Raw genomic sequence first — 63,789 nt, forward strand, 5'->3', positions numbered from 1 at the left:
GTGGCAGCTTGTATACAAGTGTTTACAGTTGTGAAGCTTCAGTGTGAGGGCGCTTTGCCTCTTGATGCCAAAAGTGACAGTAATAGTTAAGCATGGAGTTTATCACCCTTACATTACAGTGCACAGTAACGAATCACAGGCGCAACAAACAAACAAGGCTTACAACATCGCAAGGGCTTTGCAAATCTGGGATTAAAATCTGCACATACCAACGTTTGCAGCTCCGACCCGGAAAAAAAGGCAGCATGGTCAGAAGTTTTCTAATGATGTTTTCGAATGATTTTATACAATTTTTTTTTATATATTTATGAGCTGATTTATGATTTCTGTGTTCTGATCACCTGACTTTATCTGTTTGTTTGCTTTGGTGTCTGTTAAAAAATGTAGAAATACAAAACGAATGAGCTTTAAATATCTAGTTTAGATATCTAACCATGCTGAGACCAATAACCACTTAAAAATCTTTTACAACGGCAAAGAATATTGTTTTGGCCTTTAGCCTTATAAGATAGGACAGTGGAGATGGACAGGAATTGTGTGCTGCTTTGTTTACAGTCCAGTAAGCATCTTGAGAAGTGACCGCGTGTTCAGGTCAAAAGTGAAGCGAATTAAGCCCCTCCAGATATGTCGGCAAAATAAACCGTGTAATTTCTTTGTTCAGGAGGAGCGCCCGTTCATGTGTTTCTGTTGAGTCTCAGTTTCACTGTAAATAGTCAGTTACACAGAGGCTGCTATCTGGCTAACTACTGCGGTATGAACCTGACAGAGAAACCGCTTTTCTTGTGATGTACTCTAATTAATTGGTCTTAAGTTTGCCGAAATAACAACGTTATGATGCAGTAAAAAGTAAGTAGTCTGTCCTCAAGAGGAGAAGAAAACAACTTTTAAAATGCTCGTTTGTTGAACGGAGGTCGGATGGAACATTTCTGGTGCATTCAAGGAAGTTGGGAAATCTAAATCAAATCAAATCACATTTTATTTATAAAGCACTTTTCATCCAAAATTGCAATACAAAGTGCTGAACATAAGAAGATACACACAATACAGTAAAAAAAATTGTGCATGACACAGGAAAAAGACACAAAACTTTTTTTCTATTTTTGGAATTGATGAAAATAGAAAAAAAAGAAATGGTATAACAGTGAGTTAAAAGTAGTGTTTAAATTAAGGGAATGCCAAACTAAAAAGGTATGTCTTAAGATTTTATTTAAAAGTGTTAAATCAAATCAAATTTTATTTGTATAGCGCCAAATCGAGTTATCTCGAGACACTTTACAAAAAGAGCAGGTCTAGACCGACTCTTTGTTATGTTATTTAAAGAGAGGCCCAACATGAATCACCATGAGTAGCACTTAGCAATATTCGGCACATTGGCAGAAAAACTTCCTTTAAACAGGCAGAAACCTCGAGCAGAACCAGACTCATGTTGAACAGCCATCTGCCTCGACTGGATGGGCCGAAAATGGGATAGAAGGAGATGCAGGATAGAGACAGGCAAAGAGAGCAACAACAACATATGTCCTTGTTACGTGAACAACAACAGACACATACTTATGGTTACAATGCCAATAATATTGGTAGACTAGGGTGAAGATTAGCAAAATAAATAAATAAATAAATTAGCAAGAGAAGCAGAGTAATGATAAAGGCTGAGGTAGTCGTAATTGTAACAGTTGAAGTCAACAGGTCTTCTATTTAGCATTAGCAGCAACAATAATGATACTATGGGGAAGGCTGAGGTTGTGGTTCCCTCAGTTCGTCTGCCAGAACCAGAACATTTCAAAGCCGGATCTGTATATAGAGATTAGACACGCATGATCAAAGAGCTGTGAGTCAGAGTGCGCACTGACAATGCCACAAAGGCTTGTGGGCAAATCTCCACATTGTAGATGCAATTTCAGTTTTTCTCTCAAAGGCACTGCTATCTGTTCCCTTTTAATTGGTCAATACATTTTGGCATCTAAATATTTATATATTTATAGATATTTATAAATATTATATTTGAGGAAAAATAAAATAGTCCTGAGCTTTAAAATAATTTTAAAGCAAACAATATCAAACAGGTTTTGCCCAAGCTACAATTCAGATTCAAAGCTACTCAAACTAGATTATTGTATCATTAATGATTCATTTTGCAATTTACAAAGTTGACTGTAAAGTGGACTGAGACAGATTAATAGACCCACAGACAGACAGCAACATAAATAAAAAAGGTAACAGAGACTAATAAATGCAATGCCAATAATAACAATTATATAAAAATGACTACATTAGTGTTAATTCATATATATTAGCAATAAGAACAATAATGATGGTAATAAAAGTATAACTGGAATAATCGATCCACAAAAAACAGTTTTATTTGCAGCCTTCGTGACTTATTGTTTGAATATAGTTTAATAACTCAACAGTTTATGCTGTAAATAATGTCAGTGTATCTTATTTAAAATGTTGTTTTATGTTCCCTCTTTAACTTTGAAACCCAAGCTCTTAAAATGTCTCTGCACCTGCCCTGCTGCTGAGCATGAACGAGGCCGTCTCAGTGTGTGAACTGTGAATGTAAAAACTAGTCTTTGGTTTTGGTTCTGTGTCGAAGTGGTTCTGTTGTAAGTCTGTCTTTCTTTTATTCATGTATGTTTGAACGTATATGTATGTGAAAACATTTAGAACAGAGTTTTCCAGTATGTCACAATCAAAGAGAGCAATGAAGGAGTGGTCTGAGGATGAAGACAACTCCTCTCTCAGGGTGGCTACTTATAGTTGTGACTGATCAAGCTAAAACTCACTTGTATGACATCATTACAACATGCATCTCCTCACGCTGATCTGTGGGATTGTGCTTCTGGAAAAAGGCAAGTTTTTTTTCTGTTGTCTGCTTTTTAAACAGTTGAATAAAAGAGGATTTTATTGTCACTTTGCTTTATGCCACTGAAGTTTAAGTGTTAAGCTGTGAAATGATCTTTTTGTCCCTCTTGGGAAAAAACTTATCTGAGTTGTGTTTTTCCAGCCTACACTCTGAAATGTTACGAGTGTGTGCCGGGAAGCGCAGGAGACTGCACAGACAAGGAGACACAGTGTCCTCGGGGGCAGCGGTGTGGTGCACTGAGGATCCTCACATATGCAGGTATGATATTGTGTGATGCCTTGTTTTTATCACAACACTGTTTTTCACCGGCCCAGTTAACAAAGTGTTTTATTTTTCAGGGGATATAAAAGCTGCTGATGTCAACATGAAGTCGTGTCTTTTGGCTAATCAGTGTATTGAGGGCTCAATCAACTTTGGACTTTCCAAGACTGTCATCACCAGCAGGTGCTGCAACTCTGAGCTCTGCAACAGCCAGCCTGCCCCTGGTAACTCACTCATATTGTCTTTTTAGACGCCTGTTTGCGCTGGTTTAGTGGCACGAGTTAAAGTACTAGTGTAAAAGTAGCTAAATACTCTCCTCCGTTACTGCTTGACAAGTTAGTGATGACAAAATAATGTCAAAAACAATCAGATTAAATTATTGAACGTATGAGTATATAATCACGGCGTCATGATGATACCAGTCTATTTATCAGAATCGGAGACATAGTTTTCGGAGCCAGCATTGTTGGAGAAACAAGACTGAAATTCCCAGACGCGCGTGGAAAATTACTTTTCCCTCCATCACCATCTGCTATTTAGGAGCCCAGGGGCATAGTACCCTCGACTGCCGCAGTAGACACACACAGAAAAATGTTTGTGTGTAACAGAGAGTGAGAGAGCTTTTCAAAAGCATCCAACTGTAATCAGATAGTGGCATAAATCTAAACGTTTTCATTGTTACTCGCTCATCAGCAGGTCCCAGCAAATCCAGCCCCAACGGTAAGAAGTGCTACAGCTGCAATGGACAAAAGTGCACCACAATTCTGAACTGCGAGGGGAACGAGGACCACTGCATCTCCTCCAAAGGTAACCGTCCTAAAGCTTGAAAATCTATCCCGTGTTTTCTCTGCTCAGAGGGGCGACACTGTAACATTTTTTTATCCTCACAGTGACAATAGGACGGGAAACGGTGACCGTGAAGGGCTGTGCCTCCAAGCTGATTTGCTCCAATGAAGCGCAGATCCCAGGATCGGTTGGAGCGGAGATCAGCTGCTGTCAGGGTGACCTCTGCAACAGCGCCAGCAGCACAGGAGCCGGCTTCCTGCTCCTCGTGGCACCGCTGCTCGCTTCCGTCGTGTTCTCTTAACAGGAGACGCAGAGGCAACACTGCTCAGTGTGTCCCTCATCTCTGCATTACATTATCATTTCGATTAATGAGTGCGAAAGCTTAGCAAGAAAAGTATAAACTATGATTTAGTAAAGGGTTGGTTCCCTCATATGTTTTTAACCAGCTTACTTTCTTTTTTTTTTGCAAGTTGCTTTAAGACCAGCTCCAGTCATGTTTTATGACATATTAAATGCTCTGCTTGAAATAATAAATTGTGACTAATAAACAAAATACGTTTAATTACTTGTAAAAGGCATCTCCTCCTTCTCCCTTAATCGAAACTCCCGATTCTGCATAGTCCCCGCCCACTATGCACATTTCCAACCACCAACTCCGTCTCCTGCAGCGCAATACTGATTCACTTCCGTTTTCCTGCGTAATATTATTAAAATGAAACTTATTTTTAATTCAAATGATCAGAAATGTTATGATGTCCCTGTTCAAAGCAAAATAAACCAATTTCTCTAAATCCTGAGTGTTTTTGTGTTTTCTCCAAATGTTCTCAATCTTTTATTGTTTCATTTAAACGTTCAAAATGCGAACTGTTCTTCTGAAATTTGTGGCGAATACCCACACTTAGATTTAACGTTGGTACATGAAAGGTTACAGAAAGTGCTGGAGATAAGTTAGGATAACTTTGCCTGAGGCTCATGATGGAAAAACCGCTTGGATCCGCACCACAGGTCACAGAGGTCAACTTCCTCATTCTGTCTTTGCTGAGGTTTACAGTTTTTAATGTGTTTAATATTAATCCCTTCAGACCGTTTCCCTAACATACATAAATGCAGACATTGCAGCAAAATGAAACCAGTTTTTTATATATTTGACTTATTTTAGTGTCCACTGTGGAAAAGTCATGCCCAGTAGTGGTCTGAATTACAGAAGTAAAAGCTGTTGCACCTGTACGCAGAGAACCGAGAGGTAAAAAGCGTTACAGGATGTTTGTTGAGGTGTCTAGTTATAATTCAGATATTTGCCCTAAAAGTACAAGATTTCTTTGTCTATTTCATGTGACCCTGATACAACATAAGGTTTTAAAGCCAAGATAGTAGTTGTGTTTTTTACAGTCTAAATACCGAGGAGACACGATGATGGGTTGTAAATACAGGTTGGAATGAATGGCATTGACGCTGAGCGAAATCCAAATGTGAAATAAACATATTATATGATTTCTTTTACTGAGAGGTTGGTACGTGTTCTTACCTTCATCTTCCCAGTTAGCGTTTACTGTAACATAGTTCATGTTGACAGTAGTAACAGATGGCAGACCCCCATTAATAGTAACTGGCTGTTGATGTTCCAACTACTAACTGTGGGTACTTCGGTCATGTGTAACTGTCGAGATATGTGAAAGAGAGGAGAAATATATTTGACTTATTTTAGTGTCCACTGTGGAAAAGTCATGCCCAGTAGTGGTCTGAATTACAGAAGTAAAAGCTGTTGCACCTGTGAACCAAGAGGTAAAAAGCGTTACAGGATGTTTAGTGAGGTGTCTAGTTATAATTCAGATATTTGCCCTAAAAGTACAAGTGCAATGATTTCTTTGTCTATTTCATGTGACCCTGATACAACATAAGGTTTTAAATATAGTAGTAACTGGCTGTTGATGTTCCAACTACTAACTGTGGGTACTTCGGTCATGTGTAACTGTCGAGATATGTGAAAGAGAGGAGAAAAAGTGTGCCCCTGTCTAGTGCAAACATTTTATAAGAGGCACTTTATACACTTTACAGGTGTTGTTGGTACAGAAGAAAATCATCTCTTTGTAGTTTGTGGTCATGAAACCAAAACCAAACCAATGAAGTCAAATCTGAGAAAAGCACATTTATTATTGTGTTAAATGGTTGCACAAATTCTGTCAAATGACTGCTGATAAAAAGCCGATAAAATGTGATAAATGTTAGATGCAAGGCCGACATCATTGTTATACATGACTGATTTTGTAAGGTAAGAGGGGTAGGTGTTAATAAGCTTTAGCTTCTGCCTACACCCTTTCGGTTCATTACTAAAAATTTTGATGGAGCTTTTATTTTCTAACTTTGTATTTTGTATTGAAAACGAACCGAAATAAAATTGAAATTGAATTGAATAATTTATCGGACTAAAGAAGAGAACTTGTAGCAGACTCGTAACTCATTCAGCCCATAGACTGTATAAAAGGTGGAAGACATGACAGCTCCCTTAAAGTGAAGCCAAAACATTTCGGGTGCCCCCTGCTGACTGGCTGCTGTATAGGTCATAGGTCATAGGTCAGCCTGTCTCCTCCATGTTAACAGGTGGGACATGAGTCAAACTATAAAATCAAAATACACGACATAGCTAGTTATTATCATGCTTATTTACGTCCAAATGTTTTTCTGAAAAGTTTATTTCTAATTAGTTATTTGATGCTGTAAAAAGGATGATTGACAGCTCTGTTGACAAATCTGGCTCCTGCAGCGGATGTGTTCTGGATTAGCAGAGTGGAGGTGGATCAGTGAGAGGAGACATAACTAAAACAATCACTTCAGTCATTGAAGTTTCCAGATCAACACAAAGAAGCTGTTAAACATGCCGACATGTGGGATCTTTGCTGGTTGTTTTGGAAATGTGTGTGTTTTGGTTCGCGGAAGAAGCTACGACGGCTCGACCCGCCGATCTCTACTGCGCAGCTCTGGCTTTAAATGATGTCACCATCGCAGGATGGCAGCAGCCGTCACAGGGGCTGCTTTGGCCTCAATTTCCTTTGGAGCAGATGGAGACGCGTCGTCCATCTATATATACAGTCATTGGTTTAGCCTCCTAGTAGAAAGCTAGCAGCACCTGAAACACGCTGCAAATCATACTTGAAAGCTCAATAAAATAAAAACAGGTGAGTTATATCAAAATAAAAATTCCCTGTACAGTCGTCATGAATAGAAAAATTTGCTGTAGAGAAAAAAAAATCATTTTTTGTATCAGGCTGTTAAGTAGGGCATTATTAACATGTATAATGGGGCCTAATGGGGATGGACTCGCTTTTGGAGCCAGTCTCAAGTGGCCACTCGCGGAACTGCAGTTTTTGGCCCTCCTCCTTTGGCTTCATTTCTAAATACTGGAGATTGTCGCTTGGCTCTAAGGCGAAGGAGGAGCAGGTCTCCGGTTGCTAAATCACAAATAAAATATAGAAGAAAGCTGGTTATTTTTTGTTACTACATAAAACACAATATTATGTCACTCAAAACCGTGGGGACAGCTCTGTTAGTAAAACTCACCTCTTCGGGGATGGACAGCGTGGTTTGGAGACATAGTTGTTTTCAGTGGCTGGGCTCTTTCTAAAGGTGGAGGAGAGAATCACACAGTATCAGGTTTTGTCGGTGTTTAGTATCAGGGATGTTTGTGATGTAGAAGTGGAACATTGAATTAGCACTTACGAATAGACAACTCTGAGGTTCGCCGTGTCATCTTGACGTCTGCGAGGGTAATAAATGTTTTATCTAACATATATTTTTGAAGGGCTTTAAGTTTTTATTCCTTTTCATTCTTCATATTACAAAGAAAATTAAAAATGGTACCTTGAAAATCTGTTCCAGAAGGACCTCCTATAAAAATCAATTTAAATACATGTTAAAGTGTACAGACAACTAAACAGAGAGTGTAAGTGGTCCAATCTGAATCACCTACCTGGGGTTTCTCTCATTTTGCCACCCGATGCGTCCATCATCGTGTCTTCTGAAAAATTTAGAAATGTAAATATGAGGCACTTTATCGGTGGATTAAAAGTTAATGCTTATTCTTGTGTGTTCTTACCGAGAAAACCGGCTCCAAATGGACTTCCTGTTTGGAAAACAAAGTGTTAACTACCTGTCTGTACAAATCTTCTGTATTTGTCAAGAAATCTGCTGACAAACCGTTTTTCCGGCCTTTCCGGCCTTTCTGGCCTCGGAGGTTTCTCCCTGCCTTTGGCCAGTCTCCTGGACATTTAAATGAGGATAAATTATTTTAAGGAAAAGTTAAAGAGACTGTACACAGATTATAACACATGAGTAATTTAGTCACAAAAAACTGGTCTTGAGGCATTTTTAATAAAGCTTACCTGGATATTATCTCCCTTAGTGATTCCCTGTGAAAAGTTAAAATGCAGAGACAGACATTTATATCGCTTTTTTGTTGGACAATAAGAAATCTACATTCAACAAGTATGTCAATTATGGCACTGGAGGTTTCAGAGGGTCATCAGAGCAAAACTTTCACCAATAAAGGTTGACTGTTTTTCATCTACCTTCTCCTATAGATGAACACTCCAAGCACTGCAGCTGTGATGACCAGGATCAGGACTGGAATCACGATGGGGAGGGAGCTTCTGAACTGGTACGACACTGTTCCTGGTAATGTAGGAACAAATGCATTAAGCAAATACACAACTCAATATTAAGGAATTGCAGGGCATAAAAAGAAGAGAGGAAGTTTTGACCCTAACCCTTCACAGTCATCTCCACCACGCTGGCTCGTCTCTTGTCACCCCAGGAGATGGCAGTACAAGTCACATTTTTGAGCCCGTCTCCTGCTGCAACCATGTAAGTGACGGTAGAGGTCGTCTCCCAGATGTCGTGCTGCGTCCCCATGTGCGTGACATGACTGGTGATGATTGGGACGCTCCATGAGAACCCCGGAGGATGTGTCGGACATGTGTGCTTCACAGAACAGGAGGCGGTAATGGTTGAGCCGGCGTCCACCTCTGCTGGGTGGACAATGTCTGGTTTCTCTGGGGAGGCTGTGTAAAGCACAAAGAGTACTCTTGTCATACAGAGAACTAAATAGTTTGACACAATTAAATAAGCTGAAGAATTAAAATTGATTGCTGACCTTTCATAACTATAAACACGCAGCTGTTGTTGAATCTGTATTTGTCATCTCCTCTCTCTGCATAGAAACAGAAGGGCCCGTTGTCAAAGGGCTTGATGTCATCAATCTCCAAAGAGCACTGTCCCCCATGCAGTTCTCCTATTATTTTGGTGCGGCCCTTGAAATGATCAAGAACATAACTGCGTGCATTATGGTACACTACGCCGCCTATCTTTTTGGCCCAGATGCCACGTGTGAGGGGAACATCCTCCGGGTGCCGAAATGTGCAGGGAATCACCACACAGGAGCTGGTCAGGGCGTTGAATCTGAAAGGGACGTCCGCAGCCAGAACGTGGGGCGCTGGAAAGAGAGAGACCACATTGCGATGATGGGATCGCTTTAGAAGTCTTCTAATGTGGGACAAAACATGGCAACAAGATGAATGTGAGAGAATTGAGAAGTTCACCCACTTCCAAATGAACTTGGATACATTTCTCCGTATGGTTTCTCATATTCTGGAAAAAAAAAGGACAGTTCTTATAGTATGTGATTTATTAGATTGTAGTGTAACATCATTTGAGCTAAACTTAATATTCTTATTTGCTTTCAGATAGAGTTATTTAAGAAGATCGATACCACTCTCTTATCTTGCGCTAAATGTAAAACCACAGCCAGCAGCAGGTTAGCTTTAACTAGCTTGGCGCAAAGACCCGAATCAGGTTCTGTCAAACGTCACAAAATCTGCGTAGCAAGCTCATTCAAATAAAGGCCTATGTTATATCCTGTTGTTTATAACCAAAGCGCTAAAACAGTGCACTACTCCACGGGAGGTAATGTGCAGGACCACAGGCAACCAGTGGCACATAGACTGAAAACAGGCAGAAACAGCTTAAAAAATCTAAAATGTTATGTCTAGTTTTTGGTTGTAGCCAATATATAAAGCTTAGACCACAACCAGAAATATAAGTATAAGCAAGTAGAAGATGCGTCAGGAGGTGGATTTCGTCACCTTTGGACAGAGCCATGCTAGCTTCCCCCTCTGTTTTCGGTCTTCATGCTAACCTAAGCTAACTGGTAATTCTTGCTTTAGCTTCATTATGAGAGTGGTATCAATCTTCTCATTAAACTCTCTGCCAGAATGCTAATAATGTTTAACTATTCCTTTAAGTGATCATGTGTATGACATGGAGAAACTTACTTTTTACACGAAGGGTTGCAGAGGCTTTAGTCTCTCCAGTTACAAACTGAGCAGTGCAGGTCAAAGAGCTGTTGTCATCCTTAAGAGCGGCAATAAAGGTTAGGTTTGACATTGTGTTATAGGTGTCGCTGGACATCTTTGTGGTGACCAATGAGCTCTGCATATCTTCGTAGTTCCACATGAATGTAGGTTTATTTTTCTGGCACTTGTAGGAAACAGAACAAATGACACTCCGTGCCACACCCTCTGTTACGTCACCTGGTGGCTCAGTCATTTTGATGTCTTCGTATGGACCTAAGCAGAAAGACGACAGTAAGGCTTAAATCTTAACAGAAGCATTTTCATTTTAATTCAACTCATTCAAATCGTTGTACTCACATTCAACATTCAGCTTGAGCTCACTCGTTGCTTCCTGACCACCATGATAGCGAACGGAACACGTCACACTCTGGTCCTCTTCTTTCACAGGCCAAGTTCGCTCCATTTTCCTTTCCCATTTGCCATCAGACACCACAGTGTCCGTAATGGAGTCTTGTCCAGGTATGCCACTTAGGGTAAGAGTGGGGGCAGCAGAGATACATGTGTGGTGCACAATGCAGGACACTTTGCTCTCCTCTCCCACTCTTGGTATACCAATGATGTTCAGCTGCGGTTTCTCTGCTTTATCTATAAAATCAAAGCACTGTCAGTTGGAGAATTTCATTTTTTTATTGAACTGACAAAAAGAGGAGAGTAAATGTATCCAAACACTAACCTAAGACAATAATTTGAGAGGTTTTGTCTTGAAACGAGAACCCCTGGGAGCTGAAGGAAGTAATAGGGTTCTTGTCCACCCACGGGTAAAGTCTGTCATTGTTGTGTGACATCTCCAGCCTCTCGATCTTTAGACTACAATTTCTGTCACTCACAGATCCAGTCAGGCTGGTTCTCCCGTTAAACTTACTGATAACAGTTTGTCTTTGGTCAAACACAGGTTGGTATGCATTGGTCTGGAACAAGTACCAAATAACTTGCAGGTCAGCAGGCTGGGTGGAAGTGTAGCTGAAACTGCAAGGAAGGATGATACATGAGCCTCTCATGCCTGTGATACTTCCAGGAGTGGTAAAGGTCCAACCGCGTAAGAGCATGTTCCCTGTGAACACAAGAAACATTTAAAGCAAAGTTGCTGACCTTTCTGGCCTGTGAGCCTTTAAAAGGAGGCAAAGTCTACGCGTGACACCTAATCACTTTTAAAACTTGTAAAACTGTGAGAGCATGGAGTGAACAGAAGCTTACATGGGCCAAAAAATCAAAACAATGAGCCTAAAGAAGATTAAAATGCTCCATTTAGTGGAAACTGCAGTCAGGTGAATTTGTTGTTGTTTGTCACTGCTAGTAAAACTGATCAGACCTTAAAACTCACTTCAGTCAAGTATTTTACAAGAAAGAAATTGGAATAAAGTAATGAAACGTCCTGGGAATTTCACATATTCACAAGGCGGCCATTTTCCTCTGATGTCACCTTCAGGGTGGAAAGCTCAAATGCCTTTATAATGTCACACTGTTGTGTTTAAGGCTGCAAGTATTTACATGAAGAGCATCAAATCACCTCTCCTAGACTGATCAGTTATTGCAGTCAATAAACAGTAAATATCTGTTGGTAAATCAGGCTGTCTCGCTAAAGTTAGCCACTTAACCACTTCTTAGCTAACGTCACCTTTAGCTGGCTAACTGTTGAGGTCAGCTATAAATCTATTGTTTCATGTTTCATGTGACACAAACAATTTATTATATTGGCAAGTAAGTGGTTGAATGCTAATGTTAGCTATTTCTAATCATAGCTAGTAGATTATCAGAACATATTTGATAGCTCATGTTTTACCATCAGCTAAGTCGCAACAGTTAACGTTAGCATTCAACAACTTCTTAGCTAACCTCAGGGTTAGACTTTGAGCTAAGCTAAGGATGTATCATTTCATTTAACATAATTTAATCTTTATTTTGAAGCTGATTAGTTTCGGGTCACGTGACACACTGTTTGTAGGTGTTTGTTCGTTTTAGAAAGGTTGAAAAACAGAAGTTTGGTTGTAAAGGGAATATTTATTATTTATTTCTACTCACTCTTTACACGTAGGTAGAGTTTTACTTCCTGCCGCTGCCCCCCAGAGAATCTTGCATAGCATGTCAGATATTTTCCATGGTCGTTGGCTGCTGCTGTGAATTTCAACGTAGAGACCGTCCTCCACTGAGCACTTCCACTCTTGGTGGTGTCAGTGGAGGCCGGCATGCTGCCGTAGTTCCACGTCAGAGTTGGTATGTGTTTAGAGCATGTGTATATGGCAGTGCAGGTTATTGCTCTTTCCTGTCCCTCTAGAAGTTCAATTGAAGTAGGCTGGATAGTCAAGGGTGAAAAGGAGCCTGAGATAGAAATGGTGAATGTCAACACACTGAGGAAAGCATGGCAGAAAAAAATGTGCACTTTTGCTTTAATACGTACATTCTGCACTTAAGGCTCTAGAGGCTGAAGCACTGATACCGCCAGTGTGTCTGACAGAGCACACAACAGTCTGGTGGTCTGTCTGAATGTTCAGTGTGGTGGTCAAGGTAGTGTAGAATGTGCCATCAGTATATGAGCCATGAGTTAGATACTGACTCTTCAGAGGGATGTTGAGACTCAGAGTGGGTGGATACGAGGGACAGGTGTGATCAATGGTGCATTCCACTGTTACGGGCTGTCCAACCTTCTTCTCTCCATAGATCATAATCCTGGGTGTATTGGACCTGTCTGTACAACACAAATGTGAAGATTTAGGTTACCATGCTTCCTTTTAAAATGTATCTCTTGAGACTCACCATGAAAACTTACCCACGACTGAAATCTTTACAGTTTTTTCATAGAATTTGTGTGTGCTTTTTCCAATGTTCTCCGGATCTACCCAGGGGTAAATCCTATGACCGTGGTGAAGGTTCCTCACTGGGTTGATCTCAAGAGTGCATTTCCTGTACCCACTTAATAATTTTGTATCTCCAATAAACGCATGGATGACCTTGCCCGGGGACCAGCCGTCGTAAACTAGAGGATATCCACGGTTGACATAATTGTACCAAACCACGCGATTTGGTCTGCGTGGTGGATACGAATTGTAGTTAAAGCTGCAGGGGATGACAAGGCAGGAACCCAACAATCCTTCAGCGTATCCTGGCATATCAACATACCATGCTTCGGAACCACAGAAAATGTTTCCTGCATGAGGGGCAACAAGCAAAAAAATGGAATTAACTGAAGCGATAAGGTCAGTGTTTGTGTTAATAAATAAAAAAAAGTAAAAAATGTACAATACCTAGAACACAGAAGTTCAGGAGGAAATGGCTGAAGAAAGACATCTTGTGAATATTGCCATTCACCTAAAATGTATGTGAGAATAACAAATTAGTATTATACATTCATTTAAAAACAAGAAACAAGATGGATTCATTCGTGTGATTCATTTTTATGACATGCACCTCCTTTAGAAAAAGTCCCATTAAACAAAGTTCAGTATCAGAGTTATCCAATAATTTGGACAATTAAGCAATTTAGTATTGGATTTAAAGTTTGGGGCCGTGCAGGTATAGAGACAAAGTGGGTAACAGGGACTGACTAATAAATGCATGAAGTAAGCTATAAACATTATTCATATTTTAGCACCCTACACCTTCCAGAGAGAAATTGTATTACCACATCCACAATACTGTCAGTCTATTTCAGTGTACCTTATTCTCCTTTACTTGCTTTCCTAGCTGAAATAAGTCCATTGAATGGTTAGAAATTAAATGAACCTCAAGTAGGAGCTGAACATCGGCTCCCTCATCAGAAAGGGACAGCAGAGGATGTACTTCCTGCGGCAGCTAAAGAAACCCCTCTCACCCCGGCCACAGACTCTTTGAGACCCTCCCCTCTGGACAGAGGCTGCGCTCCATCAGGACCAAAACCTCCCGACACAGGAACAGTTTCTTCCTCTGCTGCCAGCCTCGCCCACAAGGACCCAACCACCCCCATCCCCCCATGTGACATGGACTCTCATCCAGCCCCTCAGTCACGCAAAACTTAATGAGTGTTATGTCTTTAATTCGGACTATGCGTTACATACACGTATTGCTTTTTATATTTTTATTCTTATTGCCTATTTTCTTTATCTTGTTCTATTTCCTTATTTTTATTCTAGTTCTGTGTTAATTGTTCTGCACCAAAATCAGCAAAACAAATTCCTTGTATGTGCAAACCTACTTGGGCATGTTGTTCAGCTGTATCATTTTCAGTTTAGTAAAGTAGTTTACAGTGACAGACAGAGTGACGGCTGTCTCATATAAACAACTCCTCTGCTGGTTGTAAGTGCAACAAGTTGGACAAATTATTGGTAGGGACAATTCAGGACATGTCTCTACCATCCCCATCCAATTCTACCATCTTGTATTCAACCAGAACAGGCTTTCAGGAAAAAACATGTCTCGACATGTCCAATTTCAAACTAACAGAAATAACTGAGTTGTAGGCGAAGAGTTTATAAATAAAGCTTGACTTGACTTGACTTGAAATACACATGACATCATGAAATAGCTTACTAATGTTGCTGTAGACGAACAAAAAGCTAAAGACCCAAATCAAAAAACAATCTTAAAGCTGTGTTAAACAAACCACATTATGTTATTTCTCATAACTTAAAATTTGAATGTTCTAAATTTAGGCTGGTGTGTTTTCATCTCTGATAATGTGGTGGTGAAAGAAAAGCAGAACTAAGCAGACTTTCAAAGGCATTCTGAACTCTCTGCTGTAACAAGAAAAAAATCTAGAAATATTTTGAATGTTGTTTTGGATTATTACCCACAGGAGTAAGAAAAGCCTACTTTATATCTCAGTTGAAAAATGGAGACAAATATTTCAGCAACATTTTTACAAAATAAATCATGACATCACAACTGATATATCTATTTTAGTATTTAGGCAAAAGAAATATCTATGCAAATCTAATTTGTGACTTGAGAGTAAATTTTATATTATTATTTTTTAAATATAAGAATGACTTACCTCCAGAGTTGAATTATGTTGTGAAAAGATTTACCAACTTAAACATCCTTTGAGTCCCTTACCACAGATCATCTTAAAGACTCCTCCTCCTAAAATGTGGGTGGAGGGTGCAAGTTAGGGATGGGCATTTCAAGCAAAAAAACGTTTCTATATTTACTGTGAACTATTCAACCATTCACCCACTTTCCCGGCACCAGGCATTAATTCTTTCTTCTTTTTCTTTTTTATCTAATGCCGGTTAGCAAACAGCTTTCAGATGTGCTGCAGCCACTGTCTGCTGGTAGTTCTGCATCACAACCAGGCACCGGTACAAACAATGGAAAATTATATTTGTAAAATGAGACCATAGTCGCTTGAACTTTTTATTTTTATTTATTTTTATTTGAATATTTGAAATTCATGAGCCACCCTACAAGGAGGGTATAGGCCTACAGATCGTTGCTGTGAAGGATGGTGAACCTCAGACTCTTGTGTGGAAACCAAACTAAGGAGTGTTAAAATAAAATCAATGGACCTGATCAAACTGAGATTATGGCTGTAAAAACCAAAAATCATTTTACCTGTTTACCTAAACTCAGGGTTAGACTTTGAGCTAAGCTAAGGATGTATCATTTCATTTAACATAATTTAATCTTTATTTTGAAGCTGATTAGTTTCGGGTCACGTGACACACTGTTTGTAGGTGTTTGTTCGTTTTAGAAAGGTTGAAAAACAGAAGTTTGGTTGTAAAGGGAATATTTATTATTTATTTCTACTCGTACACGTAGGTAGAGTTTTACTTCCTGCCGCTGCCCCCCAGAGGATCTTGCATAGCATGTCAGATATTTTCCATGGTCGTTGGCTGCTGCTGTGAATTTCAACGTAGAGACCGTCCTCCACTGAGCACTTCCACTCTTGGTGGTGTCAGTGGAGGCCGGCATGCTGCCGTAGTTCCACGTCAGAGTTGGTATGTGTTTAGAGCATGTGTATATGGCAGTGCAGGTTATTGCTCTTGCCTGTCCCTCCAGAAGTTCAATTGAAGTAGGCTGGATAGTCAAGGGTGAAAAGGAGCCTGAGATACAAATGGTGAATGTCAACACACTGAGGAAAGCATGGCAGAAAAAACTGTTCACTTTTGCTTTAATACGTACATTCTGCACTTAAGGCTCTAGAGGCTGAAGCACTGATACCGCCAGTGTGTCTGACAGAGCACACAACAGTCTGGTGGTCTGTCTGAATGTTCAGTGTGGTGGTCAAGGTAGTGTAGAATGTGCCGTTGTAGAATGTGTGTGAACGTTTTTTTGCTTGAAATGCCCATCCCTATGCCCTTGTGGTTGGTAACTTGCACCCTCCACCCACATTTTAGGAGGAGGAGTCTTTAAGATGAAAAACCAAAAATCATTTTACCTGTTTTTTGTGACAGAAAAATCCCTTTTTATCCTATTCAATCATAACTTCAGTTTTCCATCCTTTCAAACTATAAACATATATTCTTTTTGTGTGAACAATGTGTGTCAGAGATACGAGTTTTCTCTGTTTTATGAAATGACTGAATATCCATCCACCAGTGCAGTATATGACTTTTATTGTCAGCATGTTCATATTCATACAAAGAAACACAGAAAACAGTTTTGGAAAACATTTTTTGCCTTCCCTCCTAAAGAAAGACAAAGCTCAGAGCTCAACTAGCAGATGGTTAGCTTAGCCTGGCTTAGCATGGAGACCAGGGGTAACAGCTAGCCGGTCTCTGAAAATAGGTTAAAGAAACTTCCAGTACCTCACAAACTTTCAGCGTTAACTGATGTTTGATTAGTTCATTACCTTTGGCCTGTTTGAACCGGTCAAGCTGTTTCTTCCTCTTTCCAGTCTTTGTGCTCAGTTATGCTAAGTTGCTAGCTGTAGCCTTATGTTTAACAGGGTAATATGAAAGCATCTTTAGTCTTCTTTTCTAAATCTTAGCAATAAAGTAGAAAAACATTTTTCCGAAAATCACTTTATGACATAAAATTATTTCCTCCCTTCACTCAATCTTTTGCCTTTGGTTTAAATTTTCTTAATTGAATCTCGCTATAGCATTGTGGTTATGTTTCATGGCTAATAATAGTAAAACCATGTGTAAGCAAACATTGGCTGAAAAATCGGCTTATTTACAGTCCGCAAAACACATTATAATGAGTCATTTCTGTATAAAAAAATTAATTAGATTAATAATAACCATTCAAAACACAAACAAATGATCAAATCAATGACAGTATAAAACATATTTTGCTTGATAGAGACATAACAGCGTGGTCATGCATAACAAAACTGCAATCATCCGATGCGTTCAACACAAATTAAAATAAGCGTGATTAGATTTGTTGTTTGCTTTGATTGATCTTAGGAGGGTAATCAATTCACACGTTTCCATAGATGTTGAGGTCTACAGTGTTCCCGTATACATTACCGCCATCAAACTCCTGTGAAAGATGAAGGACATTATTATTAAAGATGTTGATAATGCCAGTGTTCTGTTTGGATTAAATTATAGTGGCTCATAAATACCTCTTTGTAATTGGAGGATTTTGGCTGGCTGAGTCCCATCAACAACAACGGCAACAACAAGGAGACAGAGAAAAAAAAGAACAACATAAGACAATGCTGTCTTATTGTTTGTAATGATCTGTATGTTATTAACTGGTAATGCTCAGGAGGAGAAGGGCGTGTACCTTTTGGGGGACGGGCAACGAGGCTTCGAGAATTTCTGGTTGGCACTGGAATTTGTAAGCGCATTGTTGGACCTGTGGATTAAAATTCTCCTCAGTGCACAGTCGAGAAAACAATAAATATGTATAACGTCAAAATCTGAAACACACTTACATCTGATCCATGTCCACTCTAGGTCTTCTGAAATAGAAAAGAAAAGGTACGCAACATTTTAACACATAGAATAACACACAGGAAAGTGCTAGTAAAAAAAGTTGTTAATGCTTAAGTTTGTTTCAACTGTGAAAACCAAACGGTGAGAAAAAAATGTGTGAAACTTATCAGTGTAGGAGGCAACGCTACCATCTATGTAAATTGTTCATGTCTTACCTAGAAAATCTGCTCCAAATAGACCTTCTGGATAAAAAAAAGCAGAACAGAAACTATGCTAATGTTATGAAGAATATCAAAAATACATGCTTAGATCTTATCAGAAACAGGAAAGCAGCTCGCTTCTGCACAGACATGCAAATGACATGAAGCAGAGGTATAAGGAAACTACAGAACCACTCAGGAAAGTTACTTTGGGCACGAGGAGAGATAAAAACAATAAAATGTATCTTGCCTTGGTTCAGATCGAGATGGTCCTGCCCGATCAGGACGATTCCTAAAAATTTGCAGATTAATGTACAATTTTATCAGTACATCAGTACATCAGTACAAATACAGATGAATAGTTAACACAATGGAAAATGAACGAGAAAGACTACAAGATTTTTTATTTATCTCACCTGCGTGAAAGCCTGGACAGCCGGTTCCACATGCTTAACGATACAGAAAATAAGATTATTAATATAAAAGGGGGAAAATGACATTATTTCAAATCAGTGCAGCAAAAGAACCGTATCTGCTTTGCAACACGTTTACCTGCCATCCTGACTTTGAAGCTCTGCAATGCGTGTCCTAAAGGACAGAGGGGGAAAAAGGACATTTTATTAAGTGCATATATGTTTCCAAATGGGGACATCAGGATTGCATTACTCACTTGTATTTTTTCATCATGACAATGCAAAAGGCTGAAAAGATCACACTGGTACCAACCAAGACCACAATGGGAATGATGATGTGGTTGTAGTTTACTTTTCCTGCAAACAGACAGAATTTATCAAAGGAAACTTCCTTGTTTATAAGGGGGACAAGAGGGGAACATTTAGTATTTATACTTATACTATACAAAGTAACAGCAACTAACGTTTGACATAGAGCTTCACTGTTTTAGATGATGTCTTCCCTCCATTAAAATATGATGTGCAGGTGACTTCAGTGTGGTCATCCGCGTCCTCAGGAATGAACGTCAGGATGGACTGGACCTCCCAGTTTCCAGCATGAACTTCCCTGTGGACCTCAGTGATCCCCTCTGGGGTGCCCCTGTTCCATGTGATGTTCGGGGCATGGGAGGGGCAGGTGTGGGGGACTGTACAGGTGACAGTGAAGGGAAGTCCTTGATAGGCCGTCTTTGGGTGAGTCAGTGTGAGTTCAGGAGGATCGGCTGTAAAAGAAAAAAAAGTCAGAGATAAAATAAGAAAAATCATTGTGACAAATAAAATTGTTATAGATTTATGAATTCTTGGTGACGTACCGAACATTATCAAGTCGACACAATCCTCCACGAAGGAGAACTTCTCGTCGGATGCATGGGTGTCTGATATTGCCAATTCAACCCGGAAACAGAAAGGACCGTTGTCATGATCTTTAACCTTGACAATTTCTAAGGTGCAGTTTGTCTGACCCAGATGTCCCAACATCCTTGTGCGGCCCCTGTAGTTTTCTAACACCTGTGTCTGGTCCTCGTAATAGATGCGCTGATCTCGCTTATTTGAAACATGCCAGATCGCTCTGAGTCTGGAGCTGGGCAGGTTTCCTTTAGGGTGGGTGAACGTACAGGGAATCACAACACAGGAGGAAACCAGAGTATGAAGTTTCTTCACAACATTGGCCTTCCATTCTGCAGTGAACGCAGGGCTGCTCATGGCTGAAAGAGAAAATCAGATGTGACAAAGTCTGATTGACTGACTGATGTTTTCCATTATCTAGAGTGTAGGTAGGATAGTGACTGGAAACTTAAAGGTGGCTAATTGTTTTACCTGCCAAAAGCAGACAAAAAATCATCATCTTTCTGTCTTTGTCCATTCTTGTCTCAGGTTGTGTTGGCGCAGTACACTGTGGAACTGAAAACAACAAACAAAAACAAGTGTCAAGCACATTCTTCTTATAGCTCATGCAAAATAGAAAACGGTTGTGAAAGTGGAACTTCTTCAGACACCACTAATCTTAACACACAAAGCTTTTTATGTTTACAGCAGATACTGGCAATGAAGTCCTCATTCCGCATATACATACACACCCCTCTGAAATAAACATATAATTAAACACATTAGCCATAAGTGATAATTAATTTTTTTGTGTTTGAACTCTTTTTCCATATCACAACTTTCTTTAAAAAAGTCACACAGGCTTTGAATAAATGCATTTTATCAAAGTGATGATAAAGAGTGAAAAAAATCATCTCATTTGGCCAGAAGTTAAACCAAATAATCCCAAATAATCTCGAATTGCTGAAATGCCAATCAGTATTTTTACTACTAACTTTCAAAAAGAAATACACAAAGAAAACACATTGGACTAACATTCATTAGATATACTGTCGGATCACATTATAAGTAAGATTTACCAGCATCTTACCTGGTGAAGCTGCCTTCTGGTGAATCGGAGCTGTCGTTTTCTACTGAAAATGCAGCCTTCAGAATGACTTGTGGTGTGCTACTCTGCGGTTGAATTGACATAGATATGAACTACATGCAAACGAAGGAACAACGGGTCAAATTAGAAACCATCTTTCTGTATCTTTGCGTGGGGACAGAAGCAGACGTCGTGGAGGCAGTATTAGCAGAGTTGAGGAACAGAAAGTAGGGAGTGGTCTCTTTTTTATGTGCTGTGTGATATACAGTATACCCCTTCTTTGTTTGGATGCATGCACATGTTTTCAAAGATATGAACTTGTTGGAAACAAGAAACTGTAACTGCTTTGACTGCTTGAAATTTGATAATGAGCATGAAACTGCATAGTTCATCAGTCTGTGTAGTCAAAGTATTACTGTAGCGACATCCTTTGTTGTCTCCATATAACTGTGATAAGTAGACCGACTTGTATCTTCCATAATGATGCTTTGACAGGCTTCTTCACTTCTGTCTCCTCTGAGGGCTTCGTGATTCCATTGTGGCGTGAGGAACGCGAAATACCCTTTTTTTGAAGGAATACTTATTTTGTTTAAGTTATTTTGTTTTACCTTATCAGAAAAATCTAAACTAATGCCAAACAATGCCACCTTGGGAGTTTCACCCAAGGAATTAATTACTAGTAATAAGGCAATCAGGTTTATTATACTGATGGAGCAGGAGACGAGGTTCAGTTTATAAAGAAAGGTCAATGTTTATTACAAAAAATAACAAACAACAAACAATGTTACCATTCACACGGGGACTATTTCAGTGCTGAGGATTACCGGTGGTGGAAAATGGATTGCCGAAGAGTGAGAGGGATCCCAGGAAAATCACCCCAATCGCAGGTGACAGCCACACACACACTCACACAGTGATGAAAACTCAGAAAACCAGGGGTTGCACAGCACACAGGTAGGGGAAACCACCACTGGGGACACCACGACCGCCACCTTTCGCTCTCAGCAACTGAAAAGGGGACAAAGGGAAATACTATTAATAGGGCTACATTCAAAAGAACAGAACCAAAGCACTGCTGACATACCTGCACCGGTGGCAGCGAGGTGGAGGAAGGGAGGCGACCAGGAAGTGGGCAGGCCTGCGAGCCAAAGAGTAAGAGTGAGACAAGAGCAACCCTGCCTACCTTTATAGAGTGCCCTCCTGCAGTGATAGGCTAAGACAAAGATACTGTCGAGAGCAAGAGTGACACAGACTCCCATTACGGATGGCTGGTACTGTTGTGTTTGGTACTGTTTAATTTTGTTGTATTGCTTATTGTTTATGGCGGCATTTTGTTTTGCTTGTTACCTTAATTTGTAAATTGGTGGCTGCCAACTTTAAGTTTTGCATATTCTGCGTTTCATTTTGGTTCTGTTCTTTTGAGTGTAGCCCAATTAATAGTATTTCCCTTTGTCCCTTTTTCAGTTGCTGAGAGCACCACCGGTAATCCTCAGCACTGAAATAGTCCCCGTGTGAATGGTAACATTGTTTGTTGTTCGTTTTTAAAATTATATTTTTTGTAATAAACATTGACCTTTCTTTATAAACTGAACCTCGTCTCCTGCTCCATCAGTATAATAAACCTGATTGCCTTATTACTAGTAATTAATTCCTTGGGTGAAACTCCCAAGGTGGCATTGTTTGGCATTAGTTTAGATTTTTCTGATAAGGTAAAACAAAATAACTTAAACAAAATAAGTATTCCTTAAAAAAAGGGTATTTCGCGTTCCTCACGCCACACCATCATCCTCCAGTAGAAGGAATCGCACGCCAAGTCTACTGAAAGAAACGCAGGTGTCTCTAATGCCCCATCAGACCAAAACCAAAAAATCATTAATAATCATCATTAATATGTAGGAAACTGGGATGTCATCTTTTGGCTCCTGCCTACCTGAACGCCTTCATCCAGGTCTCCACTCCATCCCGCCATCTACGCTCTGCGAATGAAAAGCGCCTGGTACTCCCATCACAACAGGGCCCTAAGTCGCAAACGAGACTCTTCTCCTCTGTAGTCCCCCGGTGGTGGAATGAGTTGCCAAACTCCATTCGGTCCGCAGAGTCCCTTTCACCTTCAAGAGGCTAAAGACACAGCTCTTCATGAACACGTCTGCACTTAATGATATTGATGCTATGATGATGATGAGGATGTAGTTTATGTTGATTTGAATATTCATAATCACGATGATGATGATGACTATATCGACCTTGTTAATGTTGCTGATGATGATGATTATATTAAAAAGAAAAAAAAAAGCCCTGTGCACTGCCTGTCGGCACTAGTGCATGATCGCACTTGAAGCTGTTTGTTAGCATTTACCAACTTTGTTCGGCCCTGTCTTCATCGTTGCTTGTGTTGTATTAACTCTCAGATGTACGTTGCTTTAGATAAAAGCATCTGCTAAATGAAATTGTAACATTGTAACATTGATTAAAACAAGCTGTCCAGAGTCAGGTGTTAACTTGGAATAATGGATTATTGGCCCTCTCATAAGAGACAGTAATAAAGCTCAGGGTAATGTCAAGAAGTAGGATTTTTCTGCGTATTAATTCACATCTCCTTTTCTCTTTAATTTCTGTTCCCTATTTAACCAAAATGACCACCTCACCATTTTACATCCAGTTCATGACATTTGGTCTATTAAGCTCTCAGAAGTCCACTTCTCATTACATCCAGCCTCCTACCACTGTTTCCTTTAATACTCTGTTTCACTTCCCCTCATATATTCCCTATTATTACACGCCTGTGTTAAATGCTTGATTTTGATTAAATGCTGATCTAAATAACAGACTATGGTTATAAAGAACAGACCGTTGCTAGGGATTCGGCTCTAATCACACAATCTGGAGGACAAACTGTAATCATATCAATCCGCTGAAAGAAGTCAGGTAAATTTGCGTGAGTAAATCATCCCAAGTCAGTTTATTGTGTCTGTCTCACAGATGCAGGTATCCTCCCTTTTTCCTCTCACAAAAGTGCCTCATTGTTTATATATCAGGAGTCGGTATTCAGGTTGACAGATTCTGATGTTCACGTCAATAGGAAGTTCCCAGATTTCCAACACCCCCTCTTGGCGTGAGTGTGTCACTGATAATGTTGTCCTAGAGACTCCCAGTTCTCTCTGAACCAGGTCTGAGTGGCTGTGAAGTTTGGATCAAGCACGACGATCTATCGCTTTTGAGCAGCGGGACACCACACCTGACACCAGGGGCCATCCGGGTGAATCCATGTCTGCACAAAGGTACCCAGACAGGTAGGCCCCTTATCCAAGGTAGCATCCTGCTCTCCAGGAAGCAGTGTTAGTGTGGAGCTGCCTTGTGAAGATTTTTCTTCCTTAAAAGTCATAGAATTGCAGTCTCGGCTTAATCTGTCATCATGAGGGGGACCAGAACGCACGGGTCAGGCTGAGTCACGGGACCATCAAAAATTAACATATGACAGAGGGATCAGGGTCAGGCTCCTCCCACGACAGGGTTTTAGGAATCACATCCAGGTTGATGGTATCGGTGACCTTTAACAAAACAGGCACCTGGGAGTTGACCTTTTTCTTTCGCTCCTTCTTCTCTCTCTTTTTCTATGTCATGAGAGATGGTGCTGGGGGGTGTAGGGGCTCTTCCTCCATGGGAGGATTCTCCTGGTGAGTATTATGCAAACAGGGCCATGTAGAGGATCAAGAGTAATTGGACACTAGAAGTAGCTTTTTGAATGTGAAAGGAATTATTCTTGTTGTTTAATGGGTTTGGGCAATTTTCCAGTCTCAGCTGAGACTGGGTTGGCCTCCTCTCAATCTCCGGGCAGGGACATCATCATGACAGTCTTCCCTCTGACGCAGCCCGGAAAAGGAGATAAGGGCCACAATCAACTCGGTTCAGTTTTGGGTGTCCCAAAAATGTATGTCCTGTCTCTTTGGAATGTTGGAACCAGCGGGTGTATGTGTTGTAAAGCCCCCCTCTGTTCCATTAGTGTCAACTTTTGACCAAGAACAGAGTTAGCTGAGGTCCCTCCCGGGTGGGGTCAAATGGCCAGGTGGGGCCTGAGCAAGGCACATCCTGGTGCCACAACTATTATTAACCGCTATTATTCCAACATTAGGTAGTAGTTGAGCGCTGTGGGAGACGGCTGCCTCTCCAGTTAGCGGTAGCCACTAATTCACCTCACAAAGTTAATAGTAGTTATCTTCTTTTATTCAATAGTAATATTTATTTATTTCTCAAAGGGTCATATGTGCAATAAAAATCTGTCAATGTGCAATAATCTCTCACCACAGTGCAATAACCTAATACCACAGTGCAATAAACTTAATTTAGTTTAATCGAACTAAATACCAGGTCAATTACCCACTGTTTACTTGTATATTTTCTAAGAGTGTATATTTTATATATTTTGTTATCTAATTTTGTACTTTGTATATATATATATATATATATCGATAGATATTTTATTTTATTTTATTTTTTTTTACCCTCTGTGTGCTGATTCTTTCCTATTGTATTATACTGTATAAGCTGCTGGAGACTGAATTTCCCAGAGGGAGTCATCCCAAAGGGATCAATAAAGTTGAGTCTAAGTCTAAGTCTATTATCATGGCAAAAAGTGTGAATCTACTTAAAAATAACCCGCTGTTCTTTTTTTACTTTGAGAGTCTAAATTATACTAAATAAGAGGCTGTTTTATTGTACGTTAGGCTGTAAGCAGGAACTTTTTTTAAAAATGTAAAACCTTCAAGACACTGGGTCAAACACGACAGAGGTGCATATTTTACATAGTTCAATTCATTCTTTATTATTTATTTAAAACTACAATAGAGTTTTCCTCCATATTTTTAAGGTATTTGTTCGTTTTAACACTTTGCTCAAGATAGACAAGTCAGTGATGAGGTAACAATCGTGAATGAGTAAGTGATAAGTTTAGCAGAGAGAAATAAAGTGTGTGTGTGTGTGTGTGTGTGTGTGTGTGTATGTGTGTGTGTGTGTGAGAGAGAGAGAGAGAGAGAGAAGCGCCGGCTCTGCCACCCTTTATGTTTCCTGTACTTTAACAAAGGTATGTCATGAGTTCTTATTGTTTAATTTTGTATTTAATATATTGTGTTCTTGTCTTGATTTAGTCTTGTTTAGTTATGTAATTCATTTGTGTTTCATTGTGTAGAGATTTTCTGCTTGAGTTCTGCTGTCACAGTCCTGAGTTTGGTTTTTAGTGTTTCCTGTTTTATTTTGTAGTTCTTGCCCTATGTATGTTTTGTCTTGTTTTACTTCCTGCCTTTGTGTGTTTTCCCGCCGGTTTGATTATGTGCCCTGCCCTTATTGTTTTCACCTGCTCCCTTGATTGTCTCCCCTGTGCCCGATTAGTTTCACCTCCCCAGTGTATTTAGTCTTTGTCTTCCCTTGTCCCTGTGCTAGTTCGTTGTCGTCTGTCCATGTCCATGCATCCTGATATTCTTGATCTTGATCTCAGTGTTCCCTGGATTTTTCACCTTCTGATTTATTTTGGATTACTTATTGCCTGTTTTGTTGGACTTTATTTACCATTGGATTTTGTTTGCCTGCCCCCCTTGGATTCCTCAAACCAGAAAGCCTTTTTGTTTTTCCTTGTGCCTTTTTGTTTCAATAAATATTTATTTCAGTCTGCATCTGGGTCCTCAACCTTCTGTTTAAATTTGAAATCGTGACAAAGTAGGCCTATAGTTATTTAAACTTTCAATGGGTCATATAGGTTAGGGAGGTGTGTTTATAGCAATTGTGCAGGGTTAGTTTGGCCAGTGCTGGAGGGGCCCAAAGTGACATCTTTTCATGGGGCCCAAAATTCTGGCCGCGCCCCTGACAATAATATCATCCGCATAAAAGTTAAAAAAATGCGTGGGGAACATTTTGAGTGATACTGTTAATGTAAATTGGAAATAACAGCGGCCCTAAGACTGAGCCCTGGGGCACGCCATTTATTTCTGATTCTGATATAAGAGATTAAGAGGTGATGCATTCAGCCTGCACACACTGTGATTTGTACAATAAGTCATTTTCAAACCAACAGACGGATTGTTCCAACAGTCCAATACTGTGTAGTCTATGTTTCAAAATGTCATGGTTAACAGTGTCAAAGGCCTTTGACAAGTCATTAAAAGGGCTGCACGGTGTTCCTTATAGTCCAAGGACTCACTAAAATCACTGACTACCTTTAAAGCCACATGGTTGTACTTTTTCCTAAAACCTTATAATTGGATACAATGTTGTTTGTCAATACAAATTCTTTAAGTTGGTCACTTATACGAGATTCCAGAGTTTGAGCTAAGACAGAAACTTCGGAAATTGGCCTATAATTGCTTGATAGCTTCATTGGACTAAAGAGAGATTAAAAAAGATAAGTTAAAAGTGTGGCAATACGATCAGCAGCTTACTTTAAAAAATATGGCTCTAAGTCCGAGGTCTCCAGAGTCTGGACCTAGCTTCCTTCGTATCCGGACCCGGTCCTATTCAATTTTGTCAAGCATCTATTTCAACCATTTTAACCTGCGCAGCTCTTTTTTGCCTTTGCGGTGGTGATTTTAGTGGCCCAGGAAACGTACAGACCAATGCATTTGTTGAAAATCATCTCACATGACGCTTCACAGTCATCAAATCTCTTACTCAGATAAACATCGGGACTGGACCCAGTGATTCTGCGAGAATACAGATACACAAGGGAGCCAGCCAAGAAGAGAGGTACAGACATACAGTGGGAGAAAATAAGTAAGTCGGGGAAAAGTAGACATGGCACGCTCTTAAATGAGAAAGGCAGCAAAGATGGCGAAAACAGAGCTCTTAATTAAGAATGAAAAGACTCGTATAGTTATGTGACCGTGGCGATTATTATATGCGGACACTCTCTGACTCTGTCGCGCTGAAATAAACTGTGGCCTAGAGTCTCTGTTAACAGTGACGGACAAAGACTTCACTGATAAACCTGAGAGTTTTACAGAGCTACATCAACTTTCCTCTTACGTCTCACTTCTGTTATTTTGCATGCTCTGTCTCTCTCTCTCTCTATCTCTCTCTCCCTCGCTCTTTCTCTCATCAGGGCCTTCTGCGTACAGAGCATTTAAATATAAGCTGTGGTCATGAGAACAGCTTGACATGTTTAAACATTTTTACAGGCCTGGGGGATGATGGAAAATGGCATACATGTCTATCGCTTACCAACTCACAACAAAAAATGTATTTATTTTTTCTTCAAGTTTCTTGTGTGGAACCATGGACTGTCTCACCGGCTGGTTACAATCCCTGGCAGTGTGTAGAGGGTTGATATTCATATAATTAACAGTTGAAGTTGCTGTAAGCCATTCTGCTAACAGGCAAACTAGTGATATTCGTAATCAATTATATTTGTGGTTATTATAATTGGGGGACTTGTCATGCAGTGTTCCATAAACTTGCTGAAGTGACTGTTATTTTTGTTGCTATTTATGATCAGACCTTTGCCGGTATCATATATAACTCTAACCATCTTATTCTCTGTTCTCTTTTTCTATGTTTAATCATGAACATGATCTTATGTTGAGAAGTGAAAGAGAGAACTTCTGAAATAAGTTCCAACACACACTCTTTTTTTTACGGGCTGTTCTATTGCAGCTTTACCAGGAAGCATCTTTTCGAGAACATTTAAAGCTGCATTTACATATTTTTGGCCACAAGGGGGGAGGGGACATCCAAAAACAAACCTGGTCACACAAAGGTACAGGAGACACAGAGCAATATGATTGTCAAATGAAGTGCAACCTGCAAAATGAAGTCCAATATTCAGATATTTGGACTCTATTTCCACTTGGTATAACATGTGATTTGTATCTTTTATCAGAAGGAAATGTGGTCAATTTTTAGACCTCTTGGAACTGTTAGTACGGCTCTGTGAGAAGGAATCCGTCTTGGTCATTATAATATGTACTGATGAATTAATTGCTTCCCTTGACTAAAATTGACCAACAGTGATCGACAATCCACATTAAACATGGTAAAAATACCCTTCAATAAGCACTCCCTTATTATCTATCTGTATCAGAGAGCCCCCCCCCCCTCTCTGATACAGCCCCCATGTCTGTAGCTTTTTGCCAGCAAACAGCAGGAAGGTTTCATTGTGATGTGAGCAAATTGCATTCTGATTTGCACTACATGCACAGAAAACAGATGACCAAAGACTGTCACATGTTCAAACACGGTGTAAATGCGGCGTTATTCTTCCCTTACTACTGAGAAAAGTATTATAGTCTTTAGCTTGTAAGTTCTTGCTTTAGAAGTCAAGCATAAAGGATTTAAATGTGATCACACTGTCTCGATCTTCAATCGATCAGTCAAAGGATACCAGAGGAAGTATGCTGTCTGTAGCTGCCAGAAGGTTCCAGATCCTGTGCTTTGAAAGTTTAACTTTAACAATTGTTTTTTGAGTTTTTTTTTTTTACTGATATCAATTCAAATCAGACGCTGGATTGACACACAGCTTCAGAGATACTCAATAACAAAATAGAATCTATTTCTTTATAAAAACAAAATTGTGATAGAAAATTCTGTTCACAAAGTTTTAGCATCGTAAAATGTTTCGTGCTGTAGTCTCATTAGTTGGTACACTTATTATTTTTCCTTCCTCTGGCTTGTTTTATTGTTAGCACACAATTTTTCATCCATCATTTACTGTCATTTGATATCAGAGACACCATTCATTGTAGGGATGCACGATATTGGATCTTTTGCCGATATCCGATATGCCGATATTTTACAACTCATTTAGCCAATTACCGATACCAATATTTTTTTCCCGCACACCTAATTGCAGAGATCATCAACTCTCTTCTGTATTGGAATTAGCGTACAGTATAATGGTGATACTCTTATCACATTTGTTACAACGGTCGGGGTGACGGGTCTTGAGATGGTTAATCAAGTTTGTAGTGTTGAAAGACTTTGCCTTGGCTCCTCCTCGCATCACAGAAGCTGAGCAGTCATTGCAAATAGCAGTTTTAATATCTATTTCGGACACTTTGAAAAACTTCCACACCACGGACATTTAGGCTTCTAACTCTCTCATGCTGCAGGTAGACACACGTGACCTCATCACGCTGCGGGTCTTCTTCAGGCCGGGGACATTGCGCTGAGGTCGGGCATTTAATCAAGTATGCAGCATCCCATTATTTTATCAGTTAATTATATCGGCGGATATCGGCCAACACACCGCTATCCGATAGTTCAATTTTAAGCCAATATCGGCCGATACCGATAACGTGCCGATAATATCGTGAATCCCTAATTCATTGTTTTCATCTGATCATTTAAGCCAGCAGAGACATGACTTGTCGTTTTTGTGTGATTTTAGTAAAAACTGTTTAAGGAACTTTTACAAGACTTTGCCTGAAGTCTTGATCTGAATTTGGAGAAGTGATAAACAACTTTCAAATCTCAAAGTGATCGTCTGTGATAACAGGTGAAAACAAATCAGCATGCCTTCATAGCATCCTGGAATCCCCCCCCCCCGCCCATTTCCAACCAACACTTAATAACAATGCTGCTTGTGCTCAAATAGCTCATGGGAATGTGTATTCAGAATAAAGTAGAACTTCTCCAGAGGTATATCTTTTAGTTTTTGGAGATGGTCATTTTAAATAATATTAACAAATATTTGTGACTTTCTAATTGGACAGTATTTTAGTAGACCAGTTGTTGATCATTTGTGGTAAATTCATATGGTTTTCTTATCATGGAATAAAGGGGACAGCACCATCTTGTGGCCAATCAATGTAACCTGTAAAATCCAGGTTTTTTAAATTTGTATAGAATATTCTGTATATATTTTTGTACATAATAAATATGGGGATGTGAATTAAGCCAATTTCAAGTTACAGAACAGATAAACAGATGACAAAACTTACATAAACATGTGCTGATGACATAAGATCAGTTAATATTTACCTTTTTGTGTAAGAGATGTAGCTTAGTTTGGCCCGCCACCTCCCCTGGTCACCTCCTCCTGTCTCGTCTCCTCTCATCTTAAAGACAAATGCAGACAAAAGTTGAAAACTTGAAATGATGAACCAACAAATGAACATATATCAGAAGTTTATTACATTTGGAAATGGGATTAGACAAATTGATATTTACCTTTTAATGTTAGAGTTTGAGCTTCATTTTGCCCTCCCACCTCCTCTTTTTACTCCTCTGTTCCTCTCTCTGCAAGAAAAACTGAAGACAAGGAAGGTTTCAGTAAAACAAAAAACAAAGAAACCAGGTGAATCAATTTTATTCATGCATCACTACAAAAATTGCAATAATTCAAAAGAAATATTTTTTTAATTAAAAAACTGTAATTATCAAAAGCACAGTCAGCACTCATAACGATGAAGTGCACAGAAATCATGTTAATGCCAAACTTTAGTGTCTACTTGTGAAAGTAATTTAAAATCTTAATTAAAATAGATACTTGCAATAAACTTAGTGTTAATAATGTTATATACAAATTAGGTGGGCACCATATTTGTGCAGCAGTGAAAAAACACTACTTTTTCAATGATAGTTTCAGTAAAATAATGAAATATTAATATTATAACATGAAATAAGCATGGCTTTTATCAAGCAGTTTGTGACCTATATATATTAGCAGGTTAAAAGAAAACGGAACATGCTTGATTGACAACATTTAAAGGGGATTTCAGAAATACAGTCCGCATTAAACGCATACAGAAAGCAGTCTTCGGTTTCATTATTCAGTCTAAAGTGATTATTTTACACAGTAATTGAATAAAGGGCTAACGCTAATATCAGCGATTAGCTTATAGCTGTCTGGAGCTTCATAAAGAGTCCATAGCAAAATGCTATGTCAACAACATGGCTATAAAGTGCACAAATCTCACTTTTCCAGTGAAGAAGTCCTGTCGTCAGTTGAAGAAGGTCTCTTGTTGTGGTCCTGTTAAAAAAAACACTTGTAGAAGTTTGTTTTTTTGAAGAAATCTCTAGAAATCTGCCTTCCTCTGCAGTGCTTACACACAGAACCCGGACCAAGCAGCAACCTCTGGTGTTGAGAAATGAAGCCTACGCGAAGAGCCAAAAACTGCAGTTCCTCGAATGGCAACTAGAGGCTGGCTCCAAAACGGAGTTAATCCCCATTAGGCCCCATGTTAAAATGCCAAACTTTACAGCAGAATTAATCATGTTTACAGCCTGGTACACAACAACTGCACTGGGGGTGAATTTTCATATAACTATATAACTGTTTAAATTATATGAAGCCTTAAAGTTAAGTATAATTGGTTTCATTGATAAGAAAAAAACGTAATTACTCTGTGTACTTAAACTGAGGCTATACTGGAGTATCACAAACACTTAATGTTTTATAAAACTACCGATAGAGGGAGTACAATCTCCTGTGACACCAGATATGAAAGAGAAAACTTTTTTGACCACAGATTGTTTGTGACTTGTTTCGAAAGCACTCTCGGTGCTCATTCAGTCGTGTCCGCCGCATGGTGGAGAGTGACCCTACATTTCTCTTCCCCACATTTCCTGTCTTTGTTCTGTTCCTTTCCCTTATAGAAAGTTAAACCACAGTATTAAAATGAGGCAAATTTGATTTAATGGACAATATTAAAAGTAGTTATACATAGTGACAGTGGCTGCTATCACTATCATAACTCATGGAGCTAAACACACTGGGCTGGAGGATACATTAATTAAAAGGTTTTTAAACATGATTTCTATCAGTTATAAGTCGTCTATCACTGCTTGAAATCTATTTTAAACAATGACAGTGTAATTCTGAAACTTTAGTTTTATTAGACCGAGTTTAATCTCTATTTACAGATTCTACATAGAAATGTAGAATCTGTAGGCAGGGATGTGGATTTCCGGGACGGCAAGTGTTCTGGTTTCTGTTTGTAGTAACGCTTGTAATCCAAGTCATAGGCTGCTTCTCATGTCTCTTAAATTGCATCCATGCTTCCTTCACTTGTGTCTTTCAGTTGCGTCTTAGTCCCTCCCACCAGAGATGTATGGAGAGACACGAGGAAACCAAGAGAGGAGATAGGAAATGAGGAAATGTTTTTTAAGAGACACGAGATGTCCTTTCCGATGAAGCGTCACGTGCTGCGACGTCCGTTTGTGATGATCGCGTCAGCTGATCACCGCTGGATCAGCAGTCAGTCCGCTTTAACAGCTGTTTGTGTGTGCACACATGTGCACTGTATTAATTCTAATAAAACACACAGTAACAGTGCTTTCTCTCTGTAACCTGTTAACTGTGTAACAAACACCTGCACATGAAGAACAGGCTGCAGTCTGTGTTCCTGCTGCAGAGCCAGACGGACATTTCTTACCAGCACTATGTGTTTATATTATTTGTTCATTATTTACATTTTTGATCACAGATAATCTGATCTGAATTAATTATTTAATAAGCCCAAATACTGTCTGTTCATGAACTATGAACATTATTGATTAGGCTAAAAGTGTCAGGGTAAATAGAAATCACATCACGCTGATCAAACCCGACCTTGATGATCACTCACACGTAAAAAGTGTTACCTGCTGACAGAGAGATTCTCCTGCTCCCTCTGAATTAATTAATTCATCCGTAATAAATGTTGGCAGGGGAATAACTTTGTTGTGATGTTGTGAAGTTTCACATCAGTCCGATCTGCTGCAGCGTCCAATCACTAACTGATATCTAATAAGGGGGCGTGTCGGCCAGTAAAAGACTTCCGTGGAGGCTGCTCTCGTGTATCCTCGCTCATCGCTCCTCATAACTCCGTCCTATCTCCTCGCTCCTCCGAGCAGCGATAAGAGCTTTGAGACGATCCTCAATATGGCGGCTCCGGAACTGCTTCCGGTTCGAGCGAGGAGCGAGGAGCTATCAAATAAGAGACTTGGGAAGCAGCCCATAGACATATATACATACAGTCCGAGTAATATTGACCAGTCAGGTACCAGTTGGCTACGGGGTATGCAGGAAAAACAGTCCGTGAGGAGAGCAAAAGCAGGTGGAATGTAATCCATCAGCGGCTATCTGACAATGATTTAGCTTCTTATTAATCTCTATAAACAAAAATCTGCATGCTTACCGCTAACAATACGTTCTTCACCTAAAATTCAACTTGAGATAAACTTCCTTGATGCTGTGTCACGAAAGCCATTCAGCGTTCAGATTTCCCGACTTCCTCGAATGCATCAGAAATTATGGCTCTGACCACCTTCCAACAATCGAGCATTTTAAAAGTAGTTTTCGTCTCCTCTTGAGGACAGACCTGATAAAGATACATTTTGACTTTTTACAAAACTGCATTATGATGTTGAAATTTCGGCAAAAGGAAAGACCCTTGAAACAAAGTAAATCAGAAGAAAAACGGGTTCTTTTTCGGTAAACAATGCAGCACGTGGAAAAGGAAGTTGCTTATCGCTAACCGCCGGCATGTTCACGGATGTGCCCGGAGGCTGTATCGTCGTCAGAATACAGCCGATGGGATCCGAGATTGAGATTAACCCTTTCCTTCACACAAAACAGATACTTAATCTTATCCAATTTCTGCCAACAGATTCAATTAAATGTATACAATGATGCTAAATAGCTTCCAACATACACCTTCTAACATGATGAAATGTATTTAATGACTGTGTCTGTGATTGCAGCAACAGTGCTTGATTAACAGACTGATTGAAACAGATTTAAAGATCCATTGTTCAGCAGTGATTAACTTGTAATGTCCCTGCTGCCTTTAATCTCCATCAGAGAGATAATGATGCTCCTCTGATGCCAGACGAGGTCAGGCCTCTATAACTGTGGAGCCTGACGACGTCTCAGTCAACTCTGGAACTTGAGCAGATAAACCACTGACCAGGAGGGACACAGCTCTGGCCTGCTTTAGTATCAAGGTAAACACTATTTCTATGGATTCTTCAGCTTAATTATTGCATTTTAGGTTAATTTTTGATTGCTAACAGTCATTCTTCTTTTTATTCATAGATTCCAGTTCAGGCACATTTCCCATCATGGGTAACTCCGCATCCACCGGGTTCATCACTCCCACTCCCAGGAGACTTTCTTGGGGTCGCCAGAAAGAGGACACAGTCAAGCTGGAGGACTTTTTGACACAATGCAACGAGGATCTCTGGAAAGTTAAAGGAAAGCAGAACTTGTTCGTGAAGAAGGCCAACTACACTCGCAGCATCCATTACTTTGACTTAGCTGTCCAGGACGGCGACAGTCTCTATCCAAACACAGGAGAAATGCTGAATCCTGCTTTTGTTGGAGATCAGGGTCCCTGAATATAAAAATGACTCTGTGGACATTTAACAACTCAACAAGAAGATCCTCTCGAAAGGGGTAACTGCAAACAGCTACTGTGATGCTGCTGCCTTTGTTAGACGGCCTCTGCACAGCCTATTTTCTCTCTAACGGCAGCTGTAGGTGAGACCTGTGAAGAGGAAGTGAGGCCTGAAGGGTCCCTCATTCGTGAAATGAGAGAGAAGATTTTTATTTATAAATGCATAAGGTGTGATCCAGTATGACAGAGAACGGACCATCTTTTAAAGTGTTGATTTGAAAAATAAGAAAACAAGCTAACAGAAAGCATGCATGCGATACCTCACCATGTGACTTCATTAGAAGTGAATGTCATTTTCCTGTAAGTGTCCTGTAGTCGTCCACACTAAAGAGGGACAGTTTGAAACATTACTTGCATTGTTGTGCAGCATTGATCTCAAATCATTGTATTATATCTTAGCACATAGTCGTCAAGGTTTTCAAAGACCTTTCTCTGAAGTTAACTGTGACTAACACGAAGGCTAAAAGTAAGCTGTTCAAAATTGTTCAACCTCCCAGCTGTTGGTTTCACTGTGGTGTTATTTTTTGTGAACGTCTTTGTGGTTTTCTGTGAGGTCGCTGCTCTTTCCTGTTGTCTTTGTTGAGCTGAAAGAACAAATCCACTCACATCATGTGTAAATAATAAAGTCTTATGTTTCAGCAAGTTGCACCAACGCATTTATTTGTCATTTAAGTAGCAAATTCTGTTCAAATGTGACACCTTCCCTGTTTGGTTAATTAGTGCATAAGTAAGCATTTTATGGTGTAAAGATCATTACTGTGATTAAACTCTGACTACTGGCCCATCAGCAGCTTTAAAAGTGCATAAAGCAGGTCAGTGGGGCTGTAAGAATATTAATTTAATATCTGAAGGAGCCATGAGGGAGGTTTTTAGTATCAACGATTAATCAGGTGAGGTGATAGTCGATGTTGATGAGCTTAAGTATTCGAGGTTTCATGAAGACGGCAATATGCCAAAAAAAGATTTGGAGAAGTAGTGATAACTAATAACAAATCAAATTCCTAAGTAGGAAGTGAGAGCAGCTGGATGGGTGATATCAGGACAACGCCAAAATGCAGAAGAAATGAAATTAAAACTAACTTTTTTCATTAGTTTATAGCAGTAAAGCCTAAAAACAAAAACATTATGGACTGTATATTCAAATAATTGTATAAAATAAACAGTTTAGGTTTGGGGTAAAAAAGAAAATTAACACTATGGACTTCCTCAATCTGTTTCTATCTCAGTGGATGTGCGCTCTATTAAAAGTGGAATGGAAACTAGACAAGTCATTTCTCACCAGGGGAAATGACAGCAGCAGAGCACGAGCCTGGACGAGTCACTTTGCAGGTCGCACCCTGAGAGGAGGAGATGGCTCCTTTAAAATTGCCTCTGTTTTTGGTGTGCCTTTGCTTTAAAGGTATGTTACCTTTTTCTACACCATTTCTTTATCTGCTCAAAAGCAGCTTTTTAGTGTTATTTCTGTGTATTTTTCGTCAAACAAAAACTACATTTTGTGCGAGAAGATTGTAGTATAGTTTTTTTTTTATAAATCTGCTTTCTCAGTTTCCTTTTAACAACATTTCCTCCATTTTTCCTTACAGTTATTCACACCGAAGCCTCCTCTTGGACGGCCACGGTGCCGTCCTCAGTTAAAGGTCTCCCTGGATCCTGTGTGGTGATCCCCTGCACGTATACCTACCCAGATCCAGGGAGGACGCTCACCGAGATCAATGGGATGTGGACGGATCAGACACATCAGATCATCTATTCGCCTGTTCAGTCTAAAATCATTCAGCAGTATCGGGGCCGGACGGAGCTGCTGGGAGATGTCAGACAGAATAACTGTTCTCTGAAGATTGATTCCCTGCAACAGAGCGACCAGGGGCCTTTTAATTTCAGGATTGAGATCGCGAACTATGACAAGTTTTCTTTCAGAGACAGCACTGTCTCCATCACAATGATCGGTAAGTAAAAATAACACAACAGTACAGGTAGTGCTTACATTTTCCCAGAAGTCTCTTCTCAGTTGTTCCTTTGATATTTTTATCATCATTTGAACACGGAGTAAGAAAAATCAATCATTTGGTTACTTCTTAACTCAACCAATTAATCAATTTCTATTTTTAAAGCGCCAAACTTTAAAGAGCAGGTCTCAACTGTCTTTGTTATATTATTTACAGAGACCCAACATTAATCCACCATGAGTAAGCACTTGGTAACAACTGTAGCAGAAAAACTTACTTTTGACAGAAAGCTCAAGCAGATCCAGACTCATGTTTAACAGCCGTCTGTCTCGTCGAGCTGGGCTGAGAAAATGTGATAGAGGGTGAGAAAAAAAAGAGAGCCATGTTATTAACTTCTATTGTAGATGTGGTATTACACGTCCAAAGAAAGACACATTTTAACATTCAGCAGTGTTAATGTTTATGGTTTATTTCAGTTCTCAAATTAAATGCTAAGACAATAAAACTGGGTTGGGAACAGAGGTCATTTAGGTTTCTGTCAACCATGCGATTCTCAGTTCCTTATCTGTCGGTCCTCCTCTCTCTTTAAAAAGCTTTTCCATCCAGCTCATCCATCTCAGTTTCATTTGCCTAGAAAGATGTATAATAGTAAAAGGGGAACAACGGTCTTTTTACTCTAACTTCAAACCAGACTGAAAACCTTAAAGTCTTAATGTTGTACTATGTGCATTACAGTTTTATTGGGGCAAACTGCCTTTCTGTCAAACCAAAATAAATCACATTCTAGCATTGTTATTTTTTCTAACCAGAACTGAATGGTCGTAATAAATAGGGTACATAAAAAAGCAACATCATAAAAGCATATGACCCAATACCACCTGAGTGAAACAGGAAATATCTTTCTATACCTTTACCCCGCATTCCTCTAGAAAATTAGGCACTAGACTTTTCTTGTGTTGTATTTTTGTAACAAAACTGCAAAAAAAATCTGGGGCAGAACAACTTAATTTCTTCACTTGCAATTCAGTGGCTTATGATCTTTGCGATCCTATGATGACCCGATGTGTTCTTACAGGTGAGCTAGACAATGTCAGTTTCTCTGTGAAAGAGGAGGTACAGGAGGGTGAAACTGTCACTGCGTCCTGCTCTGTGTCTCACTCCTGCCCCGCCTCTCCTCCCGTCTTCTCCTGGAGTCACTCTGGAGAGAAAATCCTCCAACAGCAGCCGCTCGAGGCCGGCCAGTGGAAAGCAACGTCTACCCTGACCTTTAACCCCACCAGGGCTGATCACAAGAAGCCTTTACAGTGCACCGTAAGATACCACGGAGGGAAGCACCAGACCGTAGCCAAGGACCTCAATGTGAAATGTAAGTGAACTGTGTGTGGCATACTAAAAATAGGGAGGCTGCCATTGGAGCTTTCAAAGCTAAAATCGTATTTGCTGTCACATGATTTACAGTCATGTGTTCATGCATTGGAAAAAGAGCATCATACTGTCTCTAACTGTCCTTTATACTGTATGAGCTGCTGTATAAGGGACAGAAAATATGTACCTGCTTCTGTTCTTTGCCATGAGAACGCATTTAACCACTTAATAAAGTTATTTTTGTCCTTTACTGTTGCCTTTTTAGCCACGATAGTATCATGGCCCTAGGGATGGCAATATCAGTCGGTCTGTTTATCAGTCCATCACATTGGTCCACATTGAAATATCTCAAAAACTATTGGATGGATTGCCACAATGATTTATAGGCTACAGACATTCATGTTTCCCATAGGATACATCTGATATTAGAATACCCCCTGAATTTTTCTCTAGCACTACACAAGGTTCATATTTGTGGGTCTGAGTGAAATATCTCACCAGCTATTAAACATTCATGTTCTCCTCAGAATAAATCGCAGTAACTTTGGTGGTGAACATGGTAAACATTTTCAATTGTCAAAATTGCATGTTGCATGTAATATTAGCATTTAGTAGTTCAAAGCACTGTTGTTTCTTGAGTTTGTTTTAACTAGCAAAATGTTAACATGCAAAGGCACTAAACAAAGATGGTGAAAATTGTAAACATTTTTTTCTTTGAAACACTAAGGTGTTAGCGTTGTCATTTTGAGCATGTTAATTGCGTTTTCATCAGCTTTGTTTTTTTGTGCTAATTAGCAAATTTTAGCATAACAAGCAAAACTAAGATTGTGAAGATGGTACACATTTTCCCTTTGAAATGTTAACTTGTTAGCATTGTCATGCTGTGGCTTCAATTACAGCCTAACAAAGCTGCTAGCATGGCTGGAAACTCTTTGGATCTTGTTTAAGTGCACTGACATTAGCTCAGGTCTTACATTAATTTGTATTTATAAAGTACAAATTGTAAACTTGTTTTGTACATTTATATCTGCTTATGTTTTTGAAGATGCCCCAGTGAGTGTGAAAGTTGAGTACAAGTCAAATGTGAAGGAGGGGGAAGCCGTGCAGCTGAAATGCTCCAGTGATGCTAACCCTTCTGCAAGCAGCTATGTGTGGCAGAGTGAAAAGGGCGCTCAACTGTATCGGGGGAAAGTCTACACACTGCAAAATGTCTCCAGACACACAGAAGCACTGTACTGTATTGCCTATAATACAGAAGGACAAGGCAAATCAAGCCCTGTGCGGCTCAATGTGTTACGTAGGTGAACAATAAAAGAAAAAAACATTTCAAGATAACAGAATACATAATACAATACGGCTCACTCATGGTGACATTTCTTGTACTTACAGACGCCCCTGAGATTAAGGCCGTCTCTTCCTGCTCCTTGGAGGCAGGCATGGTGAAGTGTGTGTGCATTGCAGAGTCCAGGCCTCCCAGCATGGTCCGCTTTGTGCTCTCTGACAGAGTGCTGCCAAACACAAAGGTGGAGAAGCATGGCCCTGTCACCATCGGGATTTTACAGTCAGAGTTGGGATCTTCTGACTCCGTCTACTGTCTGGCAAACAACACCCAAGGATCAGCCAACCTCACACTCAATTTTCCTGTTACCAGTAAGGACATTTTTTAAAAAACCTCCAGTGTATTATATGAGCTGCGTTTTAATTGTGTAATAAGTGGGAGAAATTTGACTCCACGTGGTTTCTTTGGACAGGTAACATGCAGAATGTTTATATTGTCATCGTCATCGGAGCAGCTGTTTTGGTCATACTTTTAATAGCAGCGGGAGTTAAAAAGTGGTAAGTTGGTAAATTACATATTTCTTGTTATTGAAAGTGAAGTAGAAAAATTAAGCTTTTATCAAGTTTTCGTCGGCTCATAAGTTTAAGAGTTACATTTTTGACATTGCATGTAGAGGTTTCTTATAAATAGTCAAACCATGACACTTCAAGCACTATGGGAGCCCCAGAGCAGTGTTACAGTTTGCCTTGCTGGGTTTCAGTGGTTGTGGTAGATGTCAATGTTTGTTTTTTTCCAGGGTCCGTCATTAAAAACTGTTTTTCTACCAGCAGGGGGAGGTCTGGGGATGCAGCAACATCTAACTTGAGCACCATGAAGGTGGACAAAGAAGTGGAGCAGCCTCAGTATACTGCAACTAAAAGGTTTTAGTTATTTTACTCACAATATAAAATGACACAAGGAACCTAATCTTGCACTAGTTGTGTATTTATGGCAAATTTGGTTAAAATATAATCAATAAATGATAGTAATAACATGTATTCTGTCCTCAGAAAAGAGAAGCACTACGATGATGTACATCTTCCAGACGTTTATGCCAATGAGCACATATACGGCAACACAGACGTAAGTTTTCCACATTCGTTCATTATTTTCACACATGAAAGAACAAAAATATTGATTAAGTTTTTTCTGTGCAGACTGACCTGGATGATGCAATATATGCCAACATGTAACAGGAAACAGATGAATTCACTGAAAGAACGGCTGCAGCTTCTCTTTGTGCTCTTTAACTGATGAGGGGCAAGAAGTTGTAAAAGATATGAATGTTCTTCTTTCTGCATACATTACAAAAGCATTATTTTTATGTCTCCTTTAATGCACATATGAAGCAACTTATTGCACTTGCGTTTGCATTTATCGCTTCTCTCGTACAGGATGTTTCCTGACTGCTTGTCTGTCTAATTGTTTTGAGAAATCTGTATTAAAGTTTTGTAACATTTTACGTGCATCTGTGTTTAATAACGCTTCATTTTCATACAACCGCAGTCAGTCAACCACATTCAACATTACACAAGAAGGTGGCATTTTGAATTTCCTACAGAAGTGAAGCTGTAGTGTTGACCTTGTGACCTGCTATACAATCATCATGGTCACTGTTCTGTGCCCCTTTCCACCATTGCAATACATTAGACATAAACTAATTTAATGCTATATTAACTTACTTAATGGATTTCAGACAGATTGTATGGTAAACATCTTTATAAGATATACCTCAGAAGAAGGAAAGAAATGCTTAGTTCTCTCAGGTAAGCTAAATGTTAAACCCTTGTGTGGTCTGAAAGGTCTTTCAAGGGACAGGAAGGCAAAGAGGAAGCTGGTTTTCAACCTAGCTGATAGATAAGAACACTGAGGTGATTGCATTGCAAATATTCAAAGTAACAAACGCTGACCTATTTTCCCTCAGCCCTCAAATGATCATAAACTATTAGCAATAATTCACTTACAGAACCACCCAAATATCTATATCTATAATCGATAAGCCCACAACTTCAGCCAACATGAATTCTTAAAACTTACCTAGCAAGCTGTCCTCATCATGAAGTTAATTTCAACCTAGCCTATATGTTTTGTCCACCACCGTTTCATCAATTAAACACTCAAAGTCAACCAAAAGTTAAATTAGCGCAGTTCAAACCCGTATTATAACCTTCATGAAAAATTTGCGGTACGACTCAAGCTGTTTTTGTAACATTCAGTTAATCTTGCATGTTACTTTTTCTATTTTATTTTGAAGTACAACACTTCCTGCCCTCATGTATCTCCCTGTTCCTTTATTACTACCACCTGTGCCCATTACACACCTGCCTCTAATTATGTCATTAGCCTCCCAGTTCATTTACCTCTTTGTGTTCCCTCCTCATTTGTTAGATTGTCTTTGTCTGTCACAGTGAGTACTTTGTACTTTTGTACAACAGTTTTTGACTCTTTTTACGGATTTACCCGTGGTGGATTTGTTAGCTTGTATCGGACTGACTTTTCGTCTAAGGCGTCATTTTTGCCACTATAGACCAATGCTGTGTTCGAAATGCCATACTATACTAGCAGTACAGACTGATTCCGCCAAAATGTTGTATATAGTAGTATGCAAACAAAAGCAAACTGTGCAGTATGCCAAAAATGCCTGGATGTCGTACTGGTTCAGAGAAAATCTCCAACTTACATCGGACCAGTATGCCTCGCTTACTGTATCCAACAATACAAAGCGCTCGAACGTCACAACGGCAAATAAAGTGACGGACAGCAGCAGCATTCCAGCAGAAGAGGACGGTATAGCTAAAGAAGCGGCGGTTATTGTTTACTTCCGCCTGGCGTAGCATACTGCGAAATGAATTTGAAAAGCTCCTCCACACTACATACATACTACTGCCGAACACCGTATGCAGTATGTAGCATAGTATGTAGTATATAGTATATAGTAAGACATTTCGAACACAGCCCAAGGCTTTTTTCTTTTTTTTTAAACTACACTTCGTGTCCTATTCCTCTTTGTACTTGAGTCTCAAAGTTGTCTGGGACCAATGCAGTTTTACCTAAGGTTAATCTAATAAACAGAGTCTAGAAAATAAGCATTTAAGTACCGAAGGCTAATACATCAATTTACAAAAGAAATAAACACAAAGCCACAATACAAGTAAAGATCCACAGCAAGCCAAACAAATCTAAATGACATCCTGTGCCGCATAGTAACTTAAACCTGGACTAATGAACTAAGTTGTCTATTCGGACTATTTGTCTTTGTTGTCTGCATGTTGCTTACACCGAAAGCTGTAATTTTTTACTTATTTTTCTCTCTATGATTAGGTTTTTACAGGGGCAGGACAAGTCGTCTAGGTTTAGGAAAAAACAAAAATGCACTTCTTGCATCTTATCCACACCTACTGTATGTTTGATGTATGTGTGATTTATAATTCTATATGTATATAAAAATGATACTTTGGCATTTAGAAAAAAAATTGAAGAAAAAACACAATGTATTTAAAGATATCAAGTAGGCAAGTTTATGTGTTAATTATTTTTGTTGTTGTTTTGTTTAAACCTCATAAATCCCCTTAGATCTAAATGACCTGGCCTTGGAAATGTTGTTTTAGTATGAGTAATGATGAACAATGCACATGTAAACAATCACCTCCACATTTTCAAGGGAGTGTTAAATTTATTACATCCCCAAGTTTCCAGCAAACTCAATCAAACTGAAGATATTTTCAACTGTTAATTCTATTAATAACAAAGAGACAGATTAGATTACGTAATGTTGATCAGACAAAACGAATCATGTTGCGAGGAAATCTTAAAAGGTGACTTAAACAGTGGATCATTTCTTTATAAAACTGATCCTTAATAACACCAGATATACGGTGGTAAATAATACAATGATCAAGTACTCATTCAGCTCTTTCAAATGACACTGCAGAGTGTACTGAGATGTTCTGGGCCCAGTTGTTTACAAGTAACCTGACTGGATTACAGTTATCAGATTAGATAAAATCTTGTGGACGAGTTGTTCAAAAGAATAAAAAGGATTCTGAAATTGAATTAGATCAGGTAATCAGGTTTTGTTTGTATCTGGATAAAACATCCAGTTTGTGTTGTTCAAACTTTTGAGTTGGATTGGAATAACTTGGAATAACTTGGAATAATAAATCTGCATCATTCTGATCCTAACAGTGGGCTGGATTCAGGCTGGATTTTAGGAAGAAAATGTAATACAACTTTAAAATTGGTTAAACAATTGAACATTTTTACATATAGAATATACTGTACTTTTAAAAAATATATATTTTGCACTTGAATTGTTGTATTAATTTAATGACATAGTAGATAAAGTAGACTTTAGCGTTAAATAAAGGATTTGGTCCTGATGAAATAATCCACCAAATAGCATCAATATCAATCATAAAATATTAGCTTTAAAGCAATCTCTATTTACAGATTCTACATAGAGAGGTAGAATCTGTAGGCAGGGACGTGGATTTCCGGGAAGGCGATTGTTCTGTTTGAACTACGCTTGTAGTCCAGGTAATATTGACCAATCACGTATCAGCAGGCTTCGGCGTATGCAGGAAAAACAGTCCGTGAGGAGAGCAAAAGCAGGCGGAACGTAATGCACTGTGTCAGCGTAATCTGACGACGATTTAGCTTCTTACTAATCTCTATAAACAGACATCTGCATGTAAATTCAGCAAACAATCCGTTCTAGATCTAAAACTTGAGATGAATTCCCTTGATGCTGTGTCGTGAAAGCCATTCAGCGTTCAGATTTCCCGACCTCCTCGAATGCATCCGATCAATCCGACCTCCGCTCAACAAGCATTTTAAACGTTTTCCTCTTGAGGACAGACCTGACAAAGCCTGAATTTGTACTTCTTACAAATCTGCAACATGATGTTGACATTTCGGCAAAGGTTAGACCCGTTAATAACAAGTAAATCACAAGAAGAGGTTTCTCTTTCTGTAACAATGCAGCACGCGGAAAAGGAAGTCTGGACGGGAAGTCGTTTATCACTTACCGGCCGGCACGGTAACCGGTGTCCCCAGAGATTATATCATCTCAGACTATAGCCGATGGGATCCGAGATTGACTTTAAAGCAACTGTGAGGAGCTTTTATTTAGAGTGGATTTTAGCGCCCCCTGTGGACAAAGTATGTTGTATGTTTACCCATTTTGAGCTCTGGTAATCTGGATTTGGTTATTTTGAAAGGGCTGTATCTGGATCAAGTTGATTCTTTCCGGTTTTACTTGGGCGGAAAAAAAGCTGGACAAAAGGAAGAGATAAGCAATTGAACCAACAATTGAACAACCGGGCCCTGATTGTGTTTCTGATCTGAACTGCCTCTAGGTTTAAAGAATGAATGAATTTACCATGTAGACCTAAAGGTGATACTTTGCTAACCTCACACTCTGAGGATGGTGGAGTTCCTGGCCCACTTCCCTCCTCTGTACTGCACTGTGCACGTCAAAGTCTTGTTGAAGTCAATGGGCAGAGGGTGAAGGATCACGATGGACACTGTCTCCCACTTCCAAACATTCAGCCTCTTTGATTTGTGTGTGACGATCCCCCGGTGACTCCAGGAGAATTGAGGAGGCATAGACGGGCAGGAGTGAGACACGGAGCAGGAGGCGGTTATTTTATCTCTCACCTGCACAGACAGAGACGGAGGCTGCGGATCACCTGCAGAGTTGAAAAAAATACACAGAAAATGACTCTTCTACATAAAACAAACAAAAATCTAACAACAAATGTTTGGATATTGGCTTCAAATAATCAACACTCACGGATAACATCGATGGTCACTGCACTTTTAATGTAGGAGAAGCTTCTGTACTGCGGCATTTCAATCCTGAAGTAGAAAGGGCCGACATCTGTCCTCCTGAGAGGACTGGACATGAAGGATCACTGAAACAAGGAGGAGCAGATATATCCTTTAGTATAAGATGATTTTAAAGTGTTTTATTAAAAGAGTGCTTTAATGAAAGACTCACCGTGTAAACACAGGAGGAAAAGACACAGTTTCAGCTCCATCTGATGAGGAAGAAGAATTCAAAGAGTAAAAATGTGTTTGTGTGTATTTTTGCTCCTATAGAAATAATGACTCACCTTTGAATCCTTTGTCTCACAGTGCTCCACGTACATGTGTGGTGTCTTTGGATGTCATATTTATAGTCCTGCTTTGCCCTTTAAATTTGAAAGTGTTACCAGATGTTTTACAAAGCACTGAGCTCATATTGTGAGCTGGTATTTGTGCAGCTACAACAGTAGCCTAGGAGACAGACACTGTTGCAATATGGGATATCTGTCACACGGTTTGTCCTCTGTCGTAACTTACTCAATGTTTTATGTACAAATGGATACAGGATGAAATTTCACAAAACAGTCAGTTCCAGTAGCACACAGAAGCAACACTTTGCCTCATTCCAGATGAGAAAAGATAAATAAAAATGGTGAGTCACACAGGAGCGTTGTATGGTAAAAAGCATCACGTGATTTGACTTTTTTAGTCAACACTCAAGGCCCTCAAGTCAACAAAAGAGGACCAAGACCACCTGCAACGCAGAAAACGAGTGACAAGTTTGAACTTAAATCAATATATTGTTTATTTACAATGCTACATTCAAATGTTTCCCTTTTTTTTTACAAGGGCTATTACCACAGTTTCGTTTGAGGAAATCAACATCGGGGACATTTCCTCTCCTTAATATAGCTGTTTTGCTGTTCAGGCATATAGCCGTATTTTGAGTCATATGATGATCAGTCTAATGAAATCATCAAATTCAAAAAAGAAATTGCTAATTCAGTTTTTTTTTTTAGATTTCTTTGTTTGCCTTTGTCCTTATTTTAAAGGACAGTGGATCGACTCAGAAATGTGGGAAGGCAGGGGCCGCTGTGTCGAGCTGAGCCTCTATACATGGGGCCTTAGCTGCTGAGCTCAACTGGCGCCCCTAATTCAGTGGGTTTTTTTTTATAGCTGTTGTTTTACCAGTACTTATGTGTGGAACTTTAACAATGTATGTTTGTACATTAAAAAAAAGACAAGTTTTCCTCTCTGATAAAGATTTAGTTTGTAGAAAGCATTCAGGTAAAGGAAGAACTTCTAGGAGAGACGTATGCAAACATTGCAACATGGGACGCTCAGCAGTTGGTTGTGTAATAACATGTTTTGCACACTAAAAGTTTAGACTCATTGGAGTCCCAAAGTAGAAATGCACACACTCCAAACTTAAAAATATTTTGAAAGACAAAAGTCAAGGTCTTTAAGCTATGATGATAAGTCAGTGCCAAGAATGAAGGGCGATGATACAACCGAGGTCGAGTCTTATTCGTCAGCAGGATCCTGTCAGCCTCCTCTGTCTGCTCTGACACATCAGTGTTCGGCTTTGGAGTCTTTGAAATGACGAAGCATTTATATTTCTCATTACAAGTGTAGGACTTGACCCTCAATGCAAAACTACATCCTCTTAAATTAGCATCTTTATTCGTTTACACATCATTGAAAACTAAAAATTGTATCTTTTCAGAGGAATTTTGTTAGATTCAGGGGGGCATGTTCATGATACACAGTAACTGTGTGATCATGTGACTGTTAAACAAAGCACAGCACCTTCAGCATCTCACACTCTACAGTTGTTTTTCTTGTTCTCCTGAAAACATTCAGCATGAGTGTGAAATTAGAAAATAGGGGCACATTAAGAGCTTCACCTGCTTCTCCTTTATTTACCACAGGGCCATTGTTGAGTGCAGTTTCACAGCAGAGCAGTGGAAGAGTAAACACTGTCGATTAATGAAGACACAGTCACATTCACTTTTAACCCTTTATTTATTTTTTCACTTTACAGCTCTTAAATTAAATGTGACTTTACAAGAAATGACTCCTTATCTCTGAATGGGAGGAAATAAACAACTTTCTCCTTGAGCGGAGATGAAAAAGGAAGTGAAACGACAAACATATTAAGAAGGACGAGAAACACTTTTATTTCACCGCACTCCAAATTTGTCAAGTGAAGTTACTCGGCCTTTGACGTTTCCTTCCCTCGGCTTTTTTGATTGTTTAAAAGATTAGGTGAATTTTTCTACAGAAAACAGAACTGTTACAAACAGCTTGCAAAACTGATGTGTTAAACACTTGATAGCATTTCCTGTGACACCCAGTGGTGCAAAGCACTAAACATGGCAGGCTTAGAGTGTTTACTCTACTGCAGGATATATCAAAGACAAAAAAAACCAAGGGGAAGATCATGCCTATGTCTAATAAACTAAAAACTCTTGAACCACCTTTAAATTCTGCCTTAAAGGGAACACTGTCCACTCCACTCGTCCTCTCTACAGCTTACACATGCAGCTGTGTAAATAAGAGGAAAATACAATCCAAAGTTTCGAGGAAGCTAATACAGAACTTTGAGTTTGCCAAATCATGTAGTTTTTTTCTTCAAAGTTTCATTCTTTCCAGGATGTGTAAAACGCCAAGTTTGAGTAATCATGGAGTTTATAATAAAAAATAAAAAAAAAGTATTATATGAGCTGCGTTTTAATTGTGTAATAAGTGGGAGAAATTTGACTCCACGTGGTTTCTTTGGACAGGTAACATGCAGAATGTTTATATTGTCATCGTCATCGGAGCAGCTGTTCTGGTCATACTTTTAATAGCAGCGGGAGTTAAAAAGTGGTAAGTTGGTAAATTACATATTTCTTGTTATTGAAAGTGAAGTAGAAAAATTAAGCTTTTATCAAGTTTTCGTCGGCTCATAAGTTTAAGAGTTACATTTTTGACATTGCATGTAGAGGTTTCTTATAAATAGTCAAACCATGACACTTCAAGCACTATGGGAGCCCCAGAGCAGTGTTACAGTTTGCCTTGCTGGGTTTCAGTGGTTGTGGTAGATGTCAATGTTTGTTTTTTTCCAGGGTCCGTCATTAAAAACTGTTTTTCTACCAGCAGGGGGAGGTCTGGGGATGCAGCAACATCTAACTTGAGCACCATGAAGGTGGACAAAGAAGTGGAGCAGCCTCAGTATACTGCAACTAAAAGGTTTTAGTTATTTTACTCACAATATAAAATGACACAAGGAACCTAATCTTGCACTAGTTGTGTATTTATGGCAAATTTGGTTAAAATATAATCAATAAATGATAGTAATAACATGTATTCTGTCCTCAGAAAAGAGAAGCACTACGATGATGTACATCTTCCAGACGTTTATGCCAATGAGCACATATACGGCAACACAGACGTAAGTTTTCCACATTCGTTCATTATTTTCACACATGAAAGAACAAAAATATTGATTAAGTTTTTTCTGTGCAGACTGACCTGGATGATGCAATATATGCCAACATGTAACAGGAAACAGATGAATTCACTGAAAGAACGGCTGCAGCTTCTCTTTGTGCTCTTTAACTGATGAGGGGCAAGAAGTTGTAAAAGATATGAATGTTCTTCTTTCTGCATACATTACAAAAGCATTATTTTTATGTCTCCTTTAATGCACATATGAAGCAACTTATTGCACTTGCGTTTGCATTTATCGCTTCTCTCGTACAGGATGTTTCCTGACTGCTTGTCTGTCTAATTGTTTTGAGAAATCTGTATTAAAGTTTTGTAACATTTTACGTGCATCTGTGTTTAATAACGCTTCATTTTCATACAACCACAGTCAGTCAACCACATTCAACATTACACAAGAAGGTGGCATTTTGAATTTCCTACAGAAGTGAAGCTGTAGTGTTGACCTTGTGACCTGCTATACAATCATCATGGTCACTGTTCTGTGCCCCTTTCCACCATTGCAATACATTAGACATAAACTAATTTAATGCTATATTAACTTACTTAATGGATTTCAGACAGATTGTATGGTAAAAATCTTTATAAGATATACCTCAGAAGAAGGAAAGAAATGCTTAGTTCTCTCAGGTAAGCTAAATGTTAAACCCTTGTGTGGTCTGAAAGGTCTTTCAAGGGACAGGAAGGCAAAGAGGAAGCTGGTTTTCAACCTAGCTGATAGATAAGAACACTGAGGTGATTGCATTGCAAATATTCAAAGCAACAAACGCTGACCTATTTTCCCTCAGCCCTCAAATGATCATAAACTATTAGCAATAATTCACTTACAGAACCACCCAAATATCTATATCTATAATCGATAAGCCCACAACTTCAGCCAACATGAATTCTTAAAACTTACCTAGCAAGCTGTCCTCATAATGAAGTTAATTTCAACCTAGCCTATATGTTTTGTCCACCACCGTTTCATCAATTAAACACTCAAAGTCAACCAAAAGTTAAATTAGCGCAGTTCAAACCCGTATTATAACCTTCATGAAAAATTTGCGGTACGACTCAAGCTGTTTTTGTAACATTCAGTTAATCTTGCATGTTACTTTTTCTATTTTATTTTGAAGTACAACACTTCCTGCCCTCATGTATCTCCCTGTTCCTTTATTACTACCACCTGTGCCCATTACACACCTGCCTCTAATTATGTCATTAGCCTCCCAGTTCATTTACCTCTTTGTGTTCCCTCCTCATTTGTTAGATTGTCTTTGTCTGTCACAGTGAGTACTTTGTACTTTTGTACAACAGTTTTTGACTCTTTTTACGGATTTACCCGTGGTGGATTTGTTAGCTTGTATCGGACTGACTTTTCGTCTAAGGCGTCATTTTTGCCACTATAGACCAATGCTGTGTTCGAAATGCCATACTATACTAGCAGTACAGACTGATTCCGCCAAAATGTTGTATATAGTAGTATGCAAACAAAAGCAAACTGTGCAGTATGCCAAAAATGCCTGGATGTCGTACTGGTTCAGAGAAAATCTCCAACTTACATCGGACCAGTATGCCTCGCTTACTGTATCCAACAATGCAAAGCGCTCGAACGTCACAACGGCAAATAAAGTGACGGACAGCAGCAGCATTCCAGCAGAAGAGGACGGTATAGCTAAAGAAGCGGCGGTTATTGTTTACTTCCGCCTGGCGTAGCATACTGCGAAATGAATTTGAAAAGCTCCTCCACACTACATACATACTACTGCCGAACACCGTATGCAGTATGTAGCATAGTATGTAGTATATAGTATATAGTAAGACATTTCGAACACAGCCCAAGGCTTTTTTCTTTTTTTTTTAAACTACACTTCGTGTCCTATTCCTCTTTGTACTTGAGTCTCAAAGTGTTCTGGGACCAATGCAGTTTTACCTAAGGTTAATCTAATAAACAGAGTCTAGAAAATAAGCATTTAAGTACCGAAGGCTAATACATCAATTTACAAAAGAAATAAACACAAAGCCACAATACAAGTAAAGATCCACAGCAAGCCAAACAAATCTAAATGACATCCTGTGCCGCATAGTAACTTAAACCTGGACTAATGAACTAAGTTGTCTATTCGGACTATTTGTCTTTGTTGTCTGCATGTTGCTTACACCGAAAGCTGTAATTTTTTACTTATTTTTCTTTCTATGATTAGGTTTTTACAGGGGCAGGACAAGTCGTCTAGGTTTAGGAAAAAACAAAAATGCACTTCTTGCATCTTATCCACACCTACTGTATGTTTGATGTATGTGTGATTTATAATTCTATATGTATATAAAAATGATACTTTGGCATTTAGAAAAAAAATTGAAGAAAAAACACAATGTATTTAAAGATATCAAGTAGGCAAGTTTATGTGTTAATTATTTTTGTTGTTGTTTTGTTTAAACCTCATAAATCCCCTTAGATCTAAATGACCTGGCCTTGGAAATGTTGTTTTAGTATGAGTAATGATGAACAATGCACATGTAAACAATCACCTCCACATTTTCAAGGGAGTGTTAAATTTATTACATCCCCAAGTTTCAAGCAAACTCAATCAAACTGAAGATATTTTCAACTGTTAATTCTATTAATAACAAAGAGACAGATTAGATTACGTAATGTTGATCAGACAAAACGAATCATGTTGCGAGGAAATCTTAAAAGGTGACTTAAACAGTGGATCATTTCTTTATAAAACTGATCCTTAATAACACCAGATATACGGTGGTAAATAATACAATGATCAAGTACTCATTCAGCTCTTTCAAATGACACTGCAGAGTGTACTGAGATGTTCTGGGCCCAGTTGTTTACAAGTAACCTGACTGGATTACAGTTATCAGATTAGATAAAATCTTGTGGACGAGTTGTTCAAAAGAATAAAAAGGATTCTGAAATTGAATTAGATCAGGTAATCAGGTTTTGTTTGTATCTGGATAAAACATCCAGTTTGTGTTGTTCAAACTTTTGAGTTGGATTGGAATAACTTGGAATAATAAATCTGCATCATTCTGATCCTAACAGTGGGCTGGATTCAGGCTGGATTTTAGGAAGAAAATGTAATACAACTTTAAAATTGGTTAAACAATTGAACATTTTTACATATAGAATATACTGTACTTTTAAAAAATATATATTTTGCACTTGAATTGTTGTATTAATTTAATGACATAGTAGATAAAGTAGACTTTAGCGTTAAATAAAGGATTTGGTCCTGATGAAATAATCCACCAAATAGCATCAATATCAATCATAAAATATTAGCTTTAAAGCAATCTCTATTTACAGATTCTACATAGAGAGGTAGAATCTGTAGGCAGGGACGTGGATTTCCGGGAAGGCGATTGTTCTGTTTGAACTACGCTTGTAGTCCAGGTAATATTGACCAATCACGTATCAGCAGGCTTCGGCGTATGCAGGAAAAACAGATCGTGAGGAGAGCAAAAGCAGGCGGAACGTAATGCACTGTGTCAGCGTAATCTGACGACGATTTAGCTTCTTACTAATCTCTATAAACAGACATCTGCATGTAAATTCAGCAAACAATCCGTTCTAGATCTAAAACTTGAGATGAATTCCCTTGATGCTGTGTCGTGAAAGCCATTCAGCGTTCAGATTTCCCGACCTCCTCGAATGCATCCGATCAATCCGACCTCCGCTCAACAAGCATTTTAAACGTTTTCCTCTTGAGGACAGACCTGACAAAGCCTGAATTTGTACTTCTTACAAATCTGCAACATGATGTTGACATTTCGGCAAAGGTTAGACCCGTTAATAACAAGTAAATCACAAGAAGAGGTTTCTCTTTCTGTAACAATGCAGCACGCGGAAAAGGAAGTCTGGACTGGAAGTCGTTTATCACTTACCGGCCGGCACGGTAACCGGTGTCCCCAGAGATTATATCATCTCAGACTATAGCCGATGGGATCCGAGATTGACTTTAAAGCAACTGTGAGGAGCTTTTATTTAGAGTGGATTTTAGCGCCCCCTGTGGACAAAGTATGTTGTATGTTTACCCATTTTGAGCTCTGGTAATCTGGATTTGGTTATTCTGAAAGGGCTGTATCTGGATCAAGTTGATTCTTTCCGGTTTTACTTGGGCGGAAAAAAAGCTGGACAAAAGGAAGAGATAAGCAATTGAACCAACAATTGAACAACCGGGCCCTGATTGTGTTTCTGATCTGAACTGCCTCTAGGTTTAAAGAATGAATGAATTTACCATGTAGACCTAAAGGTGATACTTTGCTAACCTCACACTCTGAGGATGGTGGAGTTCCTGGCCCACTTCCCTCCTCTGTACTGCACTGTGCACGTCAAAGTCTTGTTGAAGTCAATGGGCAGAGGGTGAAGGATCACGGTGGACACTGTCTCCCACTTCCAAACATTCAGCCTCTTTGATTTGTGTGTGACGATCCCCCGGTGACTCCAGGAGAATTGAGGAGGCATAGACGGGCAGGAGTGAGACACGGAGCAGGAGGCGGTTATTTTATCTCTCACCTGCACAGACAGAGACGGAGGCTGCGGATCACCTGCAGAGTTGAAAAAAATACACAGAAAATGACTCTTCTACATAAAACAAACAAAAATCTAACAACAAATGTTTGGATATTGGCTTCAAATAATCAACACTCACGGATAACATCGATGGTCACTGCACTTTTAATGTAGGAGAAGCTTCTGTACTGCGGCATTTCAATCCTGAAGTAGAAAGGGCCGACATCTGTCCTCCTGATGCCGTCCAGCAGCATGGTGCAGTTACGTAACTGCAGATTTCCCAAAAACTGCGTCCGCTTCTTGTACTCCTTTGGCAGTTTCCAATGAGGGAGATTGGTTGAGATGATATGTTTCCCTTTTTTCCAGAATCCTCTCAGCCTGTTCAGGATGTTTTTGGAGGTGGGTTTGGGGTACGTGTAGATGCAAGGAATGACCACACAGGAGTTGTGCAAGGCGGAAATCCTGCGTGGTACGTTGGCTGTCCACTGTGCATGAGAGGACTGGACATGAAGGATCACTGAAACAAGGAGGAGCAGATATATCCTTTAGTATAAGATGATTTTAAAGTGTTTTATTAAAAGAGTGCTTTAATGAAAGACTCACCGTGTAAACACAGGAGGAAAAGACACAGTTTCAGCTCCATCTGATGAGGAAGAAGAATTCAAAGAGTAAAAATGTGTTTGTGTGTATTTTTGCTCCTATAGAAATAATGACTCACCTTTGAATCCTTTGTCTCACAGTGCTCCACGTACATGTGTGGTGTCTTTGGATGTCATATTTATAGTCCTGCTTTGCCCTTTAAATTTGAAAGTGTTACCAGATGTTTTACAAAGCACTGAGCTCATATTGTGAGCTGGTATTTGTGCAGCTACAACAGTAGCCTAGGAGACAGACACTGTTGCAATATGGGATATCTGTCACACGGTTTGTCCTCTGTCGTAACTTACTCAATGTTTTATGTACAAATGGATACAGGATGAAATTTCACAAAACAGTCAGTTCCAGTAGCACACAGAAGCAACACTTTGCCTCATTCCAGATGAGAAAAGATAAATAAAAATGGTGAGTCACACAGGAGCGTTGTATGGTAAAAAGCATCACGTGATTTGACTTTTTTAGTCAACACTCAAGGCCCTCAAGTCAACAAAAGAGGACCAAGACCACCTGCAACGCAGAAAACGAGTGACAAGTTTGAACTTAAATCAATATATTGTTTATTTACAATGCTACATTCAAATGTTTCCCTTTTTTTTTACAAGGGCTATTACCACAGTTTCGTTTGAGGAAATCAACATCGGGGACATTTCCACTCCTTAATATAGCTGTTTTGCTGTTCAGGCATATAGCCGTATTTTGAGTCATATGATGATCAGTCTAATGAAATCATCAAATTCAAAAAAGAAATTGCTAATTCAGTTTTTTTTTTTAGATTTCTTTGTTTGCCTTTGTCCTTATTTTAAAGGACAGTGGATCGACTCAGAAATGTGGGAAGGCAGGGGCCGCTGTGTCGAGCTGAGCCTCTATACATGGGGCCTTAGCTGCTGAGCTCAACTGGCGCCCCTAATTCAGTGGGGGTTTTTTTATAGCTGTTGTTTTACCAGTACTTATGTGTGGAACTTTAACAATGTATGTTTGTACATTAAAAAAAAGACAAGTTTTCCTCTCTGATAAAGATTTAGTTTGTAGAAAGCATTCAGGTAAAGGAAGAACTTCTAGGAGAGACGTATGCAAACATTGCAACATGGGACGCTCAGCAGTTGGTTGTGTAATAACATGTTTTGCACACTAAAAGTTTAGACTCATTGGAGTCCCAAAGTAGAAATGCACACACTCCAAACTTAAAAATATTTTGAAAGACAAAAGTCAAGGTCTTTAAGCTATGATGATAAGTCAGTGCCAAGAATGAAGGGCGATGATACAACCGAGGTCGAGTCTTATTCGTCAGCAGGATCCTGTCAGCCTCCTCTGTTTGCTCTGACACATCAGTGTTCGGCTTTGGAGTCTTTGAAATGACGAAGCATTTATATTTCTCATTACAAGTGTAGGACTTGACCCTCAATGCAAAACTACATCCTCTTAAATTAGCATCTTTATTCGTTTACACATCATTGAAAACTAAAAATTGTATCTTTTCAGAGGAATTTTGTTAGATTCAGGGGGGCATGTTCATGATACACAGTAACTGTGTGATCGTGTGACTGTTAAACAAAGCACAGCACCTTCAGCATCTCACACTCTACAGTTGTTTTTCTTGTTCTCCTGAAAACATTCAGCATGAGTGTGAAATTAGAAAATAGGGGCACATTAAGAGCTTCACCTGCTTCTCCTTTATTTACCACAGGGCCATTGTTGAGTGCAGTTTCACAGCAGAGCAGTGGAAGAGTAAACACTGTCGATTAATGAAGACACAGTCACATTCACTTTTAACCCTTTATTTATTTTTTCACTTTACAGCTCTTAAATTAAATGTGACTTTACAAGAAATGACTCCTTATCTCTGAATGGGAGGAAATAAACAACTTTCTCCTTGAGCGGAGATGAAAAAGGAAGTGAAACGACAAACATATTAAGAAGGACGAGAAACACTTTTATTTCACCGCACTCCAAATTTGTCAAGGGAAGTTACTCGGCCTTTGACGTCTCCTTCCCTCGGCTTTTTTGAGTGTTTAAAAGATTAGGTGAATTTTTTCTACAGAAAACAGAACTGTTACAAACAGCTTGCAAAACTGATGTGTTAAACACTTGATAGCATTTCCTGTGACACTCAGTGGTGCAAAGCACTAAACATGGCAGGCTTAGAGTGTTTACTCTACTGCAGGATATATCAAAGACAAAAAAAACCAAGGGGAAGATCATGCCTATGTCTAATAAACTAAAAACTCTTGAACCACCTTTAAAGGGAACACTGTCCACTCCACTCGTCCTCTCTACAGCTTACACATGCAACTGTGTAAATAAGAGGAAAATACAATCCAAAGTTTCGAGGAAGCTAATACAGAACTTTGAGTTTGCCAAATCATGTAGTTTTTTTCTTCAAAGTTTCATTCTTTCCAGGATGTGTAAAACGCCAAGTTTGAGTAATCATGGAGTTTATAATAAAAAAAAAAGCTTTGTAGTCGTGTCTTTGCAGTTGTTTGGTTTGTTGTGCATGTCTTTGTGGTAGTTTGATTGACTTTTAGACACATTTTCCGGATGCTCTGACTCAGAAGGCCTCTAATCCTATAATCTGCGATCCACCCATGATAACAAGCTTACTGTCCATCAACTTCTTGAGTTAAAAGTATAGTATTTCACTTTCTTTCAGCTTGTTTTAAACAGGACCAGTTTGGTGCTCAAGGCCCCAACAAAAAACTGGTACTGTAAAGCTTATATCATGTCAGTATCTCTTTAACGCTGATCAAAAAATGCTATCATGACTGACTGCAGGCATTTGATGTAAAACAACACTTCGTACATCTGCTGATGCTGTCTGATAAAATCACCATATTTGATCGAGTCTTTCCTGCACATACTGCAGACATGGAGACACATTAAAGATAGTCCAAATAGATTTGTGACGTGCAGCTTTTCTTCTATCTTGAATAACCAACATTTGCATATATATTGTTTGTTTGATCCATACTTTGATCCATCTGACCAGGGCCCTGCAAAGACAGACAGTGTGTTATTAAAGGTCCTGTGAGGAGTTTTTCTCTGGTTATGAAACAGACTGAAATTAATTGTGATGACTCTACATGAGCTACAAAAGCAAACCAAACCATCAGCAACAAGATTGATTATTTCTACATAGTTATTTTTAATGCCTGAAACTGCTGTGGAGGGTAGTTGTCTGATGAAGCGATTAACTGCACGCTGCCTTTTTTTTACATTTTCCAGTGCAAAAATTTAAATGGATTTATTAAAAAAAAACACCACTTAAGCATGTAAAGGACATAATCAGCAAAGAGAAAAGAGGTACAGCTTTGTCCACAGGGGGCGCCAAAATCAACACAAATGTTCTCACAGCAGCTTTAAAGGCAGCCAGTGGTACTCTAGTACTGCTATAGAGCAGTTTCTCTAACCGTGAACATGAACTTGTCTCAGTTACTTTTTTCTTAGGTTGGTAAAATCCAACTAAATGAGGCTTTTGTAAATCGTACCTTAACGTTGCCGTAGACGGGATCATCGATGTTCAGTTCAGGAAGTTTGTCAATTTTTTTGCAAGATACTTCGCTGAAAAGACAAAACAGAAACAGCATCATCAACATCTTCAGTTCGCTTGTATTCACATAAATGATTTTTTTTGGTATCACAAAACAAACCTTTTGGCGTTGTTTGATGATGCTCTGCTAAAATTAGCATAATACCCAGACTCCTCCCTGGTAACAGGCTTCTTCCTGTCAAAAAAGGGTTAAAGTTCTGAGGTGTGAATTATGAATTAAACGCTTTTGATTTTGGCATATCGTCACTGTATTAAATAAAGGTCTGCCTAAAAAAGTATTCAATACCAAACAACAACTTTAAAGCCCCCTGTAGACATGTTTTGGGACATTTTCAGATGCACTGCTTAAATTTTTGTTTGTCAAAAAAAGTGAAGTTACTATGTAATTTTTTTTAGATCAAATTTATTCTCCCTTTTTCACATCACACAATTTGCCACAACTGTTTGTCACACCACAAAATCATGTCTCTTCATATATGTGCGTTTCACTGAGAATAAAGTTAAAGCAAAATAATATTTCTTCCTTTAGCAGATAAATATAAAAAAGGCTTTTAGTTATGAACTCTGCACATACAACATTGTGCACAGTGAGGCTAAAACAACTAAAGTAAATAGCAGATTTATGGGTGGACAGTGCCTTTCAAGTTCCTGCACATTGTTTATGAAAAGAGAACATGGGTCAATTCATTAAACAAAAGTCCTTTTACAGCTTGCAAGCCTCACACTCAGTTTCCATACATGTTTAGAGTTAACTAACCTTTTGTGTTTCATGACAAAGACAATTCCAGCAATAAAAAGGATCAAAAGTACAGCGAGCGGTGCTAAGATGGCCGGATACATGAATGCCAATGATTGTGATGAATTCTTCTTGTTCTTGTCCAAGTCTGTGAACGAAAACGACGACAACTGTGAGCAGATTTTTAAACAGATTTTGACGTATCAAATAACCTTACCTTACTTGCTGTTATATTTTTGACAGTACAGAAACATTTATAAATGTGGAGAATGTGAAAGTATAGAATAATTCATTATTTCAACTCCAACCAAGCATATGAATATAAAAAAAAGAGCCTTCTTACCATTCACAAAGATGGAGATGTTGTAGTTATAGAAACTGAATTTCTCCTTTGAGATTATTCTCACATAGATGTCTGTGTCGTTTTCGGTGACATTATTGATCTTCAGGGAGCAGTTGCCGCTGTCTGGAACCAGCTTCGTCTTTCCTTTGTACTTTTCTAGCACATAGGTTTTATTGTCGTGGTAAATGAATTCATTTTGGTTGTTTGGTATAGCATCAAGGAGGTGTCCCTTAAGCTTTTTCCAGTAAACATGGACATTGTCATTGCAATGTGCAGGCGGACAGGTGAAATTACATGATATGGTCACGTTTGAGCCCCTTGCTGCCGTTATGTTCCTCTCGACACTAATAGTCCAGTTTTCTTTAACTAAGTTAAAAACAAACCAAAATATGTATTAATTATAGCCAACTTCAAGAGATTAAAATATAAACAAACACAAATCAAAATGTCACCCACCTTCTGAAGTAGAGGCCAGGACCAATATGAGGCTGACTTCAATCAGGCCTTTCAGCTTCATCTGAACAAAGGCAGACATGCTGAGTTTAACCAACATAATAACATTGTTTTACAGTAGCATTTACCGCCTACATGATACAAAATCTAGGAGGTAATCTGCCTGTAATCTGACATTTACTGCATAAAGTTGTACTCACTGTGAGAGCGACCTAGAGGAGCTTGTAGAGCTTCGTCGTCGTAGAACTCAACATTGGTGTGAAATTTTTTGGGTGTGTTTCCTCTTGCTCAGTGATGGCAAATTAAAAGAAATGAGGAAGTTAGGTCAGAAAGGAGAACACTGACCACGGCATGACTTTCTCATTGACTCTGAACTCAGATAAATAGACAGATACTGTACAGGGAACGTGTGGTGGGTATGAAGAGTAATGTTTAAGTGTGATTTTACACGCCTTTGAAAACGCAACCTTTTCTATACTTAGTCAGACTGCAGCTCAGAAGTGTGAACATACAGAGGAAGTCTTTTTAAGTGAGATGCACAATCAGTATAAGGTGGTTAGGGTTAGAGGCTTTCATTCGCTGTTTACAAATGATGACCTGCGTGTATATACTGGGGATCACATAAAGGCCTACGCAGAGGCTGTGTTAAAAATGCTGCTGCTCGAGGGTGCCCCCCTCAGACAAACTGGAAATCAATTCATGAGCGCTACAGGAGAAGTGTCTTGTGACTTCAGTATTACGCCGGGAACACACCGGATGCTGAAGCGCTGCGAAGCGCCGCGCAACGAAAATCGCGCGCGAGCCGGAGCACTTCCGTTCACACCAGACGCGCATTTCTCCGCGCCGGTGGACAGGCGCCTCTGCTCCTCAGCTGTCGTTTACTCACATATGGAGCTGTTTACATGTTTTCATCATGCTCTCTCTCTCTGTTTGCGTCTGTGTTTTGACACCCCGCCCGCACCCCCTATAGCCAGTCCACTTTGTGTCTCTCTCTTTCTTGTGTGTGTGTGTGTGTGTGTGTGTGTGTGTCTGTGTGTGTGTCTATGTCTGTGTGACTGTGTCTGTGTGTATCTTCATCTCTCTCGCGCTCTGTTTAGATACTGACAAATATATAAAAGCACACAAATATAACCGCATTTGTCAATCGCGGTGTTTTATTTTGAAAATTGTTTTAATTTTGAAAATTGACCGGATTCTGTCATTGTTTCATGTGTGACGCTCGCGGCTCGCGCAAAAAATAGACCAGACGCCGAAACGATCGCTGCAGGGCGCGAGCCGGCCACGGAGGTGCGCGCCGCTGCTCGTCTGGTGTGAACGACACAATCGGTTAACATGGGCGCCGAAAGGAAACGGGCTCCGCTCCGCGGCTATTCGCGGCGCTTCGGCGTCTGGTGTGTTCCCGGCGTTACACTCTCTGGTTTGATGAAAGGCTTTCCAGTGCGGCCAACTGTGCATTTGTTCAGCTGCGACTTATTTGATATATTCAGCATTCAACAGGGAACCCGTTCTGATTGTGTAGCGTGCATAATGTCTGCATTTTGGAACACATGCTTTGATCCTTTTTTCAGATACTATATTTAAAATGTTAATAAAGTAACATTGAAAGTACTATCAGTTTCATAGGCAGAAAGGCCTCTTTCAAAGTGCTCTTTTAGGTAAGGACTCATTTTTAGGGTCCATTATTGCCTTCTCTTCTTTCCTGGTAATTCAGAAAAGCAAGAAATTCTGTTAAAATTTGGTATTCATAACAGGAAAGGAAGAAGTCCTCTACAATAAAAGCTATATTTAATCAAAATTAAATACCTATTCATTATTTATTAATGATTAGAAACTGAAGTCTCTTTTAATTGACTTTTAATTCAGGTTAAACCAGCAATTAATAAGAATTAATTAATTGGAGGTGAACCAGCTTAACACTGTCTATAGTTTCCAAATAAAGAGATTATATAGATCTTATTTTTCAGGAAACAAGTCTGTAATTATTGGAAAAGTAAAGTGAGGATTTTTCGGTTTGTGTCAATATTGGCCACCCCTGTGGTCAAAGTGGTACATCCCATCTCTTTACAGATCTTGTCCTGTGGGGTGTACTTGGTCTGCTACTGTTTAGGTAGGTGGTACGTGTCAAGTAACATCCATATGAATGGCCTTCACTCCCCAGGCGCATCAATGAGCCTTGACCGCCCATGACCATGATGCTGACTCACTGGTTTTCCTTCCTTGGACCACCTTTGGTAGGTACTGACTGCAGACGGGGAACAGCCCACAAGAGCTGCAGCTTTGGAGATACTCTGACTCAGTCATCTAGCCATGACAATTTGGCCCTTGTCAAAGCCGCTCACATCTTTACACTTTCCCATTTTTCCTGCTTCCAACACATCAACTTTGAGGACAAATCGTTAACTTGCCTAACATATCCCAGCAACTGACAGGGGCCAGTGTAACAAGATAATCAATGCTTATCACTCGACCTGTCAGTGGTCATAATGTTGTGGCTAATCGGTGTAAGTGTAGATAGTATTATAATAATAGTCAATTTTCCATTTGTATTTGTTTGTACTCGTCATAGAATGCCTGCACTCTATATTGACGAGAAGTTAACTTTAACTTTAATTAAAAGACTGAACCTATCATAGGTATTTAACGGGACACCACCCTATTTTGATAAAACAGGGAAAACTTATAATTAGTTACCTAATTATTTTAATTCAATCTCATAATCTGAAGGTTGCTACAGTCTAGAATTGAGTTTGTTCGCGGTGTACAGAGGCTTAGTACTTCACACACACAACACACATAATGCAGATCTTATAAATGAAGAATTTATTAACTAAACTACTAAATATACATGAGATGGTGATGGTGATGGGCATGAAAACGATTAATGACAGGATGAATATGATGAAAAGATGGACTGAAAATGAAACCTGTAAAGGGAGCACGGTTCAAGTTCACTTGGAGCAATGTCTACTCGCGAGGTCTTCAGCACGGCAAGGCGCACGCAGGCTCTGGGCCTTCTCGCGGGGCAAAAACTTAACGGATAAGGAAAGGTAGTCCGGAGAGGAGGAGGTGGCGCTCGTCAGCTGCCGGGTCGAAGAGGATGCAGGAACGTGAAGGGTGAAAAGAGAGAAAAGGGGGGTAAGAGAGTAAGAGAGTAAGAAGGTAAGAAGGTAAGAGGGATATCTTGGGGTGTCGTCTCTTATTTAAAGTGTCTCTTCTCCCGAGGGCAGTGTCCAATCAAAACGGCGCGAAGTTGACCACTCCTTTATCCGGAACTTTCTTATCAAATAAACTTTTTCTTCCTAAACTTAAAGTAGTTAATCTCATCTATATAACCCCCCATATTCGATACGTCTGGACTCTCAGCTGCGTGTAGACTCCAAACATCGCTGGGTTATGATACACAGAAAGAGATTAAATAAAAAGTTCATGAAAGTAATAGTTAATTCAGCAATAAACATATCATGGTGAACACACATTTATATGTGAATGTATATGTGTGGATATGTGTGTGTGTTTGAGTTTACAGACTATTAAACCAAATAAAAGAGCCACATTGATGAATCAACATTTTCTCTGTCCTGGGTTAGCTTTGTTTCACCCCTCCCTTCTCCTGTCTGTGTGAGGGAGAGGGGGGAAAGCAGATAAGTGACCCACAAACTCTTTCAATCCCCAGGGGTCTGAGGTGTGACTCGTCCCTGTCATCCACAGTCCGTGGATCAAAGCATTTGGTTACTTATCCTCAACATACTATTCTAAATGCAAACATTTAAACAACGACAATCATTGCAGTTTATTGGAGGTTGTCCCAAGGTTTACCTCCTGACTCTGTGGAATGTTGAAACAAATGGGGGAGAGGGTTGTAAACCCCCCCTTGATACCATTTGTGTTCAATTTGCCCCAGAGCAGAGCTAGCAGCCTAGCTCTCCTCTTGCTGGGGTCAGATGACCAGGTCAGGCCTGGATCAGGCCTATCCTGATGCCACGCTACAAGTACAAAAAGAGACTGAATTACTATACCTAAAAAGATATTGATTGCATTATTTGAGTAAATTTTCCTAGCTTCTTTTAAACTCCAGTTGTTGCCAAGGAGTTGCTAAAGTGCCCATAAACATAAGAAAACTCCAAGTGTCTTTGTGTGACAAACTATTACTCAAATTAAGGATTCAGGATTGTCTAAAAAAAAAAGGAAACTACACTAAATCATGTGTTTCCAATACTCTTGAACTCCAGATCTATGTAGTTTCAGCTGGATGCCTGAATTTGAGGTACTGATGATATAATTTTGGTGTACTTGATGTCCTTCTCTGGGTTTTAGACCAGCGGCATTTACGGCACTACTTTGTAACCGTTGTGGCACAAGTAGGGCCTAATTTATGCAGGGGTGGCACGAAGTACAATAAAAATGTCTATTTATAATTCACCTTGTTTAATCACTAAGAAATATAACTGTATCATACATTCCTGAGTTTCAAATTTGTATTTAAAAAACATAAAAAGACCAATCTCAACACCACAGAGAGGCACCATACACGTTATAACGCTGTCTCTGAGACTAAATTACAACTTCTTCTTTTGGGT

The 63,789-nt window shown here is 39.3% G+C and overlaps 5 protein-coding genes and 2 long non-coding RNA genes across 9 annotated transcripts; 3 read left to right on the top strand and 4 right to left on the bottom strand.

Annotated features, from left to right (window-relative positions):
* Positions 1–2,800: 2,800 nt before the first annotated feature.
* LOC138584642 (urokinase plasminogen activator surface receptor-like) lies at positions 2,801–4,684 on the top strand. The gene is made up of 5 exons (XM_069656926.1): positions 2,801–2,852; positions 3,008–3,124; positions 3,205–3,351; positions 3,821–3,934; positions 4,018–4,684. The coding sequence occupies exons 1-5, from the start codon at positions 2,807–2,809 to the stop codon at positions 4,212–4,214; spliced, it is 621 nt and encodes a 206-aa protein (XP_069513027.1). The 5' UTR covers positions 2,801–2,806; the 3' UTR covers positions 4,215–4,684.
* A 1,240-nt stretch (positions 4,685–5,924) lies between these two features.
* On the bottom strand, positions 5,925–15,331 carry LOC138584033 (uncharacterized). The gene is made up of 20 exons (XM_069656149.1): positions 15,281–15,331; positions 13,557–13,620; positions 13,082–13,459; positions 12,713–13,000; positions 12,337–12,633; positions 10,991–11,368; positions 10,615–10,902; positions 10,237–10,530; positions 9,509–9,553; positions 9,060–9,398; positions 8,674–8,967; positions 8,476–8,578; positions 8,290–8,316; positions 8,105–8,167; positions 8,004–8,030; positions 7,878–7,925; positions 7,769–7,795; positions 7,628–7,666; positions 7,469–7,528; positions 5,925–7,359 (listed from the first exon to the last, which is right to left on the bottom strand). Exons 2-20 carry the CDS (start codon positions 13,597–13,599, stop codon positions 7,329–7,331), a joined length of 3,069 nt encoding a protein of 1,022 aa, XP_069512250.1. The 5' UTR covers positions 13,600–13,620; positions 15,281–15,331; the 3' UTR covers positions 5,925–7,328.
* Positions 15,332–16,827: 1,496 nt separating this feature from the next.
* On the bottom strand, positions 16,828–20,866 carry LOC138584068 (myelin-associated glycoprotein-like). Of its 2 annotated transcripts, none has more exons than XM_069656198.1 (13): positions 20,687–20,866; positions 20,089–20,172; positions 19,584–19,976; positions 19,197–19,493; positions 18,990–19,089; positions 18,872–18,907; positions 18,736–18,768; positions 18,570–18,611; positions 18,335–18,361; positions 18,119–18,145; positions 17,968–18,039; positions 17,804–17,831; positions 16,828–17,718 (listed from the first exon to the last, which is right to left on the bottom strand). In XM_069656198.1, the coding sequence occupies exons 2-13, from the start codon at positions 20,132–20,134 to the stop codon at positions 17,656–17,658; spliced, it is 1,164 nt and encodes a 387-aa protein (XP_069512299.1). In that variant the 5' UTR covers positions 20,135–20,172; positions 20,687–20,866; the 3' UTR covers positions 16,828–17,655. The 2 variants fall into 2 exon arrangements, with proteins under 2 accessions (XP_069512299.1, XP_069512300.1); XM_069656199.1 differs by having other exon boundaries at positions 20,676–20,866.
* A 538-nt stretch (positions 20,867–21,404) lies between these two features.
* LOC138584799 (uncharacterized) lies at positions 21,405–22,819 on the bottom strand. Its single transcript, XR_011305464.1, has 3 exons — positions 22,614–22,819; positions 21,768–21,821; positions 21,405–21,691 (listed from the first exon to the last, which is right to left on the bottom strand). It is a non-coding gene; the product is annotated as an uncharacterized lncRNA (long non-coding RNA).
* A 13,535-nt stretch (positions 22,820–36,354) lies between these two features.
* LOC138584628 (myelin-associated glycoprotein) lies at positions 36,355–41,103 on the top strand. 2 transcript variants are annotated; one of them, XM_069656908.1, is made up of 9 exons: positions 36,355–36,442; positions 36,627–36,989; positions 38,065–38,355; positions 39,400–39,651; positions 39,744–40,004; positions 40,106–40,190; positions 40,461–40,553; positions 40,683–40,755; positions 40,830–41,103. In XM_069656908.1, exons 1-9 carry the CDS (start codon positions 36,394–36,396, stop codon positions 40,863–40,865), a joined length of 1,503 nt encoding a protein of 500 aa, XP_069513009.1. In that variant the 5' UTR covers positions 36,355–36,393; the 3' UTR covers positions 40,866–41,103. The 2 variants fall into 2 exon arrangements, with proteins under 2 accessions (XP_069513009.1, XP_069513010.1); XM_069656909.1 differs by having other exon boundaries at positions 40,464–40,553.
* Positions 41,104–48,291: 7,188 nt separating this feature from the next.
* Positions 48,292–49,264, top strand: LOC138584774 (uncharacterized). The gene is made up of 4 exons (XR_011305463.1): positions 48,292–48,351; positions 48,622–48,714; positions 48,844–48,916; positions 48,991–49,264. It is a non-coding gene; the product is annotated as an uncharacterized lncRNA (long non-coding RNA).
* A 7,114-nt stretch (positions 49,265–56,378) lies between these two features.
* LOC138584594 (uncharacterized) lies at positions 56,379–59,495 on the bottom strand. The gene is made up of 7 exons (XM_069656864.1): positions 59,413–59,495; positions 59,216–59,276; positions 58,760–59,125; positions 58,438–58,564; positions 57,781–57,855; positions 57,619–57,691; positions 56,379–57,123 (listed from the first exon to the last, which is right to left on the bottom strand). The coding sequence occupies exons 2-7, from the start codon at positions 59,274–59,276 to the stop codon at positions 57,052–57,054; spliced, it is 774 nt and encodes a 257-aa protein (XP_069512965.1). The 5' UTR covers positions 59,413–59,495; the 3' UTR covers positions 56,379–57,051.
* Between the last annotated feature and the right edge of the window lie 4,294 nt (positions 59,496–63,789).

This window comes from Semicossyphus pulcher, unplaced genomic scaffold (assembly GCF_022749685.1).
Source record: "Semicossyphus pulcher isolate SPU_LCO1_2020_fin unplaced genomic scaffold, fSemPul1.0.p SCAF_9, whole genome shotgun sequence".
NCBI lineage: Eukaryota > Metazoa > Chordata > Actinopteri > Labriformes > Labridae > Semicossyphus > Semicossyphus pulcher.

Excerpts from the sequence above, each read along its gene's own strand:
- LOC138584642 (XM_069656926.1), top strand. The coding sequence starts at position 2,807 with ATGCATCTCCTCACGCTGATCTGTGGGATTGTGCTTCTGGAAAAAG. Across the intron at positions 2,853-3,007 it reads GATTGTGCTTCTGGAAAAAG|CCTACACTCTGAAATGTTAC; the intron begins GCAAGTTTTTTT and ends GTGTTTTTCCAG. Across the intron at positions 3,125-3,204 it reads GAGGATCCTCACATATGCAG|GGGATATAAAAGCTGCTGAT; the intron begins GTATGATATTGT and ends TTTATTTTTCAG.
- LOC138584068 (XM_069656198.1), bottom strand. The coding sequence starts at position 20,134 with ATGGACAAAGACAGAAAGATGATGATTTTTTGTCTGCTTTTGGCAG. Across the intron at positions 18,769-18,871 it reads CTTCAAAGTCAGGATGGCAG|CATGTGGAACCGGCTGTCCA; the intron begins GTAAACGTGTTG and ends TGTATCGTTAAG. Across the intron at positions 18,040-18,118 it reads AGAGTGGACATGGATCAGAT|GTCCAACAATGCGCTTACAA; the intron begins GTAAGTGTGTTT and ends TTTAATCCACAG.
- LOC138584628 (XM_069656908.1), top strand. The coding sequence starts at position 36,394 with ATGGCTCCTTTAAAATTGCCTCTGTTTTTGGTGTGCCTTTGCTTTAAA. Across the intron at positions 40,191-40,460 it reads GCAGCGGGAGTTAAAAAGTG|CAGGGGGAGGTCTGGGGATG; the intron begins GTAAGTTGGTAA and ends TTTTTCTACCAG. Across the intron at positions 40,756-40,829 it reads ACATATACGGCAACACAGAC|ACTGACCTGGATGATGCAAT; the intron begins GTAAGTTTTCCA and ends TTTTCTGTGCAG.
- LOC138584594 (XM_069656864.1), bottom strand. The coding sequence starts at position 59,276 with ATGAAGCTGAAAGGCCTGATTGAAGTCAGCCTCATATTGGTCCTGGCC. Across the intron at positions 57,692-57,780 it reads TCATCAAACAACGCCAAAAG|CGAAGTATCTTGCAAAAAAA; the intron begins GTTTGTTTTGTG and ends TTGTCTTTTCAG. Across the intron at positions 57,124-57,618 it reads CCGTCTACGGCAACGTTAAG|GGCCCTGGTCAGATGGATCA; the intron begins GTACGATTTACA and ends CTGTCTTTGCAG.
- LOC138584033 (XM_069656149.1), bottom strand. The coding sequence starts at position 13,599 with ATGTCTTTCTTCAGCCATTTCCTCCTGAACTTCTGTGTTCTAG. Across the intron at positions 7,926-8,003 it reads ATTTGGAGCCGGTTTTCTCG|AAGACACGATGATGGACGCA; the intron begins GTAAGAACACAC and ends TAAATTTTTCAG. Across the intron at positions 7,360-7,468 it reads CGCTGTCCATCCCCGAAGAG|CAACCGGAGACCTGCTCCTC; the intron begins GTGAGTTTTACT and ends TTTGTGATTTAG.